The 72,089-nt window shown below is 42.7% G+C and overlaps 1 protein-coding gene across 1 annotated transcript; it reads left to right on the top strand.

Annotated features, from left to right (window-relative positions):
* Window positions 1–12,524: 12,524 nt before the first annotated feature.
* DUSP10 (dual specificity phosphatase 10) lies at window positions 12,525–51,684 on the top strand. The gene is made up of 4 exons (XM_082832474.1): window positions 12,525–12,635; window positions 14,815–15,668; window positions 46,642–47,013; window positions 50,563–51,684. Exons 2-4 carry the CDS (start codon window positions 14,858–14,860, stop codon window positions 50,826–50,828), a joined length of 1,449 nt encoding a protein of 482 aa, XP_082688600.1. The 5' UTR covers window positions 12,525–12,635; window positions 14,815–14,857; the 3' UTR covers window positions 50,829–51,684.
* Window positions 51,685–72,089: the final 20,405 nt, after the last annotated feature.

Here is a 72,089-nt window from a genome sequence, read left to right as displayed (position 1 = left end):
ACAGAATATCTTTTTCCAAGTTCAGTTCTAGGTACTAATCCCTGAACACCTCAAGCCTCTTTTCTTTTACCTGAGTTATGGAGTCATTAACCCAGACTTTTTAGAAATGTTATTATTAGAACTTTAATCACCCATGTCCTCCTTTTAAGTTCTTTCTAAAATTACTTTCTGGCAATAATAATTATGTCAATCAGGGGCCAGCCAAATATAACTGTGGCCCTTGAGCCAAACCAAGGCGGGAGTTTCCAGCCATAATCTATTCTTTGGCTCCAAAGGGTTGTGCTAGTTTTCCTCTACCCCCAGCCCACCCCCAAACTTCCTTCTCTGTCCTACCTGTCATTCTTTGGCATAAAGTGACAACGTAGCAAATGGACTCCCATAGACCAGGGTAGAATGTCAGAATTGGGTCTGTCTTACCATCTATTGCTACGTTGGAGTCTGGGGCCAGACTCTGCAAGTCATATCTTAAAGGAATGTGAAGGCAAAAATGAGATGGTAAGTAGTAAGGTCTAAGTCAAGGGCAGAAGTCAAAACAGTAGTGGTGCTGACAGGGGGATTGTTGGGAGAATAATATTATTCAGTTGAAAGAGAGACAAACCAGGGACGTCTAGACATGAAGAGTAGCTGACAAAGTGCACAAGTGGTAGAACTCTCATTTTGAAAGGTGATCTCAGCCACGGCTGCTTTTGATGTGATCCAGGAGAGCTGTTGCCAACGTACCAGATGCAGAGAGAGAAGCCACAGCCAGTGGAAACATGTCAGCAGCGGCCCACCTGACTTCTAGCCTCTATAGCCTTCCACCTCTGTGGCTAGTGTTCTGTGCAGTCCAGTCTCCGAGAACACCTTAGCCATAGTCAGGCAGCATTTCATGACCCCCCCTTTCATCACCTCTGCTCAGTATGAGGTCAACTAAGTTATCCCTTTCGGTCTTGACTTCAAATGATTGATCAAGGAAGATGCAAGAGGTGTAGGATAAACTGTCCTTCTCCACGTTTCTGGCTTAGAGACCTGGTGGGTAGAGGAAGCAACTCCCTGAGGAAGACAATACAGAGCAGGACTTGGTTTCGGAGGTGAGGTGATGAGTTCAGTTTGGTGAGAGAAGTCTATGGGGTGATTGAGGCAGAACTGTCAGTAGGAGATGGTACGTATCAGTGTTACCCAAAAGTACCTGCTCTGTAAGCCGTGATGAGAAAGGGAGCCCGGCCAGAAGGTTAATGAATACTCTGCTACTTTCAAACAGGGGAAAAATATTCAGCTGCACTGAACAGTGTGCTTAGTAATTTTTTTGTGCTTTCTGACACAAGCTGCTTCTCTGAATTTAAACCAGCAACAAGCAGCATGTGGTCCCACACTGGTCCACGGACCACACTGAAAAGGCTGGGTCAGGAGGGTCTGGGCTGGACGCACAGGTAGAACAGGTAGAATATGTCAGCATGTGATGCCCTCCTCACTGTCTAGATTGTCCTGCCTCTTTGTTCACTTCTTAAACTGTCCTACTCTCCCCTCAATGCTTAACTGAATGTTTACTCACATTTCCTTTTCATATCCAAAGGGAAGTTCCCCCTGGCTAACAACTGTCTCTGTCCTGCTGACCCATTCATCTATCCTCCCTCCTCCGGGGCTTCTTGCTGACAACTGCCCTCTTCCTCTGTTGGACCTTCTGCCTCTCATGTCAACCAGCAACTCAACTCAGCCTGCAAGCACCCACATCCTCCTTTCTGAAACAATGTCCCCTGGGGCTTCCCCTTCTTCCATCCAGCTTTTGAACTCCTACCCTTCCTTAATCACAGCACTTCCTGAAAGGGTGCCCTTGACACTGTCTCCTCCACTGTCACCTGGCTCCCACCTCCCTGCCTCTTTGCAGCCTGGTGCCAATTGTCATGTCCAAGTGTCTTCTCTGACCTCAACCTATTAAAATTCCCTACAACATCAGACACTTTGAAATCCTCTTTTCTTGAAATTCCTTTCTAAGCTCCTCTGTCCCCTGGTCTTCCCTCATTTCTCTGACTGCTTTTTCACAAATTCTTTTCCTTCCACAAATGCCTAGCAGATAGGACCAGTGTATTCTTTTCTGGAACTATTATTGAAAGTGTATTCCTGGCTAAGTCACTTCCATGCTGGCTACTACATTTTTATGCAAATAAGGAGCGTTGTACCAGGACACTTGCAATGTCCATTTCAGGTATAGTTTGATTCAAGAAACATTTATTGAATACTTCTTATGTGCAAAGAATCGATTTGGGAAATGTACTCAGGAAGTTTGAGTGACATCAGGAGTCAAAGTTCGCTTACAATCTGCAATGTGACAACGGCCTAACCAGCTACTGCAAACAGTTTGTGGAATGAGGCAGGGTTAGTCAGGGTTCTCCAGAAAAACAGAACCAACAGGATGTGTACAGCTATATATATAAGAGGAGATCTGTTATTTGAATTGGCTCATGCAGTTGTGGAGTCCCCAAAGCTCTACAGACTGCAAACTAGAGAACCAGGAGAGCCAGTAATTCAGTCTGAGTCCAAAGGCCTGGGAACCAGAGGAGCTGATGTTGTAACTCCTGGTTCAAGGCCAAAGTTCTAAGGCATAAGTCCCAGAGTCTGAAGCCCAGAGAACTAGGAACTTCTATGTCCAAAGGGCAGGAGAAGAGAAAGAGAATTTTCCCTGCTTTCACCTTTTTGTTCTTTTGGGCCTTCAAGGGATTGGGTCATGGTCACACCCATGCACATTTGTGAGGTTGTCTTCCTCACTGTGATGATTCAGATGCTAATCTCACCAGAAACACCCTCATAGACCTCACCCAGAAATAATGCTTTACCAGCTGTTTCCTTAACACAGAAACAGGCAGCATAGAAATAAACAAACAAATAAATATGATCAGCTCACTTTTATTTAGCCAGCCAGCAACTGTTCATTGAGCACCTACTCTGTGCCAGACATTATGCTAGCTACATAAATACAATCGCTATTTCTAATCCTCACAAAGCCTTGGAAGCAGCGTTATTACTCCCATTCCAAAAATTAAACTGAGGCTCAGAAAGGGAAAGGAATATTCGCAGAAGTAGAAAAAGAGAAGTTGGGATGGTATTTTGTAATCTGTTTCTTCGTGTCGTTTCTGGTTTAATGTCTATTTTCTCTTCTAAACTGTACGTTCTTTAGGGCAGAGAATATGTTAATTTTGTTCACCCCTGAATCCCTAGCATCTAAAAGAGAGGCACAGAGTAGGCTCTTGGATTAACTAATAAACTGATCAAATTAAACTCCAGGGTCTCTTGACTCTAAAACCCCTGCCCTTTTTGCTAAGAGACTTGGTCCTTTATGAACGTTACGTAAGTGTCACAAACCTTTTTGGGAACACAAAAGAGAGCCCCATTAATGAATTTTTGGAGGGTTTCCATGTCATTTTTGGCTAGGGCTTGCTAGAGAGTATACACTCTGACAGACAGGATCCAAGATGGCCAAGCAGTGCTGGGGGTGACTTTAGAATGGGTGGGCAGGGGGTGAGACACACACTACAGAAAAATTTCTAAGGAGCCAAGGAGATGGATTCGGTGCCTGGTAAGAAGTGATTAAAGGAACAGGACATTCACTCTCTCTTGCAAATGCCTCTAGGGCCAGCTCTGTTGATCTGGAATAGCATTATCCAATAGAAATATAATGCAAGTCACACATGCAAACAAGAGATGTAATTTAAAATTTTCTAGTAACTCCATGTAAAAATGTAACAACAAACACGTGGAAGACTTTGTAATATGTTTTATTGAATCACATATTTCTAAAATGCTATTCCAACATGTAATCTATGTGAAATTATTAATGAGATGTTTTGTCTTTTTTTCTATTGAATCTTCTAAATCTGACATGTATTTTATACTTACAGTAGAGGTTTATTCAGACTAGCCATAATTCAAGTGCTCAGATAGCCATGTGTGGCTAGCGGCTGCCGTATTAGACAGTGTGGATCTAGATAGGCAAAGTGTGGTTTCTGGACCAGCTGCAACAGTCTCCAGAAAGCATGTTAGGCAATGAAGAGTCTCCAGTCCCACCCCTGACCTAATGAATCAGAATCAACATTTTAACAATATACCCTGGGGGTTTGTGTATACTTGGAGCTAGAGAAGCTCTGGTGTAGAGAAGGGGCAGGGAACTTCCAGTCTGCTAGAAACCAGGGAGGATGAAGCAGGCAGTTGTATATTCACGGTCAAGCACTTCACACATTCCTGATAAAGAGCCAGGGAAACCGAAAACATTAGGCAGCTGCAAAAATACAGTACATTTTTGTGTCCAATGTGGTTTTGTGAACTGTGACCTCTTCATTTTGCCAAATCCACTCCTTAGGCCCTTATGCTGAGATCTTATAATAATTCAACTGTAGGTCAATTAACTTGGGAAAGCAAAACAAGGAATAAATAACTGCAACAAGATGTCAACCTTAATTCTGGGATTTAAAATGGCTTTCTTAATACATGATAGAAAACTGGGAAAGCAATCTGTACCAACTGTGGAAGCTCCTGATGGGCTCAAAATTCAGGATGTTTAGATAAATATTAAATATGCATTTGGGGGGAAAGCAATAATATTCATCTTTCTTCCTTCAGGCTAGATGGACACAAATGAGAGGCTCAGAAACTTAGGTTAATTTTATCTTTCCAATCTCTAGATTGCTTTAGAATTCTAAAGCCGGAAGCCTCACTGCATTTTTCTACTTTCTCCTAATAAATTATAATGGGCGTAGGGAGGGGGACTTTGTTTTCCTTCTTTATCAATAATCATTGCTTATATATTTAGTAATTAATTTTTTTCTATCCTAGATTTATTAAATGTGTAGTCATCATCCTTTCAGAGTGGTTTTAAACTCTTGGAAATGAAGGTACTCAAAGATGAAGATGCACTCAATTCAGCATGTCTTTAGTTAATGCAGGACAGAAATGGAGCTGTGTTGACACGTGATACAGTGCACATCTCCCAGGCTTTGCTTTGCTCTGTCCACAAAGGGGAAGAAGGATGTACTAGTGTATTAGTCAGGGTTCTCCAGAGAAAAAGAACCAATAGGATGTATACATATACTAGGAAAGAGAGTGAGAGAGAGAGGTTTTTTAAAGAAAATTGCTCATGGGATTATAGAGGCTGGCAAGTCCAAAATCTGTAGGATGGGATGGCAGGCTGGAGACCTAAGAAGAGCTAATGTTGCAGTTGAAGTTCAAAGGCCATCTGCTGGTAGAATTCTTTCTTGTTTGGGGAAGATTAGTCTTTGTTCTACTGAGGCCTTCAATGATTGGATGAGGACATCCAAGCAGATTATGGAGGACAATCTGCTTTATGCAAAATCCACTGATTTAAACATCGGTTTCACCCTCACAGAAACATCCAGAATAATGTTTGATCAACTCTCTGGGCACCGTGGCCCGGCCAAGTTGACACATGAAATTACCCATCACAGATGAAGATCACAGCAGCTTAAAAACACAGGGGGAAAGCTCTGCATCCTCACGGGAGAACGAGGCACAATCTGTTCCTCATACTATGGGATCAGAGAAACTTGTCTTTGGGGTTCTAGAGTTGAATAGAGTGTCTCTGAGCATGCATTTGAACTCACCTAGCTTCCCCAAGGGCTGGTACTAGCTTTTTTCATACTTAAAACCCCCTGGCCTGGCATTAAAACAGTCAGATGGTGTGTGGGTCAGAGCTGCCCCTCACAGAGATGCACCAAGATGAGCAGCCTGACTGCTTCCCTCCCATCCCAGGAGTGCAGGTCCAGCATCTGCTGGGGACAGCCATACTGAGCCTCAGTACTACCTCATTTTTTGACTGCAAAGATTTCAACAATTCCTTTCTGTGGCCAGATTCTCTTCTAGTCTCTTTAGCTCATGAAAACAAAATGTCTGGAATTGGCAACAGTTCCTCTGCTTGACCAGTCCTTGCCCACTCTCTGCCCAAACATACCTTTCCCAGTCCTGTAATCAAAACTTCAAGGAAATGATTTATGAACAAAACGAAATTACTCCTGGGATATATCCAGAGAAAATGCTAATTTGAAAAGATACATGTACCCCAATGTTCACTGCAGCACAATTTACAATAGCCAAGACATGGAAGAAACCTAAAAGTCTATTGACAGATGATTGGATAAAGAATGGATTGGATGCAATGTAATGCAATGGATTACTACTCAGCCATAAAAAAAGAATGAAATAATGCCATTTGCAGCAACACAGATGGACCTAGAGCTTATCATTTTAGTGAAGTAAGTCAAACAGAGAAAGACAATCATATGGTATCACTTATATCTGGAATCTCAAAAAATGATACAAATGAACTTATTTACAAAACAGAAATAGACTCACAGACATTGAAAACAAACTTACGGTTACCAAAGTGGAAAGTGGGGGGACTCCAACTCTAAATTGGAGTTAAACTCTAAGTATGCTAACAAACAAGTGATGTGTAAATAGTGGGAGTCCCCAGAGACAGACACTTAACATCTGCATAAACAATTCAGAAGACAATTGAATTTAGGGACTTCAGAGGAGACCAAATCAGTAGCTAGAAAAGCATCAGATGAACCAGGGCATGCATCTAAAAAAATCCAACAATTCCAGGGCACATATAAGAAAAATGTTATTCATTCATTCATTCATTCACTGACGCATTCATTCATTCAACAGAACTTACTGAGCTCACACTGTGTGCTAGCTCCTGTTAGGGAGGGGACAGCAACACGACAAGGCGTGGTTGGCAAAAGAGATGTCATAGGCCCTCCATTGAATCTGTCAGTCGAGCCTGCAGTAAAATCAAAACATTGACAAAGTTTAGAGCACTATTTGGGAGAATTCTGGAAACCAAGTGGAAGACTGATTCGGTCCCAAACATGGAGGATGCAGTGGTGAGAGAGACCACACGAAGACATAATGGACTCAGAAGTTTGGGAGAAAGTAGAGAAAAAACAGCAAATTCTTACAAGGAGGCAATTAAAAATATCCTGGCGGTCTGGAGGCTGAAGGGGATATGATAAAAGTTAATACAATCACAGAGACCATGAATTAAATAACACAGAATGGTTAAAAGCAGATGTTCTGGTGCCAGATTGTCAGGGTTCAAATGTTACCTCTGCTGCTTTCCAGCTGTGTGACTTGGGGCAGATTACTTAATCCGTCTGTACTTCTGTTTCCTCATCTTTAAATTAAGGCTAATAAAAGTACCTACTTACAGCATCCATGTAGATGTGAAGATTGAAATGAGTTAATGCCTGTGGATCTCTTTCAACTGTGCTTGGCACAAAGCAAAACACTAAGAAATGTTACCTGTTTTTGTTTTTTTTTTTCCAAATGCCAAATCTTTAGAATCAGTTCAGTCAAAGTTTAATTGTAAAGGAAATGAGGCTCATTATGACACACTCAGTAATCTAAAGGGAACTTGTAATATCCGGAAGCGGTACCCTCTTAACTTGCTAAGAGGTGCTGAGAAGGTTAGATTAATTCCTTCATGTTAGACCTGCAACAAGTCCTAAGGGGGTTTAGGAATGCTAAGGATGCGTGTTTATCTTCTACCTTTGCATCCCACAACACACAACACAATCTGACACAGGCTCCTGAGGCTGGGAGACTCTGGATCTGATGGCATTTCCTAGTGAGAAAATAATTGCTCAGCTTGGCAAAGGGGAAAATGTTGTCTTTGATGTAGCAACATGTAATAATAATAGGCCATCCACTGCAGCGCAATGCATTGCCAGAAACCAAGGGTCAGTGAGTTAGTTTTTGTTTTTCTCCCAAGGAAATAAGTTGGTGTCAATGATCCACACACTTGGGTTTATCCAGAATTCTCTTGACAAAGAGCAGTAGGCATGTGTGAGGTCACACATGGCGGGTGACTGGAAGGGGAGGAAAAACTAACTGCCTGGAAAGGGGATTTCTCAATGCAGTTGAGACAGAGAGCTTCTTAACTCCCCCAAGCCAACTGGTCAGTCACCAACTCTACTGTCAGGCTGGACTTTGAAATGAGGGCTGAGGTCAAGTCCTGAGGTCAAGCATGGTGTTGGGCCATGTCCTCTCCATTCTCTGGGTCTCAGATCGGCTTCATGGTAAAACAGTGGACCAGGATTAAAAAAAAAAGAAATAGAACACATAGAAGTACCAGAATCTTTCCTTCAAATGAAATCTTACTTTGGAGTTTCAGGAATAATATATTCATATACATCTCAAGTGTGGAGGAGTGGCGGGGTGGGACATGGCCTCAGAGCCCCACCAGCTCACGGCTGCATGGATTCACTCACCCCCACTTGCATTGCATCCCTTCTCCCTCTGGCTCATCCTAACACAGTTTGAAAGCCACTGGCCTAGATAAGCTCTAAAGTCCCCTCCAGGTGTAGCATTCTGTGGTTCTGGTGCCTTCGGCACCAAAGTGACCTCAAATCGAAGGAGCAATTACAGGTTCTAGAACAGCACTGGCCAACAGAAATATGTAAACTGCATAAGTCAGTAGAAATTTTCTAATAGTCATAGTCTAAGAAGTAAACACGAAACAGGTAAAATTCATTTTATTAACATATTTTATTTAACCCAAAGTATCCAAACTATAAACAATTCAATATGTAATGAATTTAAAAGTAGTGGGGATCTTTTACATTTTTTATATGTTTTCAAAATCCAGTGTGCATTTTAAACTTACAGCACATCTCAAATCAGACGTATCACATTTCAAGCATTAAACAGCCACATGTGGCAAGTGGCTACCTCACCGAACACAAAGATAAAGAACCTTAAATGCCTCAGAGCCTTTTCCTGAGTCCCAAGTGCACTTTACCCATGAATGTAAAGGGAAAGATCTGTATAGGCCTCTTGTGTTCAAACTCATGGACAGTGAGACAGGCAGATGGGTCCACTTCTGTTTCCTTCACCCACAGGTACTGCAGTGGTCTCCTCTTGCAGGGGATCCTTCTCCTCAACCTTCCTCTAGGCCTAGAAATGTCATAGGATATTTCAACAGGCTGGTCTCAGTGACCTCAACTGCTTGCCTCCTCACTTTTCTATCCCTCAGCTCATTCCCCACTTCTTGCTGATTTAATATCACCTTTATCCTGCAATTTCTTCTTGCTAAATTTTCTCTAAGTCTTTCTCTGCCTTAATTCTAGTACCTCCAGGAATCCCCTTTACCTTGAGTATTATTTTGAAAACTTGGCTCTCACCCAGTCCCGACCTGCTGCCATTATTTCCCACATACTTAACCATTTGCGTGAACATAAAGGCAGGCATTTAATTAATACATTTGTTCGACATTATCCATATTATGTCTTATATGCTGGCTTAAGTTAGCTTCATCTTTTTGCTTTAACACATGGTGTTTTGCCCTGAAAATAACAATAAATATTTTTCTCATGATGTTTGTTTGTAGGAACAAATGGCTCAGTACAATCATGTTAGAACACTCAAATGCAGAGAAGATGCTTCACTGTTTCTTTGGGACTAAAACTGAACACTAAGGCTTTGCCAGTTATTTGTACACAGATCAGGTTCATAGCCATTGGCTGGTTGGCATTACAAATTTAAATCTAAGGGTAGTACTTCAGATACTATTTCCACATTTATGACTCAAAACATGGAACAAAATCACCTCTTTTTGTAGAAAAGAAGCTTAGAAGAGTAGTGACTAAAAAAAATCCATCTGTAATCTGTTTTTTTTTTCTACCACTGCAATTTGAGTATGAACTATACACTTAGAGATGCTTAACTTAAAAAAATAATTACATCTTTGTATATGTTAACGACATGTTTATTCCATGTTTCAGGCTAGATAAATGATGAGGAATTTTGCCATCTTTCCCAATTTTTCATCCTGGATGGCTTAGATTCTTAGCCAACTAAATTATAATAATCCACCAGTTTGAAACTCTAATAAAATAATCATCTCATTCAATGAATTACATTTCTTTTTAAAGTTGCTTTCCCCTTCTGGGCCTTGTAGAAAGACTTTTAAGAACTATTCTGCAATTGTATAAATTCCTACTTTGTTTGGACTTAGATACTGATAGATACTGAGATATTAGCATTGAATTCATAACTTACAGATCATAAGTACTTTTAAATAGAGGGACCCTATTTGCTAAAGCAAACACAATGCTTTTTTCTTTTTTTTTTACTGAATGCCCTTTACCTGCAGACAATCCTTTTTTTCCCCCCTGAGTGCTTGCACCAGAACTTTTTCCTTTTTCTTCTAAGCTGGGGTCTTGCTATTTTACAGATAAATAAATACAGTGACTCTGGATGAACAGACACAAGAGAAGTGAGTCAGAATCAGGACTTATAACCAGAACTCTCCAACCTTGAGTTAGTGAATATTTTTTTCAATACTTATCTATGGATAGGAAAAGGCAAGCTATTAAAGTTCCAAATAGATCCAGGGTTAGAGCCTCTGGGAAGTTCTTTTCTGATTTCTGTGGAAATTATCCAGAACCCACCTTTCTTGGCCAGGACCTGCTGATCCCCAAAGGTGTAAGGATCAAAGGGTGTACCCTAACCACTCATTAGTTATCATTAAGGGGTACTGTCTATGTGTGTTGGTGTGTGAGTTGTGGGGCGTGGGGCAACAAAAATGCTTTCCTGTTTAAGATGACTGCATGCATTTACTTCAGTCTGAAACACTGTCGTGAAACCCGGACTGTGTGTCTATGCATATATGGGAATATGAGAATATATATATCCCCAGAGGTACCCAAAGGGATGTCTCAGCTCATTGAGCATAGCTGGTCAGCCGGCCAAGGTTTGGCATCGTCAGATTTCAGATCTGCACTTAAAGCCAATGACATGAATATGTCGCTGCCACTTAGCTTGCTTATTAGGCTTGGATCCTGAAGTATGTCTCCAAACACCTTCAATCTGGTAAGAAGAAATCATAGTCAAATATTCTCTAGCGCTCTCTGAGACAGGAGAGGGGGGAAAAGGAAAAAAGCTCTATTTCTTTAGGGTTCCTTGATGCAAACTCTCTGCAGTTCATCTCCTCATCTCCACTTCTTTTCGTACCTCAAGACTTTCCCGCAGTTTCCCTGATATTTTCCTGATGATGCACAGGCAGGCTCGCCATCCTCCCACCCCCTCTCCCCCCAGTCCAATCCCCTCTTCTGCCGCGCGCCTCAGCCGGCGACCACTCCGGCGAAAGTCGCGAGAACCAAGAGGGGAGCGCCGCCTTCACGACGCTCCGCCGGCCACACTCAGTCGGTTATTTACTCAGCTCCGGCTCCTTTCCGCCAGCCGCTGCTGTTCCAGAAGCTCCGGGCAGGCGGTCCTCGGCTCGCTGGGGCCCTACGCGGTGGCCGGTAACTGCCGAGGCGCGCGGGGAAGGCGGGCTGCGGGTCGGTCGCGCGCGGCTCTGAGGAGCGGGGCGCGAGGACCCTGCGGGCGGGGTGGGAGAGGGGCCGCGGGCGGGCAGAGGGCCAGGCCTGGGTGGCGAGGCAGACGCACTCCAGGACCCGGGACGCCCGGCCTAGGGGGTGGCGCCTGTGCCGCCCCTCGGGGCGCGCCCCCTGTAGCTTCTGGCCCGGGTCCAGGCCGCCGCCTCCAAGCAGCCCTCCGCAGCGCTGCCTTCGTGCTACGGGTGGAGCCCCGGTAGGCAGGCGGGGAAAGCGGGGGCGTGACAGGGGCGCAGATATAGGAGAGCCAGAGGGCGCCGCGCCACCTCCGCGCTGGGTAGCAGTAGGGCAGCCGGAGGGGCAGCGACATCTGCGGGCGGGCAGCCGACGCTTCCTGGCGGCGCGGGGCCGAGGGGGTGGCCCCGAGGACTCGGGCCGCGGCGAGGCTGGAGGGCCTCACTGCCCGTGGGCAGACGGCCGGCTCGCCAGACGCCCCAGAGTCCAGGTCCCCAGCGCGTGGCCCCAAGCCGCGGACTGGAGAAGAAGCGACGCCTCTGGCGGCGTGCTCACATGCATCCCCCCGTGCGGGTGGCTCGGCGACGTCTGTGAATCTTGGGTTTATCAAGTCACGTCGAGCGACTCGGAGAACCTGTTCTTCCCGCTGGGGAGAGTGATCATTCTCGTTGCCACTTGCCTGTAGAAAGTTACTCCAACACGTTTGATCATCCGTCCAGAGTAAGAAGGGAAAAGAAATAGAGTGGTCTGTCCGGGGGTGAGGGGACTTAGGGGGATCCCGCCAAGTGGGCAGAGCCAGTTTTAGCTGGAGCGGCGAGTCCAGCCCACTGACAATCCAGCTCCGGAAAGGGTTAACTGCATCCTGCCGGTTCGGTTTACATGTAAATAGAGAGCAGCTGCTCCGCGCGGGCCCCAGTTGGCCCTTTTAAGTTTTTGATTGGTTGCCAATGACATCACCGCCCGTGTTATAACACTGTGGACCCGAAGCGGCGTCGGATAAACCCTCCTTAAGGAGGCAAGGCCACGCCCTGGCTCCGCCCTCTCCAGCCACCCATTGGCCGCGGGCTGCTGCGAAGTAGCGGTTAGCTTTCTCTGGATTTCTATTGGTCCAACGCGCCGTCGGTCGGCAGCCGGCCCGCCCCCTCAGAACCTTACATTTACAGTGTAGCAAAAGAGAAAGTAACTATGTTGCTGCTGGAGATCAATGAAGCCAAGTGAATGAGGGCTGAATGTGCGAATCCACAGCCGAAGCGGAGCGCCAGATAGTGGAGGGTTACACTTATTTATGAAGTAAGTGGAAGTCACCGTGGCTACTCCCGAGAGCCCGGGAGTGTAAGGCGGTGTGAGTGTGTATGTGTGTGTGTGTGTGTGTGTGTGTGTGTGTGTGTGTGTGTGTGTTGCGATGGTCACGGAAGAGCCACAGCAGGTGAGGTTAAAGGGTTCCGGCTGTTGCCTCACGCTGCCCTGTGCGTTTACTCTCTCTGCAGTCTACTTGGATTGGGGGCGAGGAAAAAATGAGGTTTGTTGGGACGCTTTGCGGCAGTTTTAAATGCCAGGGACTTGTTAGTGCGCTGTGTTGCGAAGGGGGATGTTAAGTGCCCCAGGAGTGAGGAAGGAGCATTCTCTGACCACTTCATTTTCTTTCCAGCCCCTGACTAGAGGTGGAAGGACGACTAGCGAGGGAGAGGGGATAGCTCAGTATTTCTCTGGGAGGTTTCCTAGGCTAGTCTGGATGGTTTCACGGGCAATATATATTTACGCCCGACCCTCTGCTGCAGGGATGCAGATCTCTTTATACACTCCGCGCGTGTGTGTGAGAGTGTGTGTGCGCCGCGCACTCCGTGTGGAGGTGGGGGTCCCAGCTTGTGTCTCCGTGAACACGCTCATGCGTCCCTTTCAAGGGAAGTGGACTGTTGATCCTGGGAGGTACCCTACCAGGTAACACAATAGCAAAGACTTTCACTGCTTGGTCCAGCTGGGAAACAGTTATAGCTTCTGGAATAGTACTTGCTCTTCAAAAAATACTACGCAAGGGAGGGAGAGAAGGAGGGAGGGAGGAGGGAGGGAGGGCAAGGGAGGAAAGAAGGGAGGGAAGAAAAGAGGAAGGGGGGGAGAAAAGGGGTTGGGTCCTTCTTGCCCATCCAAAGGTGGTGAGAGAAAGCTGAGTCGGTGGCGATCTATGGATGTGATACGTGCGTGCCCCTGTGTGTGTGAATGTGTGGATTCCGCCTGTGACATTTTGGCTCTGTGTCAGAGAGTGGTGACAGTCCTGTGTAGAGGGATGTTCGATGACATTTTTCCAGACATCTCTTAAAGTTCGTTTAGATGAGCTACTCTTGCATGGGGTTTGGGTTCTTTTCTGTGTGTATGTCTAATAGGAGAGGAGCCATCAGGGCCCGGGTGTGGAGTGCCCCTGTGCGTACAGGGAGGAAGGAACTGTCCCTTTGCACGCGCCCTCTCATGAGACAGGAGGTAGACCCCTGAGCAACTCTTTACTTCCCACAAGGACGGGCTCATTGGGAAGTCTTCTTAATGAATCCATCCTCTTGAAGAGGGGGGATATCTGTGTGGGATTGAAAGATTATGCATAGCGGCTGCCTCCCATTGAGAAGATCTCTAGGATGTGCCTGTGGGGAAAGAAGGAGGGAGGAGAGTTGAAGTAGTCCTTTCCTTAAAGGCAGCAAGGGAGCAATCCAAGGGATGGATCTGCCAGAGTTGGGGTTTCCAGATCTGGCTCCTTGGCTTGAGGCTTCATTCTAGGAGACTAGTTTGTAATGAAAGAGGAAATGCAGATTAATTTATAAGAGGCTAATTGGAAACATGGGAGGTTTTAATATGACTTTGTTGTGCTTTTCAAAGGACTCAGTAGAATGGAAAGTAAGAATAGCTGGCAGTTAAAGAGATTCACTTAGGGGGATGCTTTCATTTTGATGTGCAGAAAGTTGACATCCGCCCCTGATGTATATTTAGCTGCCGTATATTCCCATGAGCCATGCCAGCACTCTTGGTCATTCCTTTACCTTTGCAGTGGGTGAAGGAATTACATGGAAAGTATGCACGGGTGGACGCATGGGTCTTTCTCAGACGGTTGCATTAACTTCTGCCCAGGAGATGAGGCCCAGAAGAGATGCCTCTTAAGAGCCTTCCCTTCCGTCTTCAGCTTTTCTAAGTCTTTGTGCTTTTACCTTTTCTCAGGCTGAACTTTGATGTGGGTCGGTGGAAGGTTGTTCATCAACATTTGCATAGACTTTACATCTAACCTTAGACTTAGCAAGAACTGGGGGGTCCTCAGGTTTGCATCGTCTTTGAATCCATAGCAATGAGCTTCAGGCTTTGAGAGTGACAGGGTAAAGGGCACTTAGGACAACTTCGCTCAGAGGGATGCAAAGCCCCTTCCTAGGGATTGGATTCGACTGCCTTTTGTGTCACATGACTTTATTCTTTCTTTCCCCCCTCCCCTTCTTTACAGACTGTCTTGAGTTCTTCTTGAATTGCCAGTTTTCAGCCTCCTCATGCCTCCGTCTCCTTTAGACGACAGGGTAGTGGTGGCACTGTCTAGGCCTGTACGACCTCAGGATCTCAACCTTTGTTTAGACTCTAGCTACCTTGGCTCTGCCACACCTGGCAGTACCAGCCACCCTCCTGTCATCGCCACCACCGTTGTGTCCCTAAAGGCTGCGAATCTGACGTATATGCCCTCATCCAGCGGCTCTGCCCGCTCCCTGAATTGTGGATGCAGCAGTGCCAGCTGCTGCACTGTGGCAACCTACGACAAGGACAATCAGGCCCCAACCCAAGCCGTTGCCGCCGGCACCACCACCACCACCATTGGAAGCTCTACCACCTGCCCGGCCAACCAGATGGTCAACAACAGTGAGAACGCAGGCTCTCTAAGTCCATCAGGTGGGGTGGGCAGCCCTGTGTCAGGGACCCCCAAGCAGCTAGCCAGCATCAAAATAATCTACCCCAATGACTTGGCAAAGAAGATGACCAAATGCAGCAAGAGTCACCTGCCGAGCCAGGGCCCCGTCATCATTGACTGCCGGCCCTTCATGGAGTACAACAAGAGTCACATCCAAGGAGCTGTCCACATTAACTGTGCCGATAAGATCAGCCGGCGGAGACTACAGCAGGGCAAGATCACTGTCTTAGACTTGATTTCCTGTAGGGAAGGCAAAGACTCTTTCAAGAGGATCTTTTCCAAAGAAATTATAGTTTATGATGAGAATACCAATGAGCCGAGCCGAGTGATGCCCTCCCAGCCACTGCACGTAGTTCTCGAGTCCCTGAAGAGAGAAGGCAAAGAACCTCTGGTGTTGAAAGGTAATGCCCCCACCCCCTCCCCGAGCACAGTCCTGGTAAGCCTGGGGTCACTCTGGGTTTTCTCTTAGAAGTAACAGCATCCTCCTGCAAAAAAAAAAAAAAAAACAGAATTGCCTTTCTTCTTCTTGTCTTCCCTTCCGTGCCCTCTCAATTATTTTGGGGTTGGGAGAGAAACCCAGCAGCCTTGAACTGATAGCCAGAAGATTTGGGCTCTAGTCTTCATTCACCTTCTCATTTGCATTGTGCAAGTCATTTCCCCTCTTGGAGACCGTTTTCTCATCTTTCTATAAAGGGGCTTTATGACACCAGATGGCATCTCCAGTCATGCCTGGTCTGGTAGTTCTAGTCCAGTCAAACTAGCTGGAAAGTTCTTGTCTCTCAGACTTAATCAAAGTTGATGGAACAGAGGAAACCGTGACTGGGGTGAACTACAAGTAAACCTCCAGGTACCAGTTTTTGGTGGGAAATTCTTCCTCTTTCTCACCTCTCTGAAAGTGACCCTCAGGAAGGGCAGAGAGCTATATTCTAAGGTCCCTCACAAAGTATAAGTTCACCCCCAAACATCCATTCCTCTGCCAAAGCTTCAAGGGACAGAGTCATTTTTATGAAATACTCCCCAGCCCCCCCCCCCCCAGTTCCTTCTGGCATCACCTGACAACCGTTGGCATCATGGTTCTTCCTAAGATGGGGTGGTGGGTCACTTGCCCCACTGAGCACAAAATAACTGGCAGGTCAGTGTCGCTGAGCCCTGGCAGCAGGAATTAATTGCTCCCTGGTCTCTGGGCTCCTTCCACACAGCATTGCCTAACCTAGTAGTGGAGCCCGCGTCTCGTATCCAGCCCAGGTGTGCCTCTTTGTCCTCGGATGCCGTTCTTTGGGGCACTGCACACCACGCTTCATCTTCCGTGTCTTCTGTCAGGGGGTAGTGGTGGTAGTGAGAGATAGGCATCTTATTTCTTCTCTTCCCAAGTGTGTTGAGTCAAGGCATACAGTCTGGGCCACATCACCAGCCAGTCTCGTGCGGTGTGTAGACCAAAGACGTTGCTGGGTTCCTTTGAACACCTTGCATATTTAAATTGCAACAGGCCATTGGGCTGAGCAAGTTAGGAGTTTTACCTTTGTGGGCCAGCTCTGCCATTCTTCTTCTTGTCTTCCCAATGGTGCATTCTGCCTTTTGTTTAGCAGTGTTCTTAAAAATACAGTTCTGAATGTCTTTGACATCATCCCCTCTGCCCACCCTTACTGCCCTCAAACCTGCTCTTGTTGGGCTCAGCTAGCACAAAAGTATGGCTTTCCTTGGGCTGGTGGGCCCTCAGGAGAAGGAGAACATCATGGAAGTTGCATCCAGAGAGTTCTCAGCAGCTCCCACGTATTTTTTGTTGTTGTTGCTGATGGGTTTTCTTGGGGTTACAGATATGCTCAGATTTCCTCTGTGTACCCCTGTATTTTATTGTTTTGTATTCTTGTTTGGCTGACTTTGAGTGATTCCCAGTAGGTTTACCCAGCTAGCGTTCTGTCCCCATGATCTTGGCTTCTCTCATCTTTTTTGGATGAGAAAATACAGTCTACAAACTTCCCATTTGTAATAGTTTGTCTTGGGGAGCCAAGAAGGGGAGAACCAATGCAATGATCTTGAGGGTGGTCTGTTGCTCATGTAGAGTAGATATCATTGAGGGAAAGCAGACCTTTTGTGTCTGTATGATCTGAGGACAGGCATCAAATAATCCACATGAAGATGACCCTGGACATGAACATAGGGTGATTAGGAAGAGGTGGAGATTCTACCCTCTACTTTGCAGTGGGCGTTGTTGTGTATGAGTGTGGCTTGTCAATCGCTGGGCAATGAATCTCCTAGGTGTTACTGATCAAAGTGGGGTTCCTTTCCCCCTTTCCGGTGGATGCAGCTGAGAGCCCGGGCAGCCTGCGCTTGTTCCTCAGTGTCAGTGAGGAAGATTGCCTCAATGGGGGCGGGGCCGGACATGCTGCTGACCTCACCACTGGGTGCCTGGGAGGCCGCTGTGAGGGCTCATCATTTTCGGGTTGGTGAGACACAGCGGCGGTCGACCTGGAAGACGCGCTGGTGGTAGAGGTTGGATTATTTGTAGTTTGGGGGGCTCTTTCTTCAAATATCTGGGAATTTGGTTGAATATATGTAGTTCAGGAGCAAAAGGGTCAGTAATCTACTTTATTATTTTTGTCATTATTACTTTGGTCTCTTTTGGGGGAATGGCCTAAAATTGGGACCACAATGGGAAGGAAGGGAAAGAGATTGGTATTCGAATGCCCCTAGCTACCCTTTCATCTGGGTAAACCAAACGTTAATACCATAGCACCACTGAGGTGAAAAGTGGGGTGGGCATCTCTCAGAAGGCATAGCCAGCAACTTCTCCTAGGTTCTTGAGTGGGTCAAGCAGACCATTCTGGTCTGGCTTCTCTGCTGAGGTTTATTTTAGTAACCCCCTCCATTAGTGATGTAAGATTTTATTTTAGCGAGAGTGGTGGTGGTACCATTTTGGAATGAGTGACTTTTGTAGGGTAGATCTGGGGTGGGGGTAGTTAGAATCTAAGGTCGAAACTTCTAAGGCTTCCTTAGCTTATTTTCAGAGATTTCAGTATAATCTCGGGTAATTTATGGCTGACCCATCTGATTCTCTGGTTTATGTTTGTAAACACCGGTTGCTACCCTCCCTGTCCAAGTTTTATGTCCCCCTCTTTCAATGCCATGTTCTCCATTTTTGGTGCTGCCTGTCAAGTAGAGCGGCTGCTCAGATACCATTTTAGTAATGCTGTGTCAGGTTGGGAAGAAACTGATCAGAGGTGCAGAAGCCCCTGGGATTAAGTTACTCTTCTAATTTACAGTCCCGTCCCTGTTGTGACCTATGTCTGAATCTGTGTTTTATTCTCATCTTCGGAAGAATAAATGGCATCAGACCTGTGCTTCTATTCAACCTGGCAAAAAATGATCCAAATGAATAAATATTTAGAGACCTGCAAAGTCTTTGAAAGAATTACAAGCTCTTTTACACAAAGTTGAGGTTTAATGTGATTTCTCACCCAACTCAATAAGGAGGCTAGACCGTTCTGGGTTTTTCAGAATGAGAGCTACCATCTTTGCCATGATGCTTATAAGGCTCCCTTTCTTTTTAGCAAGGCTGTGTTCAGGGAAATAATTTGTCACTTACCTATGTAGGAAAGGTTAGTCTACTATCACCTCCTCTTTAAAGACAGTCTATACCTTTAACATTTTTATTATGAAATATTTCAAATACAGAGAAACATAGAAAAGAGTATCATGGGCACCCATCTACCTAGTACCCAGATTAAACAATTGTTAACACTTTCCCTATTTGCTGTCTCTTCTTTTCTTGGTTGTTGAAAGATTTTAGAGTATAGACAATATTTGAATGTATTTCAATATGTTTCATGTTTAAACTTAATATTTTCAAATTAAGAAGGCTGGGAATATTGTATAGTATAGTATGGACAACATTTTCACTCCTAAACACTGGTGTCATGTGCCCATTGTTGAGAGATTTTTGAGCTTGAAATTCCACTCTGACTAACTGGCTATCAGGTCTATGGAGAAGCATCCCCCCCGCCTCAGAGTGGGAGGTTTCCAGGCACCTCCTTGGGGGTCTATAGTGCTCCCCTAACACGAGGGTCTGTCAGGGCCCGTGCCGGTACTTGCTCTGTGCTGTCACAAAACAAGAGTGACTGATTGCTTCATCCTCCAACAGGCCTGCCTCTGTCTGTATCAGAGACATTTATTGGGGGGAGGGAGGGGGAAGAGTGAGCATCAATTCAGGAGGCTGATGCGTAGGGAAGATTCCTTGACAGAGAGAATTAGTTTCTTACGCTAGAAAACTTTCCTTCGCAACTCCTGAGATGAGCGACATAGGTGGCGCATTTTCCCGTAGTCAAAAAGGGCTCTAAGTAAACACTTGTAAGCAGTGCTGAGTCTGATGACAAAGTGAAGGTCTATGTGCAGAAATCAGAGACCCTGGGGACATATTCTTTCTCTTTCCTGCTTTGTTTTATGAGGGGAACAAAAGTCTTCCTCTTGCCTGTCAGGGATGTTAGGAGGATTTTTTCTTTTTTTTAGACAGGTGAAATAAGGGCATAATATATACCCACAAATGTGTTATTCTGAGCTTCTGTTGAATATCCAAACATGCTGAATATTAGCCTTATAGCAAATGGTGGAGAGATCCAGGCAGGACTGGGGATCCAGCCTGTCTTGGCTCGCCCCTTACTAGCTCTGTGCCCTTTACTGATGGCTACTTCGCTTACTTCCTTGCTTTCCTCATTTACCAAAAAGGATATAACAGTAGCTGTCTCATGGTGGTAGTTTAGATATTAAATGAATTAATGGGTACAAAGTGTCTAGAACAGTTCCTCATGCAGGGTGAACACTCAGTACATGTAGCTTAATATTATTACTGTTGGTCGAACAGAAATGATGGTATCAGTAAAAGTGCAATTTTAGCTCCTCTTCCGAAGGAGTGCAGATAACAAGCTAGGTATAGCAGTGAGTGTGTGTGTGTGTGTGTGTATGTGTGTGTGTGTGTGTTGCTAGGGCTTAAAAATAACTTGGTGACTGTTACCTAATTTAAGTAGCATACAGTTGGAGTGCCAAGTAATTACAAAGACGTGTTGGGTCAGGAGGCCAGAGTAATTTAGGCATATCCTAGAATTATTTATTTGTAGGGGAGTTTGTAAAAACGTGATGATAAATCTGTCCAACGAATGTCCCATAACTAAATAATGAAAGTATAAAACAATTAAGCTTTGCTTTTTCTGGCCTCTCATCAGGCTGATTTATTTTTGGAATAAGGATTGTAGTCTGACTATAAAAGGGGAGGTGGAAGGAGGGGCAGTGTGCTTCATCTTGAAAAGTTCTCGAAGCTTTGAGTTGTGATGAGATGGAAGGTGGAGGGAAAATTCATTGAAAGACCCTCTCATGTCTTTAAGCGAGTCTTGAACCCTCCCCTGAATTGGTTCTCATTTGCCTACACCCTCTCTAAGCTTTTGGATGTACTATTCTGCTTCCTAATTGAAAGCGAAAAGCTGTTCCCTGTTCACTGTGTGTTCAGCAGAGTGGCGTTTAGCTCACTTACACCTGAGCTCCAATCGAGGCTTTTCTGCTGACCAGCTAGAGGTGTCCTTAGGCAACTCAGGTTACCCCTCTGAGCCCATTTCTCTTCATTGTACAACAGGGATAATTCCAACATCAAGGATGAACTCAGACAATGTAAATAGAGTGTCTGGAACGTAGATCGCTCTCAGTAAATCAGGTCCCTGGGCTCTGCTCCCCTACCCCGCCCATGGCCTTTCAGAACCTCTTCCATAAGACTGGGGGAGCGGGAGGGGAATGGGCCCTTGTTCTGAGCACAGCATTAGGGCGCATGTTAAGTAGGAACAACTTGTCCTCAACCATTCAGATCAGTTAAGTTAACCATCTGGCTTCTCAAGGACAAGTTCAAGAAACTCCTCCTAGCAGTGGTAGATAATGCTTTTAGATGAGAAAAAGCAGGGTAGAGGAAGGGAGATTTGGCAAAATCACAGGAGCAGAAACGCTCTCTACCACGTAGCCTCGTGGTGCCTGTGCTCTCAGGAGCTGGCGTGCGCCTCTGACCAGGAGCTGCCCCTGCTTCCTTCATTCCAGTGTTAGCAGCAGCCAGGCTCTCCCTGGCTCAGCATTGCTGGGGAGGGCATAGAGATATGTTGCTTTGTAGTCCCTAGGCAACTGTTTTCTAAAATATTTTTTTTTTTTGATGTGGACCACTTTTAAAGTATTTATTGAATTTGTCACAGTGTTGCTTCTGTTTTATGTTTTGGTTTTTTGGCCACAAGGCATGTGGGACCCTAGCTCCCCAACCAGGGATTGAACCTGCACCCCCTGCATCGGAAGGTGAAGTCTTAACCACTGGACCACTAGGGAAGTCCCGTCCCTAGGCAATTTAATTCTAGTAGGTAGATAAAGGTACACGAGGGCTTCCCTGGTCGAGAGTCCGCCTGCCAATGCAGGGGACACGGGTTCGTGCCCCGGTCCGGGAAGATCCCACATGTTGCGGAGCAGCTGGGTCCGTGAGCCATGGCCGCTGAGCCTGCGTGTCTGGAGCCTGTGCTCCACAACGGGACAGGCCACAACAGTGAGAGGCCCGCGTACCGCAAAAAAAAAAAAAAAAAAAAAAAAAAAAAAAAAAAAGAAAAAAAAGGTACATGACACACAAGGGGCAGAACTTCTAATCCCAGGAGAGGTCATGTCACCTCTTCTGAACTCAAGTACCTCAGGTTTTAGAATAGGAAGGGGCCTTAGAGGTCACCTAGTCCAAGAGTCTTCACTGAAGGCTGTTCCTTGGAATCACCTGGGGCGATTTAAAACCTGGCATGCTCAGTTCCCACTTCCAGAGATTCTCATTAAACTGGTCTGGGGTCCAGCTGGAACATCAAGACTTTTAAAAGCCCCCCAAGTGGTTCTAACCTGCCGCAAACTTTGGGAACCATCCATCTCGTCCGGTCTTCTCATTATGCAGTTACAGGATTGGGGCCTAGAGAGGTTTATTGCTCATCCAGGGTCACATGCATGATTCATTTCAGAGCCTTAGTGCAAAAAAATAGGTCTTGCCAGGTTGATATGTTGATTATGTGTGTGTATTATTATCTAATGATAACAGTATCTATTGTATAGCATACACATATAAAGTAATATAATATATTTAATCAATCATTTTGAGTATCGCTACCTTTTTCCTTGAATTTTGAGATTTCGGTCCAGAAGTATAAGGACCTAAGTCTTTTGAAACCAGCAGACTCATGGTCCTGATATTTACCTGGATCATAGACGTATGAGACAAATGTTAATGATGTCAATCCCATCTTCTAGGGAATTTAATGGTTTCAGGAACAGCTGGAAAACATTTATCAAAATGCGCCCCTGTACCCAAGTGTTTCAGGTTTCTAGGGACTTTTGGGTCTGTTGGGTTCCACGGATGTACAGCCTTGTGGGTACAGGAGATTCATTCACTTTTTTCAACAAATATTACTGAATGCCTTCTATGTGCTGGGCACTGGTCTTCAGGCTGAGGCACCTGCCATCATAACTCTGATACTCTAAATGTTAGGATGAGAGCATGAGCATATATATGGACCGGGCTAGTATTCCGAACTCTTTCCACCTTGAAGATCATGTACCTGTTCGGATTCTTCATCCTCTACTGCTACACAATCTTGTTTATCTTTAGGAAATATCATTCTCCTGGGAAGTACATGCTGGTGTGGCCTTTGGCTTTTTTCTCCTTTCTTTTTCCCTTTCAAGATAGAGTCTGGCCTTTTCTAAGCACATCATTGTGGGCCAACAGATTTTCTTTCCAAAGTCTTGATCCGAACAGAATTTTTTCTTTATTTGTCATTTTTTTTAATGGAAAAGGAAGCATACATTCTCTCTGCCTCAAGAAGCTCAGGGTGGACAGGCCTCCTCTGTGCATTGGAGTGGAACTTTGTAATCTGAACCTCACTAATTTGGGACATGTTGCTGATAGGGACAAGACCTGTGTTTATTTTTTCCTGCATGCTCTCTATGAAAAGAGGACATGCTAAGCAAACAAACACTGTAAATGGTATTTCAAAGACAAGGTTTTGGCTTGCTTAGGAAAAAAAAGAGTTTGCGAGTACAGTTAAAAACTACTCTAAGGGACAGGGCTGGAATGAAAACACAAGTGTCTGTCATTTCGAAGCCTGTGCTATTTCCCCTAAACCATGTGGGCTCCTCTTGGGCAAATTTTCTGTGGCTGTGTATCCATGTACTATATACTCTATATTAATATCATATAACTTTACTAATTCAGAAAAATGGGAGGGAAGGGAAAAGAATAAGGATGAACCACAGCCTGAATTTTATTGTAGAACATTTCAAAATATCCATTTTACATTCATGTTGATGTAGTGTCCTTTCTAATTATGAAGTCTCTGACTCTAGATGTTTTCATCCATAAGCTAAGAGGAAGGTCTTAGCATCCTTTTTTTCTCAGTCAATTGTCTGTATCATCTATTATTACTTAAAAGTTGGGGGGGGGAATATTATATATATATATATATATATATATATATATATATATACCACTCCCCCCCCCCCAGCAAGACCCATATTTTATGGAATTTAAAGGAAAAGGAAACTTGAGCCTATGCTTTTGGATAAAGAAATGAGCTGTGCAGCTTGGTATTTTCATATAAGGTAAAGGTTATTACGCCGTGCTCTGCCTCTGGCAAAGGGATAATCACTATCAGGAAGAAAAGGTTTGCAGATTCATTACATTATCCGTCTCGCCTTAATGTTTAATTTGTGGTGAGGGTCTACTCATCGTGTGTTTTGCCCCCCTAAGACTGGAATTTCATGGAAAGCAAAACAAAGCCAAACTCTTCCCGAGTGCTTCGACAGAGGGTTTGGTTTTCTTTGTCTTCCCACCCGGTGGACCTCCGTCAGGCATCTGTTGCCCAATTCTCAATCAAGTAAATAGACGAAGCTGCCTGATCCAGGGGGCAGCGTCAGGCTGTCCTCCCCTCGAGGTGCGTAAGGTTCTCCCGTTATGATGTGAGCTCAAGTGATTTTATTTTGTGTCCCTGGGTAAGGAGGCTGTCACCACTCTGTGGCAGAACATTACTGTCCAGTGCTTTACTACTTGATGCTTATTCTATGGGAGAAATAATCCCACATTCTTTGCATCGTGGCCCCAGGTTCCACTACTACTGGGCTAAATATCACCAGCTGTTGCTACTGGCAAGTGGAAAGGAAAAACAGATTGGGGGGGAGAGGAAGTAGGAACAGGGGTATAGAGGGAGCAGAGCAGTGTGAGGGCAGAGGGTCCTCTCAGAGTCAGAGACAGCACCTTCCTGCTCTTGGACTGAGGTCCCAGGTTCCAGTTTTCAAGACTGTGAATTACTGTCATTAGTTATTACAGCGTGTCTGCGTCCCTCTTAAAATAATAAGATGAGACAGCCTTCTAAGGGGAGCTTCCTTGAAGGGATAGAGGACATTTTCTTGGGTCTTGTATTTCTAGTCTTACTAAATAGCATATTATTATGATAAGATTTATAAGAACGCTCTGATGGTTCTCATGAAGTGAAATTTTACTCTGACCGTGGAACACCATTTAATCACATATAACTACTCTGGGTCTGACCAACCTATCATCCTCAAAATTAGAAAATTATTTTCCAGATAGTTTGGGGAAAAAATATAAAAGCGATTGACTGCTTTCTATGTGCTGGGCATTGGGCTGTCACATACACGTCTTACTTAGCTCTCAGCACAACTTGTTGAGAGAGGTTTTAGATTCCCAGTTTTACAGAAGAGGAATCGGAGGAGGAGATTCAATATTTCTGCCCCCAGATTATTAACCAGTGAGTTGCAGAACAAGTATTAAAAACCAGTTTTAAGGATCTCAAAGGCCAAGTTCTTTCCAGGCTGGCCACATGTTTATTTACAAGTGCACTGTATGTCTCATTCCTTAGGGTCACTTTGTGCTTTATCTATGAAGTGTCCTTGGTTACGATACTTCCCCCACTGCCCATTTTCTTGTATCTCCTCAACTGAAAACTCCAGTGCTAAGAGTGGCTGACTGTGTCCTCAACGAAGAGCTGGCTTTCCAATGACCTCACCCTGAATTCTATCGCGGCTTTTGGAAACTTCAAATTTTGGTCATGGCGGAGACTTTTAACTAGAGCAACCAATCAATGAAACAAATGTTTGAAACCCGCAACGATTATTTCTAGCATTTATGAAATGTTTGCTGTCTTGGCGGACTCTGTGCTCAGAGCATTATGTCTCATGATAACATTCCAGTCTACATATGAGTGACTGAGACTCAGAGAGGTCCAGGCACTTGTCGAGGTCACTCAGCTGGTACCTGGTAGCCACTGGGCATAGTGCTCTGAGGCTCCTGCTCCGTGGATTTTCAATGTGGAGAACATTAGAATGCTTTCTCCTAGTAGCCTGTGGATATGAGATTGATGCTTTCTTCTTTTGTCCATATTCATGTACTTCCTTTCTAGAGTGGGAAGTAGATAAGTGAGAAGGAAGACAGGTATGAAATTATATTTAGTGAATAAGAAGGAATGTTTGATGGGTACGTGTGACTACATCCCAAGACTCTAAGATCCAATGGCATTTGATTGCTTATGTTTTATAATCATTATCCGTTCTATTAGTGTGGATAATATATTAACTATGGGGTTTCTTTTCCCCCTCAAGTGTGTGAAGAAAGAATTTCTACTTGGTTATCCTTACCTTTGGGAAAGTGAATTCTCTGGGATAAGTGAAAAAGAATGTTATCAGACTATTTACTAACTGTTGCTTTCGTCTTCTGCTTTCCTCTCCTTATCTTTCTTTTTCCTCTCTATAGTCTAAGCCTCCAAATATAGCTCAGGGAATCTGGGAGTGTGGCAGGGACAGACCGTAGAGAAAGCATGATTAACACCCTTGAAGGATAGCAGGATGGACCCCTGGGGACCCTGTGCTTGAAGTGGTATTCATTCAGACAGATTATTGAGTATTTGTTTCAACTGTCCCATTTTACAGATATAGAAACTGCTTACTTACCCAAGAGCACATAAGTAGCTGGTAGCAGAACTGGCATAGAATCCATGTTTCCTAACTCTCTGTACAGTAATTATCCTTTAAATCCCAGTGGGAGTATCATCCTTTGGTTTGAATTTGAGTTGTTATTAAATAAGCAAATCTTGTGGGTCCAAGTGTTTGGCCAGGTTGCTTCATGTTTTCTTTCCCTTCCCCTTTGTAACGAGGTGATTAAGTGACTTCTCAATGAATCGGTCTGCCGATTTGCATTTGTATTCAGCTTTCCTATTAGAAATTTGTATCTTTTCTAGCAGAGGGAATATAGTAAATTAACAGCACAGATTCTAGAACCAGACTGCTGAGTTTGAATCCTAACTTCATCACTTACTAATAGCATGAAGTTGAGCGAAATAAGTTTGGGGTGCCTCAGTTTTCCTCTCCGTAAAACAGGGAAGGTAATGACAATTTTCTCATGGGATTGAGGATTATATTAGATAATTCGTATACAATGCCAGGCACATAATAGCTAACATATATTACAAATGTACCATCATTATATCATATATCTGCAATGAAAATTCATCACCATATATTTATCTCCAAGGAATAAATGAGTAATAGATACAGTCACATGAATTGACATCACCACTGGTGCAATGTTAAGTAGAAACAACTCTTTGATGCTTGGTAGATTATTTTTTGTTTCAAGGTTTGGAAAAACCCAGTGTTTCTAGTGGGGTGGATAGATAACTACATAAGGACTTTTTTCTGAATCAGCACCATACTGGAAAATAATACTATTTCTATGTAAGGAAATCTTATAAAATTAAGTGTTAGCAAAGACTCAATTATATACCCATTGTTGGACTATTAAGAAAATTTTAGAAAGAAAAATTACATGACATACTAATCTCCCTGACTGGCTTAGTTTCACTTTTACATATCCTCTGCATTCTTTACCCATATTTGTGCATATTTTGCAGAGTTTTTCATACAGAAACTGAAATTCATTTTCACTTTATATTGCAAGTACTTTTGCTTCCTGTATAGTCATCATAGGTTCGCTCTGAATGTTATAACGTGTCTTATTTTATGGGATGTATCACATTTTACTGAACACGTTTGCCTATTCATGAAGTTAAGATTGTTTCCAAGCTTTTGATATTGTAAGAGAAACCTCTGGAGGGAATCCCTTGTTTGGGAGCTTCTCTACTTTTCCACTGAAGAATGGAAGCTCGGGGCCAGCCACCTTGGGTTTATTTCCCCCCCCGCCGTCCCCCTTCATTTTTTCATTCCTGCTTTTCTCTTCAGAAAACAAGCTCCAACTCCCTACTAAAGTTATTGGTTTGTACGAAAGTCTTTCATCACAGATCTTTGCACAAATTCCGATTGTGTGTGCAACACACATGCCCTAAGGCATGTGCTGTAAATCTCCTGCTTCTGCATTGGTGGGCAGAGTGAGGAAGTGTGGAGGCCCCATTCAGCACTATTAAAAACCAGAAGCTATAGTGGAACTGAACGATCTGGCAGGGCCAATGCCACCTTGTTTCATAAATCTGAGTCACTCCCAGTTTGATACTGTTGATAAGATGCTTTGAAAGGGACATCCTTGTGAATAACAAGAGAGAGAGTTAGATTTTGTGAGCTGTTAATAGGTGTTTGTGCCCCTACCCCTTTCCCCCCTTTTTTTAAACCCTGGGGTTTTAGTGCAGTGCTGAAGTCTTCTGAGTGCTTAAGCAGTCAAAAGAATACATCAGGATGGAGAGACTATTCCCATTAGTTCTTTTGGCCAAATTAAGGTAAAATGCCCTTTAAATAGGAGCTAATTCTCTGACAGATAATTAGCTTGTCTTTCTTGATGAAGTATGTGAATTGGGTTGAGTTTATTATAATTAATCTTGCATATTATGTAAAAATGCATTTGTCTGGCCTTATTAGGTGAATCTCTTCATTCCTACCTTAAGGGTGGCTTGGAACCTTCACCCTTGCTCCATTGAGAATTGACTGAATTAGATGAATGGCAGGGTGATGGGCAGCTCTTGGTTATAAAGGTTGGGAGAAGCTGAAGGTGGGGCACCAGTATTCGAAGAGACAGAGCTTGCCTATTAATATCTGCACCTTTTAAAAAAAAAGACACTTTGATGATGTTTTGGGTCCTGAGAATCAGATGCTACAAAGCTACCTAAATAATTACCTTGAAATCAGTCTCCTGCTCATGACATTCTTCTGGATTTACAATGTGGAGCATTTTCCAGGAAGTGAAGAGTCGGGTGATTGGCAGGTACACTTGCTGGTGTCTGGGCAGTGATGCTGGGAGGTGGCCTGAGGGGGAGCAGAGGGGCTACTCGGTGACTTCATGAGTCAAAGCTCCTCCCTACAGTTCTTCCTCCCCACTCTCCAGCCATTCAGAGTTCCTTGAGACTCCCCATCTGGCTGCTTTCAGGACTTCTTTTCCCATTGAAAGCTATTGTCCATGGTTACTTGATTTTGCCAGTATCAAAATGTGCGTTGGGGAGATGGAATTTGGGAATGAAAGAGCACACTGTGGATAATTCATCCAAGAGCCTCTCTCCTCCAAGTTGAAGTGTTTCTTTTCCGGAGAAGAGAATGGCTATTTGCTGTTCTGTGGGAGCTGCCTGGCACACAGCTTAGAGCACCTTAGAGTTTAGGCCTTGGTCACGGCCTCTACACGTGTGTGCGCATGTGCACGCACACACATTTTAGGGAACATTTGTAAAATGGGCACTGAGCATTAACTCATTTAATGAAGATAACAGTAGTCACCTCTATCTGCAGCCGCTACCCAATATAGTAGCCATGAGTCAACACGGGGCTTGAAATGAGATGAGTCCAAACTGAGGTGTGCTATATGTGTAAGATACATACTGGATTTCAAAGACTTTGTACAAAGAAGAATGTAAGATATTGCATTGATAATTGTTTTACTATTGATTACATATTGGAATGATGCTATTTTAGACAGGTTGAGCTAAGTAAAATATAAAAGTAATGTTAATTCTACCAGTTTCTTTTTCCTTTTTAAAGTGCAGCTATGAGAAAAAGATTTGTTACGTCGTAACTGGCATCATACTTCTCTTGAACGGTGCTGGTCTCTGTACACTAATAACAGTATTATTAGCTCTACTTTTTAGATGAGGAAACTGAGGCTCAGAGAGGTTAAGTAAATTCCCAAAGTCACACAGCAGAAAGTCAAACTCAGGCCAGTCTCACTGAAAAGCCGATGTTCTCCCCCAGGACAGAACTGTTGTGTGATGCAGAATTTGTCTGGCTTTTGCCCTTGGTGGTTCCTGGGAGGTAACCTCTAGTTACACCTGAGCTTATGCTACTGTGAGATGATTTAGAACAGGGGTAGGTCATCAGAAAGACCGACAATGTGATTAGAGGGTGGGGGCTTTGTATTACTCTGAGCTCCTCCTGGGAAGAAAGGGGGGCTGGAGATTGAGTTCAGTCACGTGACCAGTGGCTCAATCAATCATATCTACGTAATTAAGCTGCAATAAAAACTCAACACCAGGACTTCCTTAGTGGCGCAGTGGTTAAGAATCTGCCTGCCAATGCAGGGGACACAGGTTCGAGCCCTGGTCCAGGAAGATCCCACATGCCGTGGACCATCTAAGCCCATGCACCACAACTACTGATCCTGGGCCATGAGCCACAACTACTGAAATCCACGTGCTGCACCTACTGAAGCCCATGCACCTAGAGCCCGTGCTCCGCAACAAGAGAAGCCACCGCAATGAGAAGCCCGCATACCGCAATGAAGAGTAGCCCCCACTCGCCACAACTAGAGAAAGCCCACGCTTAGCAACAGACCCAACGCAGCCAAAAATAAATAAATTAATTAATTAATTAAAAACAAACAAACAAACAAAAAACTTAACACTAGGGCTGGATTCAGCTTTTTGATTAATGAACACAACCGTGAACTGAAAGGGTGATGAGTCTGTAGGACGCAGAAGCTCCTGGTTCAGGACCCTCCCAGATCTTGCTCTGTGTGTCTCTTCATTTGCCTGGTCCCGATTTGTATCCTTTATAATAAAACCGTAATAGCAAGGAGAGCTCTGCAAGTCATTCTAGTGAACTAGCCAACCTGAGGGGGGTGTGGGAATCCCAGAATTTTCAGCCAATTGGTCAGAAGTGCGGGTCGCCTGGGAACCCCTGGACTTGTGGCTGGCGTCAGAAGTGAGGACAGTCTTGCTGGGGACCATGCCCTTAACTTGTGGAGTCTGTGCTGACTCTGTGTTGTTATGGTGAGAGTTGCACTGCAGTTTTGCAAGAATAGACTGCCTTCCATCGAGATGTTTGTTTTAGGGGCACGGTGTTTGGGAAAGCAAAGTACTGTATGTAGCTTAACTTGCTTGTTTCTCTACCCCCACATCCTGGGTGACAATGGCCAGTTATGCCCTAGACTTGTAAAGTGACTCAGTCTTCCAGCAACTGCTTTTGCCCACTAGGCTTAGCGCGGAGACAGGGTAGCCTCTGACACCATCACGCCCAGAACCTTCCAGCCTGCAACTCTTGGGGTCCTCTCTGCTTCTTCATCTCCCAGACGATACCACATGAGAGGTGGTGACATACATATGTTACATACACTTTGGTACGAGAGATTCTTAAATATTGGTGTTGGGATTAAGTTCCTTATAGGAAACTGTTGTAGGGTGATAGGACGGGTAAGGAGTGGTTGTTTTTTTAAGTAGTTTGCAATGTCTAGAATCGCACTTTTGTCATACGTGTCCTATTACATCTGTTAAACACTGTGTCCAGATCAACTGTTGTCTTTTCTTTGGGGGCTTTTGTTTAGATTTTTAAACCATCACCCCACGTGTTTTTCTTTTTTGATTTGTTTTCTCCTTCCCACTTAAAATAGACACTCTGTCTTCCCTGTGGTCCAGTAGCCATTACCCTTCTGTTCCTGCTCTGGCCTGGCTCTTTTCCTGCCAGGCCCTCTTAGGTCACCAGCTCCTAGAAAGTGGACTCCTACGAGGGCATCTGGGGCTGCCCAGGAAGGCACATTTCTAAGAAGAGACAAACTTAAGCGGTGTAGTTATGGCAAAGGGAGATTCCTTTACCGATGAAAACCAGGAATGAAACAAAAAGTGTTCTAGAGTTGGAAAAGAGGTCTTTTGAAATGCCCAAGATGACTTGATTTCTACCTACTTGGGCCACAGCTCTGGGCACTTTGCATACTGCCATTGTGCCAGGCTTGCTCTTGTCCACTAAAAAATTATTCACAACCTAAAAGTTGAGAGTTATGTTTTATTCGGTGGGAATTTTTAGGACTTTGAGCCCGGGAGGCAGCATCTCAAGTAACCCTGAGAGAACTGCTCCTAGGAAGTGTGTGTGGGCAACGTCGTGGGGGCGGGGAGCCAGGTTATGCAGAAGTTTTGCAACAAAGGGCCGGTAGTCCAAACGTCAAAAGATTATTGTTAGTTAAGGAAAACCAGCTATCCCAAGTTAAGGAATTTAGCGCCTTTCTATGTATGGGAAGGTGCAAGAGTCTGGGCTCACTGAAATCATTCCTTTCATATGCACCTCAGCTCTCTGGAGCCAGGATCCTGTGTTTTCACATCCTGAGTTTCCTCAGGGCTCACCGGCTCATGTTGGAGGGCTGCAATCGCTGATGACTGTGACATCCTTTGTTTACTGACATGGCAGGCAATATTCCATTTCTCACTCTCCAGAACTGTTTGGCTTTAAGGTTGGGGACAGTTACCTCTTAGGTAACTGCCACTCTCAGTAACTGTGGGAGGTAAGTCCCAGTTTCTAAGAAGGATAGAATGGGTTTATCAGAACCAACCAAAGAGGGACAGAAAACTGGGCATTCTCTTCTGACACTGTGTCTCTGAGCATCTCACCTTCCGGAGGACCAGAGGCTCTGATGCCCCTTGTCTGTCTTTCAAGAACACCCATAATGTTACCCCTGTGGGAGAGCAAGGGCTGTAACCATCTTTTTTAGAGAAGAGGGAAACTCCTGTGTCTGAAGAAAAAGTTCTTAAGATACAATTGTGTTTTAAAATGGACTCAAAGTTAAGTAACTTGCCCGAAGGTGCAGGGTTAGAGGGAGGGATAGGAGGACCCTAGAATTCCTGATTTTAGAACAAGAGGCAGAAGAAATGGACCTGGGGGTGTCCCTTCAACAAGAGGCAGAAGAAATGGACCTGGGGGTGTTGTGTCCCTTCAACAAGAGGCAGAAGAAATGGACCTGGGGGTGTTGAATTCACACTGTGTGAATCATCTATCTGTTACCGCTCACCTTGTCTCAGTGGGCCGGCCAGCTAGCTGGGAGGGGGCCCAACCAGATCTTGCGTTTTGTACTCTCAGTACTGTCACCCCAGCCCACATTTAATGCTTAATAAATGTGTGTGGAAATGGACTGGGGGTCCCTCCCACTGTTCCCTGACATCTCGCAGACTGATTTCTCCCTACTAAGCCTCCTTTTCTTGTTCATGGCTCTTTCCATCTATTCATCGCTTATATAGAATGTCCAAGGAGGAGGCATGGAGAGGGAAGAAAAGGTTAAAAGCCCACCAGGAAAAAAAAAAAGCCCACCAGGTATGAATTGTCTTAGACCCCAGCCATCCTCGGGCACGGCTATTTGTCAGTCCTGCAGGCTGCCTCTTCTCCGTGAGCCTTTCCAGCCCTCCTCCCCAGCCTTGGGAGTGACAGGATTTCTGTGTCCTCACGCTAAACTCACCTGGCTGGCCCTGCACCTGTCCTACACAAGTCACAGTGGGATGGCATCATTTCAGGTATTCTGTTTTTTTTTAAATTTATTTTATTCAAGTATAGTTGATTCACAATGTGTTAATTTCTGCTGTACAGGAACATGATTCCATTATACATATACATACATTCCTTTTCATATTCTTTTCCATTATGGTTTATCACAGGATATTCAGGGATTCCTAAAATGTGTCTTCTGCCAGGCCTTTTGCTAACTTTCCTCTATTGTTGCTTCATCTCTCCTTCTTTCTCCCATTTGATTTATCTTCAGAAACTATATATTATTTAAAAAAAATTTTAACCTTCCAAATTCCTGGCATTACGCTGAGCAACACATAATACATGCTTTACAAGGAACGGGCCTTTCTCTTCTCATTCCAAAGCTCATTTAATCTAGAAACGTTTAATGAGGCCTACTGTACAAATCAGGTACAGCTGTAGGTCTAAACAGTCGTGAATCCTTACAATTTCTATTAATAGCTACCAGTATTAGCTCATTCAGTCCTGGCAATGACTCTTATTATTGCCTGTTGGTACTATCATTAGCCGTACTTTGCAAATGAGGAACCTTGGGTGCAAGAAGGCGAGGAACTTTGCCGAGATTATACTGCTGGAAAAGTGTGGAGGCCGCCTGAGCCACAGGGCAGTGGTGCTGTATTTCGTCCAAGACAGACAACAGCCCGGCTTTCTTGGGATCCGCCTTTTAATAATAACAATAAACAAGCGAAGACATTAACAAGTGATTTCAGATAAGTGATCAGTGAAGACCACAAAACTTTAAAACGTCATGGTATAATGGTAGAGATCTATGGGAGGGTAGATACAGGGAAGACCTTTATAAGGCGATCCCGTTTGATCTGAGGTCTGAATCACCTACTTGAGGACCTAGGGGAAGGGAGTTCCAGGAAGAGGGAACAGCACGTGCAAAGGCCCTGAGGTGGGAGGCAGGCCCTCCCGGCCTCACATATCCTATGATGGCTGCTTTCATTCTTGCCATTGTTCATCAATGTCCAGTTTATCCACACTGTGCTGAAGTTATAGAATGCTGGAATTGGGAGAAACTTAGATGAACCAAACCTCTGATTTTCTAGAAGTGGCAAGAGGGGTCGCTAGCACCCAGTATAACTTCAGCGTGGAAAGAAGGGCTGTGTTCCAAGTCCTTACTGTCAGGACTTCTGTCTGCCTGACCAATTATTAGTCATGGCTTCAATGGGATGTGGCTGGGAAGTCTGACGGTGCCAGATGTGGGGTGCATACCAGGTCACCACTCCGTTTCACATGTCCCAGGTTGAACCGACCATTACTTGGCTGGCCTTCCACTTAGCCTTAAGTCTACGTTCACATCATTTCAGGTATTCTATTTTTTTGACAGTATATATTCTATTCTATTTTGACAGTATATAATCCCAGCTCACCTTCTCAGCGATGTACTGGCCTCCTGGTTGTTTTATCTTCTCCTTCATCCTAGAAGGTGGTCCACTACATGGGGACACACTAGCTTTTGACCTGATGCAAACTGGTGTATCTCTTAGCACACAGAGGCCTAACCTGGCTTCAGGCTGACCTTTCCCAGCTCAGCCCTCATGCAGGGGTTGGACCATTGGGCATGGCTGTCTGGGTGAACCCCTGAGCTGGGAGAGCTCACGCCTGCTCTTTCTGGCAGTTTATCCTTAATGCTCAGACTTGCTTAGTATTCTTGCCAAATATAGAATTCAGCTCAGTGACTTGAGGAAGTTGTTGCTATGCCTTTTGTGAACTGAAAACACTGGTTCAGGAAAACAACTCACAGTTTGATGTTGACACTTGATCCTTTCCCCTACCACTTCCTGAATTCCCTACGCCACAGCCCTTTGACCTCCAGATCATATGAAAACACATGGTCGTAAAAGATGTTTGTTTGGACATGGGGGCTTCATTCACAGCGAGTGGAGATGCACACACCATTTTTGGCTAGGCACTTCCATACGCCATAGGGATGGAACCCACCCGGACTTCACTTGTGTGACCTTGCCTTGCTTCCTGCCTTGCTTCCCCTCCTCTTGTCATAGACATTTGTAGATGACCTTTTACGAATGTAACTTCCAATGGGAATGTTTCACAGTAGAAATATGCTCTCTCTTGAGGCTTGTTCTTGATATTTCTAGAGATTTATTTAATTGGACTCTACTTAAATCCCATTGGGAAACATACTTTTGCTGTGAAGTTGTAATGTGTTTAATTTGGGGTCTAAGATAAATGTTGGTCCTCAGGGGAGGTGGATTGTTAAGCAGCAGTTTTCCTTTTGTACAGTGGGCTTGTTTAATGAGTAGCTTTAATGGGCTTTCTTCTGTTTGTTTGTTTAGCAATGCTTCATTACTTAAACTCCTGCACTGCAAAGCAAAGAATGTTTTCCCTCTCTTCAGAGAATTAAATAATAATGGGGACTATCTGCTTGAGCTCTTGGGGAAAATATGGCTTTGTGTTTTATAGCTCTCTCCTCCTGTTAACATTCTTCCCTCTCTAACCTTCCAGTATGATCTCATGGATTTTTTTTCCCTTCCCTTAATCCGTCTTGATGGATTAACCAGTATTGAGCTATTTAGTGAACAGAGGAGGTGAAGCCCTAACATGGTATCGAGTGGCCTCCCAAATACACAGAAGGTCTCCAGCTAAACTGTTTTTCAACCCAGAGAGATGCTGTAGGAAGGGTATAGGTCAATGCTGATCCGTAAGGAGATTATAAGTAATGAGGAGGCATGTGTCTTTGGGAGGAAGAAGTGGGCCCCTCTGCTTGCAGCTGACTTGTGGAATGAAGGTTCTGGAAGATTCCATGGGCTTGCTTCTTATGAGCATTCTGTCCCTTAGGCAGCATCCCCATCTTGACCTTGGACGACTTCTGGTTTGACTTTGAGATATGGTACCCACTTGGGTTGGCTCCCAGGGACCAGGTTCTCAGGCAGTCCACAGCTTTGGGTGTGGTTCTTCAAAAGTAAGAATTATAATTTATCTTTTTAAAAAAGTGAGCTATACTGGGAGTTAAAAGTAGTACTGTGTTAGTCTGCTTGGGCTGCCGTGACCAAATGCCATAGACTGGGTAGCTTCAACAACAGACATTTATTTTCTCACAGTTCTGGAGGCTGGAAGTCCAAGATCAGGATGCTAGGATGGTCAGGTTCTGGTGAGGTCTTCCTGGCTTGCAGATGGGTACCTTCTTGCTGTGTCCTCAATGGGAGAGAAAGAGAGAGACAGGCAGACAGACACAGAGAGAGAGACAGAGAGAGAGAGAGAGAGAGCAAGCTCTCTGGTGTCTCTTCTTATAAGGGCACTAACCCCTATCAAGAGGACCCCACCCTCATGACCTCATTGAAACCTAATTATCTCTCAAAGGCCCCATCTCCAAATGCCATCACATTAGGGGTTAGGGCTTCAGCATGTGAATTTGGGTGGAGGAGACACAATTCAATCCATAGCAGGTACAAAACATGTATTCTGAGAAAGAAAGGGTATGGATTTTGCCCAGCTTTTGGACTATAGGTAAATTGCACCATCTGCTAGATTAACGTTTTTCTGGCTCTCACTTTCTCTTTTCCTTTCAAACTCATATTGATCATGTATTATGGACTTCTGAACATTCAGGAGCTTCCCACTGAACTTAGAATAAAATCCCAACTGCTTAATGGCCCTCAGAGGCCCTCTGCAGACTCTTTTGCCCTCCTCTGGTCACTCCCTCCCCCTCATTCTGCTTCACCACATTCTGTCCCTTTGAGTCATCGCAGGCCTCACAAGTGTCCTGCCTTTGCCCCTAGTGTGATTCTCTCTGCTTCCACTGTTCTCCTGGACCCCCTCCCCTCCACCCCTTTTCCAAACTAGTCAATCCCTTCTTATCCCCAGAGAGGCCGGCCCTAAACCCTGATCTAATCACTCCCTCTCACAGCACCCAGGAACTGGAGGGCACCTCATGGCCCTTATCATCCTTAATCATTACCTTTTTATTTGTGTGTTTGTATGTTGATCATCCATCTCGTCCCATTGGACCCTGACCAGTGGGGAGAGAGGGACAGGGGAGAGGGAAGGGACATCTTCAGCCTGTCACTCAAGTCTCAAAATGTCTGGGAGGGCTTGCTGTCTGATAAAAGAGATTTTAAAAGTGAAGCTTGTGTTCCTATAACTGGTGTGTCTGTTAAGAAAACCCAGAGACCTGAGCTACGTGTTTAGGATGTGTCTTTCTCCCTGGGAGCTGGTTGGCGTGGGCTGACATAGGTAAAGTTTAGACATGGAGTGACCAGAAGGAAATCTGAACCTGCAGATTTTCAGGAGCCTGAGGCTTGAACTTGGCTGTCTTTCTATCAGCCCCTCTTTTCCCTCCATATATATCATATCATATTGCCCGTGATTTGATAGGCACACTTCTTAGTGGAAAGCCATAAATTTGCTCTCTTAAAGTGGTAATTTTGTGAGTGGGAATGAAGCTCAGTCTCAGGGCCGATGAAGTCCCAGTGAATATGAGGCTCCACAAGGCGGACTGGGAGGATGAAGGGGGCAGCTGGACCCCCAACAATGTCCACGCTGACCAGTCCAGGCTCAGCCTAAGGGAGTGTGGAAGGCTTCTTCAGCCCCTCAGGCTGAGGGAGAGACTTGGAGAAGTCATTTATGCCCACCCGCTGCTTTCCAGGTGGTGCCTCCTGAAACCTTTTAGAGACAGAATGGGGAGGGTGGGTGTGAAGATGGGGTTTTCTGCACCAAGGGGGGCTCACAGTGTGTGTGGGAGGGCAGGGGGGAGGCTTGACCCCTTTTCCCACCCACACCATCAACTCTTTAAAAATAGGTTTAAAAATATTCTGTGGATTCATTGGACATTTAAGCATCAAATCAAATATATTCCAGGTAGACTCTCCCTCTTGTTTTCTTACCCAAGTGGTTTTTTTTTTTTTTTTTTTTTTTTTTTTTTTGCGGTACGTGGGCCTCTCACTGTTGTGGCCTCTCCCGTTGCGGGGCACAGGCTCCGGACGCGCGGGCTCAGCAGCCATAGCTCACGGACCCTGCCACTCCGCAGCATGTGGGATCTTCCCGGACCGGGGCACGAACCCGCGCCTCCTGCACCGGACTCTCAACCACTGTGCCACCAGGGAAGCCCTCCCCAAGTGTTTTTGAGAGAGGGAGGGGGAGGCCGGGAGGGAGGGCGGAAGAGGAGCAAACACAGGCCGGTTGTCTGTAGAGGACAGAGGCCCAGAGGGTGCTTTTCCTTGAAGTCACAGTGACTTCTGCAGAACCTGAGGGGTTCCTTCCTGGCCGTGGGAACTCTGCCATCTTAAGTTTGAAGCCTGCTCTCAGAGAAGTCATCTGCTCATTAAAAGAACACAAAGCTATTTAATTGTTGTCTTTGTGGAAAATTACATGACTGTCATCAGCTGTTGCTTCTGGCAGTGCTTTCTGTTCTAATGTAAATAAATGAGGTAACAGATTTAAAGAAACAGGCTGTATTTACATACTTGCGAAGTATCCTCTCAAACAATCTGCCTGTGTTATTCAAATACACACAAATTAAACTGGTGGTATCCTAAACACTGGTTACCCTTTAAAGCCTTAAAGTAGGAATGGTAAGAAGGGGGCAACACAAGTGCACCCCCCTTCAAGGGTAGTAACAAGAATTTGCCTTTTTTGTGTGCAATTGAGAGCTACTTCAGCAGGCTGAAATTTAATCCCCAGCCCTTTTCTCCACCAATTCGGTAGTGAGGGGACTAATGTGTACCGCAAGCAACTTTGTTTTTTTAAATTGATTTTATTGAAGTGTACTTGATTTACAATGTTTTGTTAATTTCTGCTGTACAGCAAAGTGATTCAGTTATACATATATACATTCTTTTTCATATTCTTTTCCATTATAGTTTATCACAGGATATTGAATTTAGTTCCCTGTGCTATACAGTAGGACCTTGTTGTTTATTTATTCTTTGTTTAATAGTTTGCATAAGCTAATCCCAAACTCCCAATTCATTCCTTCCTCAACTTCTTTTTCTGTTTGTTTGTTTCTTTGCTTTTGTTTTGCTTTTAAAGTAGCTTTATTGAGCTATCATTTACATACCATAAAATTAGCTCATTTTATGTTTTATTGAATTATAATTGACATACAATATTACATTAGTTTCAGGTGTACAACATAGTGATTCAATATTTTTGTACACTACAAAATGATCACTGTGCTAAGTCTAGTTACCATCTATCATCATACACAGTTATTTCAATAATATTGACTATATTCCCTATGCTGTGCATTTCATCCCCATGACTTATATATTTAAGAGTTGGAAGTTTGTACCTCTTCATCCCCTTCACCTCTTTTGCCTGTCCCCCAACAGAACAAATGAACAAACAAAACAAAACTGAAACAGACTCATTAGATACAGAGAACAAGGTGGGGGTTGCCCGAGTGGAGGGAGCAGAGGCAACTTCTGAGCAGAGGGTGGGGTGGCAGGGACACAAGCAGAATCTTTTAAACTTTGACAAAAACGTGCCAGGGTCAGCGTTTCTTGGAAGGCATACAATTAAAGCTTCATTTTCAATTTTTGTAAATCACAGTTCCTAAGTCATTGGATCTTTCTGATTCGGTTTGCTTTCTTGAGGTGAATATTTAGGCAGGAGTTAAAAAAAAAATTGTTTCCACTGAGGGTATTACAAAGATTCTAACAGTCAAAGAAGGAAGCAATATATTTTAAGACAGAAGAAATCAGAGCCCCCAGACAAGTTAATAATTGAAAATGGTTGTAGAAGTATGCAGAACCAAAAATTTAGCTGAAAGCATATTGTAAATTATACAAAGATTAGGGAGGAGCAAAAATTATTGTTTTTAATTCTTGGTACATATGATAGTCAAGTATTAGCTTATTTCCAGAATGGCAGATTTTACAGTCTACCAAACTGTTGGGGTAGAAGGGATGGCACGTAATCTGAGGGAAACAAAAATAAGATACCTGAGTTACAATGATGATACAAACGATGTCTATTTCAGGTAAGCATCAATAGTCTAAATTATGATTTTTGTCCAGCCGAAAATCCAGTGAAAGGGCTGTATTATGAACTCAAAATTTGAGAATATTCTGGTATAAACTTTTGAGGAATTTTCTTTTTTTCTCTCTCAAAACATCACTAAAGACAACTTTGTTAGATTACTATTAAGTATAAGGACAGGAGTAATCTTTAGTCTATTTTGGAAGGACAGTTTTGGGAGGGGCATTCTTGAAGTAATTTCTGCCTATGGTTTGTCACTAGGTCAAACAGATACCAGAGAGGTCCTTTAACTTATCTTTTAATTTTTATAAATTGTTTCCAAAAGTAGATTGATCACCCATCCATGACCAAGCGATTGATATCTTCCCTACAGCTATCGGTATCAAACATATCAACAAATCACCTATCTTCCTGTGACATATAGCGAAGTCCTGTGTACAAAGGGATTTAAATAAGGTTATTCCTGCACTCTTTCCCCGCTGCCTTCTATATAATAAACTGCCTTCTGTAGTTGGCTTTTAAAGTATATCTGTAGAGAATTTGTATCTCCTAAGAGAGAACAGACAGTAAAAAAAAAAAAAAAATCCATGAAGTAAGGGACTAACATATGAGCAGATATATCTTCCTGGAACACTTAACAATATTTGCACAGATAATCAAAATGTGCTCACTTGAATTCAATATCCTAATTTATTTTTAAAGAGTTTTAAGCTCTATGGTAACTTGTCTATGTTTTTTCACACATTGGACTTTTCACATGTAAGCAATGAAATGATGTGATTTTAGGGATCACAGGGGTACTCCTCTCTGACTCACGGTCCCCACCAGCAACACTGTTGGACTCAGCCTCCTAAGTCTCTCTCTTCCCCGGTAACGAAGTTGTTTCTTTATCCCTTTTTTTCTTACCTTAACACCTGGTAACACAGCACTTTTGACTCATTCTCCCTCTTTGATACAGCCTCCCTTCATTCCCCTTAGGAAAGAATACATGTTCCCTGGGGACACGATCATAGGACAGTTTAGGTGATACCATCTGGTATTAAACTTGAAATCATTCCTACTATAAAATCCCTAGTCGTGTCAGTGACCTATGAAGACAATTTCATAGAAAACAAGAGTTAGAAGTAATCTTCGTGGTTCTAGTTTGTATCTCTAATATTTCTCCTGTTAAGGTGGATGATTTTCTTCCCTGAAAATTATGAAACAACTCTGACCGGCCCCATCTTTGGGAGTTTCGACTCTGGAAGCCTGACGTCAGCTCCAGTTTACTCAGGCTTTGTTTCTTCCACAAGGATCCTTGTGAGAATAGAATCTTGGGAGTCTGCTTAGATGGACACCAGTTTCCATGGAGGGCCCACGAAATAGTATCCATCAGGACCCCTTTTATACCAATATCTTTCCCATTTATAGTGATAATATCTAACTTATGCAGCATTTTATCCATATTAAGGGCCCTGTGAGATAAATACTACTGTTAACTCCACGTTATAGGTGTGGAGATTTGAGGTGCAGAGATGTTAACTAACTTACCAAGGTAACACAGCTAGTTAGTGACGGAAGCCAAGATTCTCAACTCAAGCAGTCTGGCTCCAGATTCTACATTCTTAACCACTATCATCAAGTACCATTTTACTTTAAAAAGCTAATCACCCAATAAGAAACTCTAAACAACAAAAAGGGGCAATGAATAAGCTCGCAGCAAGCTTGTAGAAAAGTTCAACTTGAGTTCCCTTCCACTTTTCTTTGGGTGTTAATGTCATTTGCTGACCTTCAGTGAGAGTTTTCCTTAGATTTCTGAAAAATGCTCACTTTTCAACTTAGCATGAAGCCAAAAAGCTGGTGTGCCAAAGTGCTGGCCATCTTTGGACGATGGAAATCTCTTGCTTATAGATTCTGCATTTGGATGTCGTTCCTTTAATTTGCCATCCAGAGCACTGCTTCTGAATCACATTACAGAGGGCTCTTGTGTTTCTAGGGCTGCAATAGCCAACACAGCTACAGGAGGTGAAATACATCTACAAAGAGAGGTTTCCCACTACAACTAGAATCCGTTGCTTCAGTGGGACTGTCACCTCACTGACCTCCCGTTGGAGGAAACTCACCGGTTGCATTTCTACGTGTTTTGCAGGGGTGCTGGGTATTCTTTGTTGTTGCCATTCAGAATCCACATGCTGATCATACTTATTTTGGCAGAGAAACTGGTTTTGAGATAAGGTCTGAAATGTTTGCCCCCAGCACTGTTGCTCATGCCTGGGAAATATTTGCACTGATATCTGGGAGCAGTTGTGTGTCTACAGAGATCATTCAGCCTGGTGGGGACTTGGGGACACAGGGGAGAGGAGGGGAGGGAGGAGAGAAGAGTGATTTTATTGAAAACACTCAATTCTCCTCTGGCAAACCCAGGAATCCAAAGATGTACAGGCTTTCTTGGGAAAGCCAGGACAAAGAAAAAATGAAATCAGATGGGTTTGTTTAAGAAGGATAGGGAGCTGTTGCTTTCTTTATGATAAAAGTATATTATTTAATCTTTAAAACTGCTCAGATACCTTGGTACCTAGTTCTTTTTCAATAAGCTTTTACAAATAAAAACTCTGGAAACATTAGCCTATTATCATTGAGAGTCTTTATATTAAGCAGAATTTATTTTTTCTGGATGATAACCTCATATCTCGAAGCTCTTTTATTCATTCAATTTGTACCTTATTTTTCCCTCCTTTTCTGCCTTCTTTTGATTTTTTATTTTTGAGATATGTTGTGTTAATTACTGATGTATAGCAAAGTGATTCAGTTATACATATATATGCATACATTCTTTTTTATATTCTTTTCCATTATGGTTTATCACAGGATACTGAATATAGTTCCCAGTGTGATAGAGTAGGACCTTGTTGTTTATCCATTCTGTATATAATCGCTTACATCTGCTAATCCCAACCTCCCACTCCATCCCTCCCTCAACCCCCTCCCCCTTGGCAACCACAAGTCTCTTCTCTATGTCCGTTTCTGTTTCATAGATAGGTTCATTTGTGTAATATTTTAGATTCCACACATAGGTGATATCATATGGTATTTGCCTTAGAATTCTTTTTAGGTCTTTAAAATGGCAGTTTTCCACAGTAATGAAAATAAGTGCTTCATATGTGCTAGATATCATTTCAAAGTACTTTATTTTTATCAATCAGTTTAATCCTCAAGACTGTAGTGTGAGGTAGGTGTTCCTGTTTTATATGTGGGGAAACGGAGAAGCCAAGAGGTAAGGACCTTGTGCAGGGTCTCAGAGCCAGTATTTGGCAGTGTTGGGATTCAGGCCTGCGCAGCCTGGCCTCAGAATCACTTGCACTGCGCTTAGGGTTCTCACGAACTTCAGAGTCAGCGGATCAGCTGGAGGTGAGGACAATAACAGTGATGACATTGGGGTAATAAGATGTTATTTATCAAATGCCTGATTATATGTTTACATAGGCTTCCTGTACTACAATTCTATGGGTAGGTGATATTAAGTCCACTTTACAGATCAGTAAACTGAGGCTTAATGAGGAAAAGGGATTTATACCAGGTCTTACAAACTCTCATGAGACAGAATCACAGTTGCAACCCGGATCTGCCTGCCTCTAACCCCTCTCTTAACCACCATGCTACACTGCTTCCACTTCAATTGTTAGTTATCATCTTGTAATGTTCCTATGTAGTAATAACAAATATGAAATAATCAAAACTCCTCATTAAGTGATCAGTCCGTTCGGCTTCTATGATACGTGCTGGGGTAGGGTGGAGGGAAAGTCGTTGGAAGGGAGAACCACATTAGCCATCATCTTCCCTTCATCCCTCCCTGGCTTCCAATTCCAAACCTCTAAGGGAAGAAAACAATCCTCCCTACAGACATCTCTCTCAAAACCACCACTGTGAGATTCTACTGGTTCATTTTGCTGTAAGCGCCATCCCCAGAGAGAGTTCTTTAACTGCAGTATCTAGCTGTGCACAACCCTTAATGAGAACTGATGCCGACACTGGTCAGCAGACTGGCAACTGAACAGACTGTTTGTTCATATCCCTCAATGAGGGTTTCCTCGTCTAGTTAATATGTGTGAATTAGAATATTTCCTTTTCTATCCACTCTGCCTCCAAAGATTCGATGAACGGAGTTCCCACGTGGCTTAAACATACAATATACACATAATTTTGCACGTGGTCACCCCCTGGGATTCGGAGTATTTTGTGTCTGTCTGTCTCCAATGCCTTCCCCTCCCCTCCCCTCCCCCATGGGTTTTTTCCCCCCATTAGGCAAATGGAAGGCCCATGCCACCTGTTAGCATTACATCATTGGCTCCCCAGAACACAGTTGCACCAAAGGCCTTAAACAAAGTAGTTCTTCTTGTATTGTTTGCACTCAAAGAGCTGATATCATGCCAACTGATGTCATTGTATGTCTTTGTGTAACTGCTATGGCAACTGGGCAGGTGGGGAGCCTCCAGCTGATGTCATTGGGAAAGGAGGTGTAGAGACAGAATTTTAAAAAGCTGTATGCTGCTTTTTTCTGTGTGTGTGGTTTTCTGGCATGCATTTTTTAAAAACTAGCTGCTTTTAAGACAAATTACAGCTTGAGTACACTAAATAAGAACAGAGAGAAGCTCCCCCCCTCCAATCCACCACGTTAAAGACTTCTTTTGAATCTGTTTCGTTGTTCTGTCCTCTCATCTTATACAGAAAAGTGTAACAACTGTCTTTTTATTCAAAAAACAAAAAGTGAATTAGGTTCCCATTACAGAACCACTGTGGAACTGTTTACTTCGATTTTATGGAGCCAAAGCTGAGCAGATTTTAAAATAACTCTTTAGTCTCTTTCGTGGAGCTTGTGATGGTGACAGCGGGCAATTTCAAATTTTTGTTTAGGTATTCACTAATGAAGTTTTTCTGGTGGTTTCCACTTCTTCTATCTACTTGAAAAATGATCTCTTTGGGTCCATACAAACTTTTTATTTTAATCAATGTTTCATAGCAGAATAATAAGATGTAAGGGCAGAAGTTAATTCTAGAACTCAATGAAAATGAATTTATAGCTGTTGTTTTTCTTTTCCAAAAGCAAAGACAGGTTTTGATACTCACAGGTGGTCATACTATTACCCCCTTTGAATGATCTTTGAATCATAACGGATCTTAATGAAAATATGACTTCCCAAGTTTATACGACTAGTGTGCATTGGCTGTGAACAGCCCTGAGGCTTGGTCTGGGTTACAGCCTGGAGCTTCCTGCTGTGGTTGCCAAAGATGAAACTTGAAACGGAGAAGGACATAGGTTCAGAAACTGGTAGACAGATAGACTTCCTGTATTTATTTCAACACAACCATATCCTGTTCACCCATTATGTTTCCTCCTTTATCTCTTGAAGCTATCAAGACAGAAGCAAGGCATCTATCTGGGGGAGGGTGAGGTGGGTCAATGTTGGGTTCTGGTGGCTTTCAGCTTCTAGATCTCCAACTTCCCCCTCTGTTCAAAGGGAAGGCCAGAGTGTATCTAGTTGGTAAGAATTAGAGCTCATTTGGTAGTTAATAATGTCAACTCTGATTTCATAGCCCTTACATGTATATTGTATAATTTGACCTCTGTAATAATCCTTTGGGCTTATCCACAAACGTATCTGACAAATATTAAAGGAAAAGTTTAAGCAATAAACTATGATCTATAAATTTCCTGACTTCAGTGTTCTTTTTTGCATGTTTTTTCAACTTTTGATCACATGTAAGGTGAATGTTTTTAAACTGGCTTTTTTCATTTAATATTAAACAGAAACACTGTTTTCATATTCCTTTCACAACTTTTAATGGCTACATAATATTCCATTGGGTGCACATGTCAACTTTTCCCTTTTAAAAAAATGTTTTTGACCTTTCTAGAAAACTGCTGTAGCGAACATCTTTATGCATCTAGCTGGCTATCTTTGGTCTGATGATTTCCTTAAGATACATTCTCATAAGTGACACTGCATTTGATGAGGGGGAGGTTTGCATACTTTATGTATGTTTCCATTCATTCCAGACTCCCAGTCACACCTAAGAGGTATATGCCATTACCCTCATTTTACAGATGGGGAAATTGAGGCCCAGAGAGAGAAATTAATTTATCCAGGTCACAGATGCAGGAAGTGGTGCAACTGGGATTATAGCCAAGATAACCTGGTTCTTCCAGTGTCCCTGCTTGTAACCACGCTGCTGTATTGGGAGCAAACTTGGCCTTCTGGGTAAGGTGAGCTTACAAAGAGTGCAAGGCACACACGCCTACACTGCCCAGGTACAGGCAGAAATTCTACACCCAAGGAAGTCATCTGTGCCTTCCTGGGCTCCCAAAGTGCAAGGTTCTATATAGGCCACTGAGCATATGGCTCTTTGGGGCAGAACAAATTTGCTGCTAATGAAATTGCCTGATGCTTCGTGGAGCTCTTTCCAGGGGAACATGCCCCAGTTTGTATAAAAAGCACATTTCCAAAGTACTGCATGCAGTGATATCCTCCAAAGTTTGTCCTCCGTCTCCAAATGGACTTTCATTTGTATTTTGATTTTATTTTAAAAAATGTAATAAGCAACTAAACACACTCATTCCTAAGGGGAAAGTGATATCTTCTGCCAGCTCTGAAGTTCTAGGGGTAGTCATTCTCACTTTCTGTGTTTTTGTTCCAGGTGGACTTAGCAGTTTTAAGCAGAACCATGAAAACCTCTGTGACAACTCCCTCCAGCTCCAAGAGTGCCGGGAAGTGGGGAGCGGTGCGTCCGCGGCCTCGAGCATGCTACCTCAGTCCATCCCCAGCACCCCCGACATTGAGAATGCAGAGCTGACGCCCATCTTGCCCTTCCTGTTCCTCGGCAATGAACAGGATGCCCAGGACCTGGATGTGATGCAGCGGCTGAACATTGGCTACGTCATCAACGTCACCACTCACCTACCCCTGTACCACTACGAGAAAGGCCTGTTCAACTACAAGCGGCTGCCGGCGACTGACAGCAACAAGCAGAACCTGAGGCAGTACTTTGAAGAGGCTTTTGAGTTCATTGGTAACTATCTCCTACGGGGAGGTCACATCTTCCGCCTTCCTTTCCTCTCTGGCTCGGGCCTTGATATCAAGTCCAAGATTTATGCCTGTGTTGCAAAAAAAGCTCCACTGAGGTGTTTTTGGGCTCTGCCACCTGGTGCAGCCAAAGTATTCTCCTAAGTCGTAAGCCATCAAGTGTATTGGAACCATGGTTATAAAAGAACAATAATTCAACTGGGTTGGGATCCGTTCAACTAGACCTCCACATCCCTCAAGTTCTCAATGAAAAAGTGGCAGGGGTTAGCACTGAGATGTTCTATAACACCATCTCAAAAGAACTGGCAGAAAGTAAGAAATTGGCGGCCAGAGCAGGCACCGTGGGTGTGTAGTCTACTGGCGTCCCTAGGCACTTTGCAGGGAGTAAAATACCCTCTGTATCCGCAGGTTCCACATCTGCGGATTCAACCAACCACGGATCGAACTCGCGGATACAGAGGGCTGACTTTCCTATGCCATTTTATATAAGGGACTCGAACATCTTTGAATTTTATCCAGGAACTAAACCCCCGCGGGTACCCGAGGCCAGCTGTGTTGTGAATATGACATCTCCCTTACTTTGAGTTAAATTTCTTTGCCACTGCTTGAGGCAAAGGTAGTGTTTGCTGAAGGATTGTTTCTGAAGGATCTTTTTCAGAAACATAATGCTGTAGTGAACATCTTTATGCATTACTCAGCACAGAGGAGAGAAAGAACGGGAGTGGAGGGGTGAGGGGGTGGGGGGGAGTAGTTTTTCCCTTCTGTTTGCTTTGCCTCAGTTTTTAAACAATGGGTAGCAAAAAGGCTTGAAGTTGAGTGCTCATGAGATGGTACTAGATTCCCTTAGTTTACCCCAGACTCATTGAAGTAGGAAAGATCGAATTGTATAGCCCATGTAGTTACCAAGGAGAGAAAATTCTAGCAACAGCAGGCTTTAATCTCTAGAAGGAAGCAACGGCCAGCCTAACCCTAATCTTAAACTTTAACTTTCGCTGCTTCTAAGCCTCAAACTGTTGCAAGGCTCAAATTATCACTTGGGGAGTACCTGACACCCAGCAGGTACTCAACAATTTCTTTTTTTTTTTCCCAAGTGATTCCAACCTTTCTTACCACCAAAGGGTGACCCAGTACTTTTCCTAAATATTGTAGCAGATTGTTACTGGCCTCTGTCCCAAGAAGAATGCACTCATGTTCAGTGCTCCTTTGTCAGTAAAAAAAAGAAAAACAAAAAAAATACCCTTGGATTTAACAACCATTAGGGTGGGTGGATTTGCTGTAGAATTGGCAGCTCTGGTCACTTAACCCAGGCATTTCCTTGCTAATTGTGCCTTTATTTATTGGAGGACCATAGAATGTTCAATCTGGAAGGAAATTCTGAGTGGTCACTAAAGGGACCAGAGCCTAATGCTCTTGACTGTGAGGCCAGGAGCCTTTTGGGAACACAGTGTTTACAAGGCTCTATTGGTTCTCAATTGGCAATGATTGTGGATGGAGAGATACCTTAGATCTTTTATTAGTGATATGTGAATCAAACCTTGAGTCCCAAGGAAGAAAAGTTTGTCACCAAGTAGATGAGGAACTTCCTGGTTGATATATGATGTTATGAGTGCAATTTTATCTGAGTTAATTCCAGTTGGGGGAAGTTAAGAAATTGTTTTTCGGGCTTCCCTGGTGGCGCAGTGGTTGAGAGTCCGCCTGCCGATGCAGGGGGCACGGGTTCGTGCCCCGGTCCGGGAAGATCCCACATGCCGCGGAGCGGCTGGGCCCGTGAGCCATGGTCACTGAGCCTGTGCTTCCGGAGCCTGTGCTCCACAACGGGAGAGGCCACAACAGTCAGAGGCCTGCGTACCCCAAAAAAAAAAAAAAAAAAAAAAAAGAAACTGTTTTTCTTTTAATGGGTAACATAAGATATGCTTAGGTTCTAAGAGGAGTTTTAGTCAAAGCACCCACATTCCTTATAGATTATTCAGGCTCACCTGGTGTTTTAGAAAGAAAACAAAACAAGTAATAAATAGCATTTAACCTCGAAAACAGTTCCGCATCACACCCTGCACAGGCACAATATTTTATTCTCATTGTTATATATCATTGAATAAACTGAAATCTGATAGTCTTGCTTTAAGGAAAACACAGCTGGTTTTAGAAACATAATAGCATTCACAGAGAGTCTAATATAAACTAAGCAGAGTCTAGGTTTAGGGTTTAACTATGCCAGTTTAGTTATTCCTGAGTCAGGTGATATTATTCCTATATCTCCTGAGCCTGGTTAGTTACAATTATTCCCATTATTCAGATAGGAGGATTGAGGCTCTGGGGAGTTATGTGATTCACACAAGGTCCACCACAAGGTGGAATCATGGTCAAACCTAGCCCTTTGTGGCTCATCTTCTTACCCCCATGCTTCCCCATTTTGAGGTGGAGGTCCTTAAATAGTGTGTGCTGAAGAGGAGAAATTGAAAACAGGAGATACTTTCCTAAAATACAGTTATCTATAGGAAGCAAGCTAAATTGCTGGGTTTTTAAGATGAAAATTTGCACAATGTTTCTTTGCTTAATCTACTAGTGAGTAGCCAGTAGAAGTAGTTTTTGTTAGAACGGGACTCTCCTTACCATCTCCTTTCCTACTCTTCATCTAATTGGTATATTTTCCAGGGATGCTTTCTTTGGGATGCCTTTTAGTTTAGAAGTGTCATTAAGAATCCATTCAGGCAGTGCCCAAGAGCTATTCTCCTGGGCTTTTAATATACCTGAAAACCTTTAAAGTATTGCCTTTTTCAATTGCTCTGGATTCTGAGCCATTGCTGTTAATTCCTTCATCTTCTGCATCATTGCCGTGTTGGAAAGGCATGTGTAGATGCAGAGGGGGTTGGACAGTTCAGATGTAGGTGACACCCTATGCCTGAGAACTGCAAGTCTTTAACTTTGCAACAATAGGGTTTGCTAGTGAGAAGCTGAATGTAGTAACTTTCTAGTTGAGTTTTGTTCCTTTAACCCTCTTCAGAGTTTCCTAAGAGTGAAACTCTTATCCATTTAGTACCAGTTTCTGCACAGAGCATTTCTATAGTATAAAACAAGAAATGCTTTTTCTCCATCACAGGTAGGAGAGACATTGTTAATAACACTAGTTTTGACAAGTGACACAACATGGCGATAGAAATTAACATCCTGAATCAGAGAGGTCTACTTAACCAGTAGCTTGTTTGACATTTAGGCTAATTGTGTTGTGGCTCCATCCTCAGTTGGCCACCGTCACCTGTGAAGTCAGCTATTATTGTGAATGACTCCTTTACCTAGGCTTCTCTTTAAACGTAGAAATGTAGCTTCTTATCCATACTAATATTACTTTTAGCCAGTTCTGGAGGTTGTGACATAAACATACACGATTAACTAGTAAACTATACTTAGTTTCAAAGCCATTTTGATGTCTTCTCTCTCTACAGAATATGGCATTGTCAAGTCTAGATAAACGTTAACCTCTCTCCCTCCATCTCTCTTTCTCCTTCCCTGCACCTGTTTCCTTTCTCCCTTGTTCCAGAGGAAGCTCACCAGTGTGGGAAGGGGCTGCTCATCCACTGCCAGGCTGGGGTGTCCCGCTCTGCCACCATTGTCATCGCTTACTTGATGAAGCATACGCGGATGACCATGACTGATGCTTATAAATTTGTCAAAGGCAAACGACCAATTATTTCCCCAAACCTTAACTTCATGGGGCAGTTGCTGGAGTTTGAGGAAGACCTAAACAACGGTGTGACACCACGAATCCTTACACCAAAGCTGATGGGTGTGGAGACGGTTGTGTGACAATAGTCTGGCTGGAAAGGATGACTGTTCTCCATTAGGAGACGAAGAGGAAGGAGGATGGATTCTTTCTTTTCTTTTTTTCTGTCTTTTTTTTTTTTTTAGATGGGGTAAAGTTTGTGAATGGAAACAAACTTGTTTAAAACTTTTTATTTTTAACAAGTGTGAGAAGAATTTAACTTTTGATGCCGTTGAAATTTATTTCCCGCCAACTGACAAAGCAGGGAGGCTAAAGACGTAATTTTTTTAAGTCAACAATAAAAATATAACAAAATTTGTTTCTTCCCCTTTTCCTTTTAAGCTATTTGTAGAGTTTACGATTAACTAGTCTGTGCAGGTTCATAGACCGAAGATACTACACTTTAAACCAATTAAAAAGAACCCAAAGTACGTAGAAAAGACGTTGAATCATGAAGACCTAGGATCTGCCTGGGCTGTCCTTAGGAAAACAAAAAACGCAACCAAACCAAGCCCTGCTGTGCTCACTGGTGCAAAGAGATGATCAGGGCAGCTTAAGTGGTCTAAGAACCCTTCACATTCTTTAAAGAGACAAAGGATACTGTTGATTTTGTGTGTTTCGTACTCTGGATTACTTTTTCCCCCTCTCTGGGTTTAAGAGATTTTTTGAAATAGCAAGGAACTGACCATTATACCATATGCCTTCACTGGCTTCTTGTGCAATAATATGGTGTTTTGAGTGTGCAAGTGAGTTAGAGCTGGCAGCTGAATGATAGACAAATAGTGCAAAGTTGCCAGCTTGGAGCTGGAAAGGAATTAAACAAAACCAATTACTTTCTTTCCCACCTTTTTCCTTTGTTTAACTTTTTTTTTTTGATTTGATTCTGGTTACAGTGCCATAAACCTTGTTACATATGTATATCAGAATGTAAAAAAAAAAAAGACAAAAATTTATTTAAAAATATTTTTCTCAAAAAAAACTTGGTGTGTTTCTGTTGATTGTGTAAAAATTTATTTTCATTATATAAATGAAACTCATTTGGAGATGTGTCTTTTTTCCTCCTCTTTTTCTCAGTTCAGGTTCAAGCATCTCATAGCTCCAGGAACTTGTACGTGTAACATAATTGGAAATAAACACACATTTTTATAAAGGGAAAGAGAGATGAGGGAGAGACAATAGTCTCTGGCCTTAGTGCGAAGCACAGAGAATTAGCAAGGGAGTAAAGAAAGCTCCAGTCTGCCTAGTCATGATCTCCTCTATTGCCACAGCCCTACCATCCACTTCTGCCAAAGTAATTCCTCTTACGAAGCAGAAGCTTCAGGTAACCTCCTTAAAGGCGTGAGAAGGTTCTATATCAGCCTTTGAGCCTTGGTGATTAGGTCACTGCCAGATAGATTGGTTAGAATTCTGTGATCTCCCCAGTGGCTCTTTGATAAGTATTTATGACAATCTGACAGCTAGGGGGTATTGACACCTCCCTCCCCCACTGTCATTTGCTCACTCAACATCTTTGGTAACATTAACCACATAGTGTACACTGCAACACGTTGCTACTTCCTACTTTTTTGCTAGCAAACTGAGCTCAGATTCCTAAGTTCAGCTTCCCCATCACGCTTGGCTAATACACAGCTAGTGTTCCATGGGCTCCCAGTCCACAGCAGAGTAAGAGTGGGGTAGGGGAAGAACATGATTCAAACGTTTTCTATGTTTTATTAAAATAGACGCCTCCAGGGATTTGGCCATAGGGAAGATTCACAGCAAATTAAGATTTGCCTGAGGTGAGAAAGTAGAATTCTGGCATTTTCAATTCTACGTGACTACATTTGGACATACTGTTCTTGTGAATATGTGCTGGTAAGTGTTATAATGAAATATTTTTGACATTTTAAAAATAGCTTTTCTATTAGCAGTGATTTAACTTTTTCTTTTATTAGAAAAGTAGAGACTGACGTTAATAGGAATTAACTGAGAGCTGTCTTGAATGATCTTGGTTTACTACAAAGTGTTAGGATGAAAAGTAAATTTCTCTTATGGTGCTTTCTACCCTGCAAACTAACAATTTTTCTTGGTGCTAGAACGTATTTAAGGAGAGGGGTTGATATATAATTAGTGATTTAAAATACATAATGATTTACTACATATTTCTTATTCTTTATTCTAAATCCAAATGTTAAAGTTCTAATAGTGTAAGTTTTATTCCCTTTCTTTTTTTTCATTTTTTTTTTTAACAAACAAGATGAACAGTGAATATAGTTTCCCTCCTTTAGCTACATGGAAATAATTTATGTTTTTTGAACTTTATGATTTTGAGAACAAGACTGTCCTGGGGCAGATAGAAATCCTGCCAACCAGCATACCAAGAATTCTGAGAGAGACTCAGGTCTTTTTTGCTAATCTGTTTTGAGTCATTTAGCCTCTCTTTCTTCATGAGGAATGTTAATCATTTCATGAAAACTACATGGATTAACCAAGCCATTGCTCTAGAAACCAGACTCCCCAGGTTTTGTTACTGAACCAAACTTGCATCTGCTCACCCTCAAGCAGTAAAGTCAATCTATTGACACCGGGTTGCGGTGAAAGAAAGTGCAGCGTTTATTGCAGGGCACCAACCAAGCAAGGAGTCCAGGGCAGCTGTTGCTCAAAACACCCCAACTCCCTGATGGGTTTCAGCAAAGCATTTTTAAAGGTAAGGTGAGGGAGGTTTGTCCCAGGGTATGTGATCAGCTTGGGCACGATTCTCTGATTGGTTGATGGTGAGGTAACAGGGCAGTGTCACAGGGCTTAACATTATCAGTGCTTAGGTGCCAGGAGGTCTGGGGGCTATGTGCTCATGGTCACCAAGTAGTTAATTTCTTCCATTTGATGGGGGTTTTATTTTATTTTATTTATTTATTTTTCTATAAATCTATTTATTTATTTTTGGCTGTGTTGGGTCTTCATTGCTGTGCGCAGGCTTTCTCTAGTTGTGGAGGGTGGGGGCTACACTTTGTCATAGTACGTGGGCTTCTCATTGCGGTGGCTTCTCTTGCTGTGGAGCACAGGCTCTAGGGGCGAGGGCTTCAGTAGTTGTGGCACACGGGCTCTAGAGTGTAGGCTCAGTAGTTGTGGTGCACAGGCTTAGGTGCTCTGCGGCATGTGGGATCTTCCCGGACCAGGGCTCTAACCCGTGTCCCCTGCATTGGCAGGCAGATTCTCGACCACTGCACCACCAGGGAAGCCCTGGGGGTTTTAGCATCTGTAAAACAACTCAGGAAATGTGCTTTAGATACTATTATCTAGGTACTTCAAAGAAGGGCTAGAGCTGAGGATATGAGGGAGTGGTCTGCCCAGGGTCCTGCTCCTGTTCCATTACAGCATCTGAGCCTCACTTGGTACCTGGGAGCTTTGGGGCTGAGCTGGGAACTTCATTGTTATCTTCTTGAGAAGCAGTCTCTGACTGACAGATGCACATATCATTCTCAGAGTCCAACAAGTGTTGTTGCATGCTGGATGAACTTAACAATTTAATAGAATGAATCTGTAACATATCTAATAAAAAAAAAGAAACAGATACAACAGGCACTGTTACTTTACATTAAACAGAATAGCAGCTTCATCTCCTCTATAAACATTTTTTTCCACACAATACATTTCCAATCAGTGGATACTAACCAAGGTGTAGAGTCCACATTTCACGGAAGAGCTTGTGTCTTCAACTTTTGGAAAAGGACAGGTAAGGCAGGATGTGAGGCAGGGAAGCTAACAAATGGAGGACATGTACAAGGGGAGATAGGAAAGAAAAAGTGTACATAACCCCCAAATCACCTGTTGATAGTAAATGAGGAAAGACGACCTTCCAAAAGCATGATAAAATATGGGGAACAGGAGAAAATGGGAGTTTATAGTAAAACAAACAAACAAAAACTATATCAGAGTATAGAACTAAGAAAACTGAATTACACTTCAGAAGTTGATTAAGATAGAATGCAAATAAATTGCTCCCACCAGTTCTTCTGGAAGATAAGAAGTCTGGCAAGCCAAACTGAATAGAGATGATGTGGTTGTCACCTTGTTTGTGAGTAAGATCTTGTAAATAAGCCACGACACATATTTATATTTTATTCCCCAAGCCTGTAACATCCAGTCTCAGGAAATATGGGTTGATGTTTGGTTTTATGCTCTAATTGGAGAGAATCATAATATATGGATGTGGGTGGAAGAGAAGTCAAAAATGACTAGCAAGTTCTGGCCTCCAGAAGGATGGGCAACAAGAAGGTAGTTAGAAATAATTGTCCAAAATTAAACCTATCTGTAGAAGATTTTCTGACTTTATGAAGGTGGTAGACTATGACTGCCAGTTCTTTCCATCATTCCTGATTTCCTCCTGTGTGACAACTTTTGCCAGTGTTTGGTGGAAGACACATGGGGTTAGACAACTGTGGGATCTAGTGAAGAAGTCAGTGGGAGTCTGTTGCCTCCGTGTCCGATGATGGGCTGAAATCTCTGTGCGTCAGCAGAGCTACCAGTGAGAAAAGGTAAGATGAAGTAAAGGAGAACAAGGAAAAACTGGAATCAGGAGGAAAACCTAGAACGCACATTTGCCTTTTACCAACTTCCATGATGTAGGTGACTTTGGAGAAGGATCCAGTGCCCTTTCCCATGTTACTGACCATGTACCTGGTGCAGGACTTGTGAAGCAAAGAGGAGATCTGGAGAGAGCTTCAGGAGCTGTGATCACAGCTGTGGCCCTAAGTCAAGGTGAGATTCCAGGTCGGTGAAAATGTGCGCTGCTGGCAATAGTGACTGTTGCCCTCTTCATAGTATAATGGCCACTGCTTCACTTCTGCCTTCCAAGTCTCATGCAGAGTTCTTTTAAGGCAAACCTTAACCTAGCATTAAATAGGAAAAGGAATTCTGGGAAATGCAGTTTCTGATTCAGCTAAGTTGATATTGTACAAAGCCACCCCAGTCTATCCCTTGCCAACTTGCCATCCATTTACACTTCTTTTAACCATACATATAACTTCCAAACAAAGACATTAGAAAATGATGTTTCTACCTAAGAAGATGCAACTATCTCTTCCACAGTTGAAAAGATACCAATCCTCTCTCAAAATGAAAGTGCATAATCTCATGTGTTACTTTATCCATTTTGGGGGTGATATTCATTCCTCTTATGCTTGAGATCCACTCTCCCTTTGAAATTCTGAAATTTAAATACTGAGATATAAGGATATTACAGATTGAATTGTGTTTGCCAAAAAGATGTTTTTGAAGTTTAAACCCCAGACCTTGTAAATGTGATCTTATTTGGAAATAGCATAGTTGCAGATGTAATCAAGTTTTAAAAAGGTCATATTGGCTTAAGATGGGAGCTACTACAATTGCTGGTGTAATTGGACCAATCCCTCTTATAAAGAGGGAAATTTGGACACACACAAAGGAACCAATGGCATATAACTAGGGAGGTGGAAATTGGAGTGATTCATCTAAGAGGCAAGGAGCACCAAAGATTGCTGGATATCACCAGAAAGTAGGAGAGAGACGTGAGACAAAATCTCAGAGCCTCCAAAAGAACTAACTCTGACGACACCTTGATTTTGGACTCCTAGCCTCCAGATTGTAGGGGAATAAATTTCTATTGTTTTAAGTCACCCAGTTTTTGGGACTTTGTTATGACAGCCCAAGGAGACTAATACAACGGACAACTACATTTACCACATTTAATATTAGATGGTAGATAGAGGAGAAAGAAAGAATTGGTTAATATATAAACAAATATATTTATATCAAAGTAAGAAATGTTTATAACTCTTACTGTCCTAATTTCTACAAATGATCATGTAGTCTCAGCTGATGTTTATAACTTCCTTCTTTTACTACCCATTCCATTTACCCTTTATCCTCAGCAAGCCTCTCACCTGGTCATGGTTCCTTGCCTGCTAGGGTAACTTAAATCTTCATTTTTTAAGGATCTGAGCCTTTGGCAGTCCTGTCTGCACTGGATCCTTTTGTTACAGGACATGAGAGTGTAGGAGGTGCCCTTAGTCTAGACATAGTTCTTCCTACTCCCATAGTCCTGTAGTAATCCAATTTCCCCTTGATAGTCACAAGTCATCCCAGCAATACAGTAAACTCTTTCTTTGCCTGTTGTTTCTTTAGCAGGAGGGGACCAAAGTAGCCAGCAGACAGTATCAACTTCCAGTTTAATGGAGCCATTGCTGCATCTCCTAGCAGAAACATCTATCCCTTGGGAACTAAGACTTCTAGACCAGTAGAGCCAAAAGTTGCAGAGTAGGTAAAACAAAATTTGCAAGTAGATCACCTGGAGTAACAGCAAGAGGTGTTTTTTCATTTACAGCTCTTTCTGGACCTGTGAAGTTTGGATAGGGGAGAAACAGCAACATATATTGGTTGACAAGTTAGAGAATTTACTGAATCTTGCGGGACATTACCCTAGCCCTGAAAAGTTTTCCATTCATCTAGCTCAGTAACTGAATTGTTAAAAGAACAATTTTACTGCATCAGAGTGATGGACAACATAGTAAGACTAGTAAATTCCATGAGTGTGATCCTGTTGCCACACTTCATGTGCTGCAAAATAAGTTCCTTGGTCAGAAGCAAAGCGTTGTGGAATACCATCACACTGAATTAGACATTAGAATTCTATAAGCCCACAGACACTAATTTTGGCAAAAGTATTGCAAGCAGAGAAGGCAAATTCATATGAAGGGTAGGTTTCTGTGGAGTGAGAACAGAACACTGTCCCTTCCACAATAGAAGAGGTCCAATATAGTTAACCTGCTATCAGATAGCTGGCTGATTACTCTAGGAATGGTTCTATTTCAGGGGCTTGGTATTAGTCTCTGCTTTGGGTGGGTTGAAGTTGGATCCTCAGCAGTTTCTGTAGCCAGGGCAGCCATGGTGAGTGGAAATTCATGTTGCTGAGCTCAAGCATAAACTCCATCTCTGCCATCATGGCTATTTTGTGCATGAGCCCATTGTCAATGATAGGTGTGACTAGAGAAAAGGACTTGAAAGAAGTTCACAGAATGTGTCATCTTGACCATTATTAAGATCCTTCTATGCTGAGGTTGAGCTTTTTTGAACATTAACATGGTACATTCTGTGCCCGTTCAGGGAGTTCTATCCATTGACTTCTTTCCCAGACTTTTCTGTCACCAATTTTCCAATCATGCTTTTTCTAAGTCCCTGATTATCCATGTAAACCATTAGCTACTGCCCATGAAGCAATGTAGATCTATATCTCTGACTATCTCTCAGACAAAATGAACAACCACATACACCGCTGCAAATTCTGCCCACAGGGCAATTTCTCCTTCACCACTATCATCATTGGCCACCCCAAAGTGGGACTGTAGTGATGTAGCCATTCATTTTAGGGTGATACTGAGATATCACACAAAACTCTACAATCAAGGTCAAATATTTTTCTTTCAGCCCACTGGTCACAGAGAAAGTCTCATGAAGCCATAAGTGTGAGTTCAAGAATAGAGACCATGGATATTTGGGTCACTTGTTTACTCAACTTACTTGTATCTGATTTCACATATTCCAATTCCACCTGATAATGGAATAATATTATTCATGCTTAACTTAGAGGCTTATTGGGTCAATAACTCTTAATTCTTCATGAACAATTCATGTTGCATTATAACAAGATGGTCTATGACTAAACTTCCAGTTTCAAACTGTTACTCAGAAAAAGAGCTCTTCTTCTCTTCTAAAGAAGCTGTCATACTTTTGTTCCAAAATCCTAAATGTCTGCTCTATGATTCACCTATCAGGTGAACGGATTCATACAGGATCCCTACCTAATACAGACCCTTCTAGCACCATGGGATGTACTGGATTTAGATGCAAGAGCAGCTTGCATGATAGCCTTGAAATATTGTAGAGACTTCTCTTGTTCTGGAGCTAAGTTTCTGCACCCAATTCCAATGTGTGGGTTTTTTTTTTCCCCACCATACTAAGCTATTATTGGACACCAGATGGGTGTCCTACGATTCAACTCAATTCTGACACTATCTACCTGGAGATAGCACCAGATCCCACAGGTTAAGGGCTTAGTCCTACAAGACTAACCACCCCCGTCCTCCACTCCAGACACCAATCAAAGTCCATGTTATTACCAGTGTTTCTGACTGACCAGCTATAGATTGTGGGTTCCAATAACAACTCCTCCTTGGATTTGATTAATTTGATAGAGTGGCTAACAGGACTCTGAGAAACATTTTACTTACAAGTTTAACAGTTTATTATAAAAGTTTATTAGGAACAGCCAGATGGAAGAAATTCATAGAGCAAGATATGGGGAAAAGGCACAGAGCTTCAACGTCTTCTCAGAGCACACCACACTCCCCAAATCTCCATGTGTTCACCAACCCAGAAGCTCTCCAAATCCTGTCCTGTTGGGTTTTTATAGAGGTTTCATTACGTAGGCACGATTGATTAAATCATCAGCCATTGGTGATTGAACTCAATGTCCAGCCTCTTTCCCCTCCCCAGAGGTCCTGGGTGGGGCTGAAAGTTCCAACCATTTAGTTACATGGTTGGTTTCCATGGCACCTAGCCACCATACTTAGGTGCTTTCCAAAAGTTATCTCAGTAACCTAACAAAATACACCTTTATCACTCTCATCCATGGGAAATTCCAAGGGTTTTAGGAGCTCTCTGTCAGAAGTGGAAACAAAGATCAAATATATATTTCTTATTGTAAATCACAATATAACAGGACCCTACTTAAATTAATAACCTTTCATGTTACTTGGTAAATAGACTGGATTAATATGCCCAATGAGGTATATTTTTTCTCCAAAATCCAATAAGACCTGTTAGACATTGTGCCTCTTTCTCAGTAGTAGGAAGGGTAAGAATAACAATTTATCCTTTACCTTGAAGAGAATTCCCTAAAAGCCAGTTGTCTTTGGTGCCAGGATAAAGTTGAAGTCTTTATCATGAGGTTACTGAGCCTTCTACAAACATATTTGATTATATAATACCATTATGGCCTGTTTAAATTATAATTATTTCATTCTGAATCATTTCTTGAGTGAATAAACCTGGAGTTCAAAGGAGGAAGTAAGCACTTAAGTCAACTTTTTGTTTTTAGTTACAACTCTTTTCATCTTAGGGGATAAGTATGTTTTCTCCTCAGGACAAATGTCAACTGAAATGTCCTAGAACATCAAACACTACATACCATTCTTTTTTTTTTAATTTTTTTCTTTATTTTTCTGGCTGCGTCAGGTCTTAGTTGCGGCGCGCGGGCTCTTCGTTGCAGTGTGCAGGCTTTTCTCTAGTTCTGGTGGGTTTTCTCTCTCTAGTTGTGATGCGCGGGCTTCTCTCTAGCGGACTTCTATCTAGTTGTGGCTTGTGGGTTTTTTTCTCACTCTAGTTGTGGCGCATGGGCTCCAGGTCATGTGGACTCTGTAGTTTGTGACATGTGGGCTTGCTCGTTGAGGTGCATGAGCTTAGTAGTTGTGGCGTGTGGGCTTAGTTGCCCCATGGCATGTGGGATCTTAGTTCCCTGATCAGGGATCAAGCCCACGTTCCCTGCATTGGAAGGAGGATTCTTTACCACTGGATCACCAGGGAAGTCCCACTACATTCTATTCTTAAGGATTCCTCTTGTATAGTAAAAAAAGTACTTAGGTCTAATGGCCTTGCCTACCAAAGGGCCCAGAACCCAGCTCCACCCACCAGTGGGCAGGCACCAGCTCCAGGAGGAACATGTTCCAGACAAAGGAGCAAAATAAAACCCCAGGAGAAGAATTAAGTGAAGTGGAGACCGGCAATCTATATGAGAAAGGAGTTCAGGGTAGTGACTAAAAAGATGATCAAAGATCTCAGGAGAAGAATGCATGCACAGAGCAAGAAGTTAGACGTTTTCAACAGGGAATTAGAAAATAGAAAGAACAACCAAACAGAGATGAAGAGTACAATAACTGAAATAAAAATGTACTAGAAGGAATCAACAGTAGACTAAATAATATAGAGGAATGGATCAGCAAGCTAGAAGAAAGAGTACTGGGAATCAGTGACACTGAACAGAAAATGCAAAAATGAAAAGAAATGAGGACAGTTTAAGAGACCTTTGGGACAACATCAAGCACACTAACATTCACATTATAGGCTTCCCAGAAGGAGAAGAGAGAGAGAAAGGGATAGAGAACATATTTGAAGGCATAATAGCTGAAAACTTCCCTAACCTGGGAAAAGAAACAGACATCCAAGTCCAGAATGTACAGAGAGTCCCATACAGAATTAACCCAAAAAAGAACACACCAAGACACATTGAAATTAAAATGACAAAAATTAAAGGTAAAGAATATTAGCAACAAGGGAAAAGCAACAAATAAAACACAAGAGAACTCCCATATGACTATCAGCTGATTTTTCAAAGGAAACCATCAACAAAACAAAAAGACAACCTACTGAATGGGAGAAAATAAGGGGTTAACACCCAAAATATATAAACAGCTCATACAGCTCAACATCAAAAAAATAAAACCCAGCAACTCAATTTAAAAATGCACAGAAGACCTGAATAGACATTTTTCCAAAAAGGACATGCAGATGTCTAACAGGCACATGAAAATATGCTCGACATCACTAATCATCAGAGAAATGCACATCAAAACTACAATGAGATATATTTTCACACCTGTTAGAATGGCTCTCACCAAAACGACCACAAATAATACATGTTGGCGAGGATGTGGAGAAAAGGGAACATTTGTATGCTGTTGGTGGGAATATAAATTGGTGCAGCCACTGTGGAAAACAGCATGGAGCTTTCTTGAAAAATGAACAATAGAACCACCATGTGACCCAGCATTTCCACTCCTGGATATATATCTGAAACAAACAAAAATACTAATTCAAAAAAGATACACACACCCCAATGTTCATAGCAGCATTATTTACAATTTACAAGATGTGGAGGCAACCTAAGTGTTCATCAACAGATGAATGAATAAAGATGTAATCTCACGGATATGGAGAACAAACTACTGGTTATCAGTGGGGAGACGGAAGGGGGAGGGGCAAAATAGGGGATTAAGAGGTACAAACTATATATGTAAAATAAGCTGCAGGGATATACTGTACAACACAAGGAGTATAGACAATATTTTATAATAACTATAAATGGAGTATAACCTTTAAATTTGTGAATAACTATATTGTACACCTGTAACTTGTATAATATTGTAGAGCAGCTATACTTCAGTTAAAAAATGCATTAAAAATACTTAGTTCTAGGAGTCATAAGTACTGTGAGTATAATTGCTTTACAATGGTGTGTCAGTTTCTGCTTTATAACAAAGTGAATCAGTTATACATATACATATGTCCCCATATCTCTTCCCTCTTACATCTCCCTCCCTCCAACCCTCCCTATCCCACCCCTCTAGGTGGTCACAAAGCACCGAGCTGATCTCCCTGTGCTTTGTGGCTGCTTCCCACTAGCTACCTATTTTACATTTGGTAGTGTATGTATGTCCATGCCACTCTCTCACTTTGTCCCAGCTTACCCTTCCCCCTCCCTGTATCCTCAAGTCCATTCTCTACTAGGTCTGCATCTTTATTCCCATCTTGCCCCTAGGTTCTTCTGACCATTTTCTCTTTTTCTTTCTTTCTTTTTTTTTTAGATTCCATATCTATGTGTTAGTATACGGTATTTGTTTTCCTTTTTCTGACTTACTTCACTCTGTATGACAGTCTCTAGGTCCCTCCACCTCACTACAAATAACTCAGTTTTGTTCCTTTTTATGGCTGAGTAATATTCCATTGTATATATCTGCCACATCTTCTTTATCCATTCATCTGTTGATGGACACTTAGGTTGCTTCCATGTCCTGGCTGTTGTAAATAGAGCTGCAATTAACATTGTGGTACATGACTCTTTTTCAATTATGGTTTTCTCAGGGTATATGCCCAGTAGTGGGATTGCTGGATCATATGGTAATTCTATTTTTAATTTTTTAAGGAACCTCCATACTGTTCTCCATAGTGGCTGTATCAATTTACATTCCTACCAACAGTGCAAGAGGATTCCCTTTTCTCCATACCCTCTCCAGCATCTTCTGTTTTTGTGAGAGAATGATTTCAATTTTTTCAGATCCACTAAATCATGGGGGATCTGCTGAGCAATATTTTGCATGGCTTATGTTCTACCAAATCAAGAGAAAAATCTAGAGATGTAGAGGCAAAGGCCAAAAGAATAGAACACAAGTGTTTATCCTTTTAGCTATTGCCCCTTACATCTGTCAGTTCCAAAATGGTCATCAGAGACATTTCCTTTTTCCTAATCTGGACATGAGTGGCTGGAATCTCATGAAAGTGTTCTTCCCAAGCTAGGAAGAACTCTGTCTTACCATGTATCTTTTTATTTTTTCATTAAATAAACATTTGCTTCATTTATATCTTGAGTGGCCCAATGTATAGGAAGTGCTTATCAAGATATACACTTAAGGGAGCCCAAAGCCTCCCATCTAGTCTGTTCAGACTATGTTTCTCCAGGGCAAAGAGGCATTTGGTTTGCCCTATAGCAAGCATATAATTTTTTGTTTTCCTTTTAGTAAGAACTCGGTATTTTATTGTTGACTGATCAGAACATTTTTATTCCATTGGTATTTCCCATCTAAAACAGCTGTTGTCTCACAAAATTCCAGAATATAAAAAAAAAAACCAGCTTTTATGATCTGGTGTGAGCCGTTGTGTTTAAATGAGATGGTATCAAAAAGCTATTCTCTACCTCATAAGGCTGTCATGGCAGAGTACCCCAAAGATCTACTTTTCTCTCTTTAGCTAACTTAAAGCTGTCTTGTTTGGGATGGCAGGGAGAAAAATTTTGGTTGAAAGTGGTAGGAGGGGCAATGTCAGGATCACTGATAGAATAGCAACAAACTAATAATTATTATAATTGTACTGCTCTGAATTTAAATGGCACTTTCTTTCCAAAGGTCTCACAACACTTTTATGAATAACTTTTTTGAATTCAAAAGCATTTACTGAAGAAGGTAGAACAAAATATAATTATATTGGAATTTTACTCTGAAGTATAATTCAATTCATACAAACTAGACTTACTGAAATAGAATTATTGACATGCACATGGACATTTTTAAGGTTTATTTTTGACAAAGGAAGTCCAAGGGTATGTGTCTTTGAGGAGAGCATTAAATATAGGTGCTAACACATTTTTATATAATGGAAAAGCAAAATCCAACATCTCCCTACCCTTAGCCCAACATTCTTGGTTGAGGTATTTTAAAGGACATGGCTCCAAGACACCAGTAAAAGATAAAATATTTTGTTCCTGGAATAGTAAGAGAACCTAGAAAGTTTCTTGGCATATAGAAAAAAATAGATTCAAAAAATTTTCTAAGACAGAGAGCGGGCAAGAGGTAAGCAGGAGAGGAAATGACAGCCTACATGGTTTCTTGTCTTTCAGCTTTGGCCCACTACAAAGACTGTCAATGGTCTTTTAACACAATGAATTAAGAACTGTCAGCCTAGAGAGATGACTTGAGGACAAGTATTTTATATTGCTCTTAGAAGTAACCCCCAGATTTCACTAGCTTCTGCATACTTTGTACCTTGCCCACACCTCCAGCCTCAGCTGAAAAGCAGCAGAAAGTAGTAATACCATGGCGGACTCTAGAGAAAAATTGCCTAGATTCAGCTCGTACCCTACTGCTTTGCAGTTATATGACCTTGAACAAGTGACTGGTTACTTATCCCATCTGCAGCTCTGTCTCCTTACACCTAAAATGGGGATAATAATAATTGTACCTGTCTCATCCGGTATGGGGGCACACTTATCTCCACCACACGTATCTTCTCTTGTTACTTCAAATGCCATGTTCCTTCTCACCTCAGGGCCTTTGCACAAGCTATTCCTTCTGCCTGTAAAGTATTTTGCCCCCTTCTTTCACTGGCTGCCTACTGCTGATCTTGTAGGTCTCATCTTAAATTTCATTTAATAAGGAAAGCTCTGACCCCCATAATTTGGTTCAGTCCCTCTATTGTGTTCTATGTGCTGGTGTTGGCTCACACTGGCTAATGGGATCTGTTTGTTAAACATTCTGGAATTTTGTAAGCTTGTCTAGTAGCTTAAAATCACAGTGTTTACTCCCTGGAAATTGGCAAATGCTACATATCAGGACTATTTCTTTTTAAGTCCACCACTGTATGGTATGTAGCATCCTATACATTTTCTTTATCATAATTTTTATTATGCAGTTATTTCTCTGATTGTTTATTTAAGACCTGCCTCCCTTACCAAGCTGTAGGCTCCATGAGACAGGAACGATTGATACATCTGCCTATCTACTGCTATATCAGCCGTACCTAAAACGAAGTCTGGCCTGGGCTCTTAACTCTGTTAAAGAAACATCTATAAAGAAGGCAGGCTGGCAATTGGCACCTATGCTGCTTCCTTGGGCAAGAAGACAGTTACTCAGGAATTAAGGAGGTCGAACCAATGTTGACACTTCTGCTACTACTCCCTTCCGTGTGTCACGTGATAGCTGGTGGTGTAATCCACGATGTAATACTCGTTGTGGGGCTATTAGAAGCTCTTGACTACCGCAGGACTTGAGTAATCATGTGAGGTGAAAAGATGGCAGGTATGTCCATCATTAATGTTTGGAGAAATGTAGCCTCTTACCTTATTATAACCATCCTTCTTGGTAATTCAGGTAGCCCTAGAGTTCTCAGAGATGTCACTATGTGAGTACCTCTTTGCCACCCACACCAGCAACTTCAGATGGGACTAAATGATTGCAAAATTGCCTATTGAATAGAGTGCCAGGGTGGTCCTGGGTCTGTCACCCCTTGGTACTTTGCAGCTAAAGGAGGGTGTCATGTGGGTGTGTTTTGATTGCCTGAAGCCCATGAGTGGAGAAAAATCTAAAGAACTCAAAAAAGATAGCCCATATGGTTTAGCAGATGTGGAGAGACTGGACCAGACTCACCAGCTGAGCTGCAGTGGCCTGAGGGCCTGCTTCCCGGACTCTTAGTGCCTTCAAGTTCAGAGAGTGACTTTCATGGCCAGAAAGCCCCCCAGAGTACCTGGAAAGTCAGCAATTTCTTTTCCTATCTGAGGCAGTTGACCTCTGCTGAGGTCAGCTTCCACCAAAAATTGACTCCAGTGGATGTACTTAGGATAGAGTTCTGCCTGCTATCACACAGAAGCTGTGCAAAGTCAGGCAACCTGGCATGGAGAAGTGGGTCCAGTGGAGACAGGTGTGTAGGTGCAGATACACACCAAGGACCTCTCCAGTCAGTCAGTCACTAAGCTTGTAGATAAGTGGGGAAGGAGTCCCTACAATATCCAGTAGCCACAAACACAATTGAATATCCTAAATCAATTAGGAGAGTGACCTTCCCAATCTAGAACTATTGAATTCTCATCCCTTATCTGGCTTGGTGGATGGACAGGACTTTTCCCAGAGACTCAACAAAGGGCCCTCATATGCTCACATCTCAGGACAATGCCCAGAGATCAGGTTGCAGACAATCAAGGGCTTCTAGACTGGATATCAGATGAGCTGAGTTTACCCAGGTACCATCCTGGGAGCCTGAGAAGTTGTAAAATTTTCAGATTGTCAGGCATTAGGAAATCCAAGCAAACGAACAGCTAGGCATTGCTCACAGCCTCCTCAAACTGGCTAAACTTACCTGGAAGCCTGCTTTTATTCACTCCCCTCCCAGGTATAAGGCAATGAGCCTCCTGGAGAGCATTGCTCAAGCTTTAATGCCGGTACGGATGTCCTGGGTACCAAGTTAAGAAACAGGTTCTGATTCACTAGATGAGAGATGAAGCCTGAGATCCTGCATTTCTACCACACTTTTGGAGTTGCAAAGCTGCTGATTCAGGGACCACACTCTGGGTAACAGGTCTCAAGAGACACATTTCACAAAGAGGTAATTACCATACCACGTGAGGAGTGGCCCCAGGAGTTCAAGATGGCTGTTTCTGGGACCTGTTGTGGGCCCTGCTTATGGGTCTGATTTTACTCTCCACACTTCAATTTTTAGAAAATAGAGAGAATAAAATCTTTGAAACGGAGATAATAATACCTGTTCTTTCTCAGCCTCTTAGCAATATCATGGGAAAATAATTTAATGCCTGCTAAGTGTCTTCAAATCCAGAGTGCTATTAGCTCCTTACTTGAGTACCTTTGCACAAGGACAGAAAAGTGCTTCTTAACGACCCAGTGTCCACACAACTGTTTGGCATCAGAGAGTGTTGCAATTATATGGATGGCATCTTTGCTCACCCTGGTTGTTTGTCAAGCTGTTCATGTTCAGATATAAGTTTTATTGGTTTATGCTACACTCCTTCCATGCCGTCAGTTCTAGGCTGAACTGTTCCTTTTAATGGGCTGGTGGCAAACCTGTGGCTTGGCTACTCAGGGCCCATAAATGTCAGTATGCTTTACCGGGGCTGACATGGTTTTTCACTCCTGAATTGTTTCTGACAGCCCATGTACGGCTAAAAGGCCAGGGCATTTTTAGTTTTAGTTAAGCAACACCAAAATCCTCCAGGTTGCAGCTAAATCCCTCTTTTGCTGCTCTTGGAGTGCTAGCTGAGGGCACAGTGTATCCTCAGCGCCAAAGGCACCGACACAGATGGGGCTGCTCCGGGCTGATTCACCTATATTTAACACGGCCCTAATTACCCACAGGTCTCTGAGTGAGGAGGACTGATGAGCAGTTCAAGTTCCCTGCATAGAAATAGCCCCAGAATAGTTCCAGTGTTGTTTCTAATTGCAATGGATGAGCAGACTGTCTCATTAATCCTCCCCTATCAGCGTGCAAACTGGCTGCCCCAGAATAGCCCTGATCTCAGCCAGCCCACAGCCGGCTTTGGGGCTGGTGGTTTTGTACATATTTGGAGAAGGAAGGATCTTCTCCCCAGGGATGGATGTGTGTGTTTAGGGGTGAGGAGTCAGTCTATGAATTCTGGAATCTTGGGTAAACATAGGGACAGGATGCAGAAAAGTAAAGAATATCACACTGGGTCTGGACAGGATTGGTTCAGAAAAGCTATGAAGTAGCTGAAATAAGATCTTCAAATGCCCCCAGCATGTTCTTAGGCCCTTTTACCTCTATGTCTGAATATTTTACTCTACTCAATTCTCCTTGTTCTGCCCTTTCTGTCCCTACTCAGTGTAGGATCTGATATCAGTTTTATACACCTTAGTATGAATGTGCCATTAATAGGTTTTTACATGTTTACAGCTTTACAAAACAAAATATATTTTCCTTTACACACTCATACCATGAGACCCTCACAGCAATCTTGCAGAAGTTAGCAGTAGCAGGCATTATTTTCATTATACAAAAGAGGAAAGTGAGGACCGGCAAGTAACCATTTGTGAGCACCCCAAGATAACACAGTTAGCAATGGACAGATCTTAGACAAGAAACCAGATCTTTCTCTGATAGTTCTGTTTTCTAGTTAGAGAAATATAATATCTTATGGTCAGGATGATGCCATGGAAAGAGAAAACTCTGGAATCAGATTGGGATTTCAAACTCTGGGACTTTGTGCATGTTGTGATGATTAAATAAGATAACGTACATAAAAAAAAAAAAAACCTAGTCAGAAAAGTGCACGTAAGAAGAAAAAAATCATTTAATTCCACAACACTAAGCTATTTTGTACTTTCCCTTGGGGAGAAGGAGATAACCCTTTCAGAGCACAGGGTTCATAAAGTAATATATGGACCAGTCTTGCTTCCTTCTCTCTCTCTCCCTCCTTCTCCTTCCCCATCTCTTCCCTCTCCAATCATTCATGGAGCCCCTGTATATGTTAGGATCTGTGGGAGATGCAGCAATTTAGAAATCAAGTTGCCCTCAAGTTCCAGACCATTAAATCCAATCAATTTTTTTTATATCCAACTGCCTCTACACTGTAGAGGCAAAGGAGAAAGAGCTAAATAGAAGAGATGAGAATTATAAGTAAAATTTGTTGAGCAGCTATTGGCTCGAGGAACTGTTAGATATTTATATGTATTTATATGTATATATACATATATATTTTTATGTATGTGTGTGTGTCTGTAAAATTTTATTGAATATTCACAAAAGACCTATCAGGTATTCTTCACATTACAGAGAAAAAGAAAAGTTCAGCAAAGATTACTAACTTTATTTAGAGAAGATACTTTATTGTCTCAACTTATCATCCAATATCAAGAAGGAAAAAAAGTACAGATGAAAAGCAAAAATGAGAGCCTTGCCCCAAAACACATAAATCCATGCAAATGAGTGTAGACATACAATCTATAATCACAGATCTTTAGGGACACGTGCAGTTATTTTCTCTTCCACAAGGTCGAGTCCTTCACAGCCTTCTAGACCCATCTTCAAAGTCCTCCTTTTCTTCTCCCCATCCCTTGCTCACATGTATTGGTCTTTTCTACAGCTGTGCTCCTATAGTGTGTTGCATACACAGCACAGTCTGCATTACATGACTTTACTGTAATTTGAAAGTTCTCATGTCTCATATCTACCTCTTGTGAACTCTTTCAGAGGGAGGACACCTGCAATGCCTGATAAACCAACTAAGAAATAACTGGAAAGAGCCCACTTCTAGATAAGAGGAGGCATTCTGTAGTAATATTTACTATACATTACTGAATATTTAGTACACCCCCAATACAGTCTCCAATCCCTTATGTATAGCTCTCATCCAGTCCTCATAACCTCCCCAAAAGGTAGACATTATTATCCTTCACTATTTTTGTTGTGGTTTTTTTTGGTAAATGGAGGCTTTGCAAAGTCGGTCAGGGCCATGCCAGAATAGTGGGGAAACAGGATTGGAAGCCCAGTCTGTGTCACACAAAGCTGTTGCTCTTCAATCCCAATGTTCAACTTCCTCCGATGAATGAACAAAAGAAGGAAATAAAGGGTTAGAAGATAGGTGAATAAGTGTAGAAATGAAGGAACTTCATCAGTTCCCTCTAACTCTTTTATTCTCTCGGCTTAACACCCCAAATTCCATCATCTATGGTTGGTATTGATCTTCTGAAGCTTTGAATAACCATCTCAGATAATGCAGGCACTCTGGCACACTGGTGACATAACTTTCTGTACTGCCTGAAAGCTGATTTTCTCAAAAAGTAACCCTCCATGACCAGACCACCAGTGGCCTTTGGTAAATGCCTAAGATTTTATCGTCCGGGCATTCCTTATGACAAGGGGCTAGTAAAGTGCAAATTCCCACGGGAGGAGCTGTATATTTATTCATTGCTGGCCATTAACCTCAGCATTTCACCTCCACAAATGTTAAGGGAAAGGATTCATTTCCTGTGGCTGCTCTAACAAATTAGTACAACCTTGGGGGCTTAAAGCAACAGAAATTAGTTTTCTCACAGCTTTGAGGCTAGAAGTCCAAAATGAAGGTGTCAGTAGGGCCACAGAATTTGGAAGGCTCTCAGGAAATAGCCATCTCTTGCTTTTCGAGATTCTGGTGGCTGCCAGCTTTCCTTGGCTTGTGGCTATATCACTCCTTAGTCTTCTCATCACCTAGTCCTCTGTGTGTGTCTAATCTCCCTCCACCTTTCTCTTATGAAAGCACTTGTGACATTATTTAGATCCACCTGGATAATCCAAAATAATCTCCTCAAGAGTCTTAATATAGTCACATTGTGGACACTTTATCATATAAGGCAACATTCACAGGTTTCTGAAATTAGGGTCTGATAGCTTTGGGTGGAGGGGACACCATTCAGCTCACTCTAAGGAAGCTATAACCTTCCCCTGGGAAGACCCAACCACCCAGGTCTTTTCCAGGAGCTCAGTCCCAGAATTAATTAAGAGGATGAACAGTCCAGTGCTTTGGAAACCACAGACCCGGTTTTTAAAGCTCCAGAAAGAATTAAAAATAGTAAATACTTTTGAAGCCTAAGGAATCTTTGGACAGATTTCAAGCCCTAGGTATCTCTGAAGAGAGGAGGTATGGATGGGAAGTAGTCAGCCAGAGGCAACCTAAGGGCACTGAGTAGAGGATGAGACATTCAGCATGGGGGTTTAAAAGTGTGCATAGGACAGTACTCGGGTGACTACCTACATCAACTGGATTATCTCAGAATTTAAATTGGTCTGTTTAATAAGGTGATTATGTAATTCTAAGATACACCAGAATTTAAATCCTATTAATTTGTGTGACTTCCATCCAGTGACTTGGCCTTTCTGACTTCCTTAAGTACTAAAGTAGGAGTGATCCTACCTCCCTCAGGGAGGTACTATAAAGACTAAGATAACATATATAATATAGTTTGTAGGGTGCAAAATGTATGGTAGATATACAACTAATGTTGGTTTTCCATGTGATTTTGAATATTGTGTCCCATGAAGACCTTTATACTGCAGGTGTAAATTTTGGGCTTAAGAAATCTAATCTAGTAATGCTGAGGTATACCTTTCCAAATTTCATTTTAAGAGGTCTTAAGCACACCAATAATGAGACGAACTGACTTCACCCATGTGCCTCCAGATATGATGCATTTAGAAGGACACAACATCGTCTTTGTTTTACCTACAAAAAATGTATATCCTATAATCAAACCATCAATCCTGAAAATATCAAATAAACGCAAATTAAGGGACAGCCTACAAAATAGTCTTACTATGTGTTTCAAATATACTGTCATAAAAGACAAAAAAAGGCTGAGAAAAGCCTTCTGCTTAAAGCAAACTAAAGAAATATGGATATTTTTGTCCAAGATGGCAAAGTAGGAAGACCCTGAACTCAACTTCTCCATGGGCATGCCAAAATTACAGATTAACTATCTGTGAGAACAGCCTGAAAACTAGCAGAAAAAGATTTTCTACAACTAAAGATATAAAGAAGGAACCCCAACAAGACAGGTAGGAGGGATGAAGATGCAGTATAGTCAGGACTCACACCCCCAGGTTGGCAATCAACAAACAGGGGGAATATCACAATCATAGAGATTGTCTCCAAGGATCAAGGGGAAATAAAACAAAACAAAATCAGACTCATAGATACAGAGAACAAACAGGTGGTTACCAGAGGAGAGGGCTATGGTTGGGGGTGAAATAAGTGAAGGGGATTAAGAGGTACAAACCTTTAGTTCTAAAATGAATAATGCATGGGGATGTAATAAAGCATAAGGAATATGGTTAATAATATTGTAATAGTCGTGTATGGGGAGAGATGGTTACTAGACTTATAGTGGAGGTCATTTCCTAATATATGCAAATGTCAAGTCACTGTGTAGTATACCTGAAACTAACATAATATTGTACGTCAACTATAT

Source organism: Leucopleurus acutus (genome assembly GCF_964270905.1).
Source record: "Leucopleurus acutus genome assembly, chromosome: 2".
NCBI lineage: Eukaryota > Metazoa > Chordata > Mammalia > Artiodactyla > Delphinidae > Leucopleurus > Leucopleurus acutus.
This window is presented reverse-complemented; position numbering and strand designations above follow the sequence as displayed.

Excerpts from the sequence above, each read along its gene's own strand:
- DUSP10 (XM_082832474.1), top strand. The coding sequence starts at position 14,858 with ATGCCTCCGTCTCCTTTAGACGACAGGGTAGTGGTGGCACTGTCTAGG. Across the intron at positions 15,669-46,641 it reads AGAACCTCTGGTGTTGAAAG|GTGGACTTAGCAGTTTTAAG; the intron begins GTAATGCCCCCA and ends TTTTTGTTCCAG. Across the intron at positions 47,014-50,562 it reads AGAGGCTTTTGAGTTCATTG|AGGAAGCTCACCAGTGTGGG; the intron begins GTAACTATCTCC and ends CCCTTGTTCCAG.